This window comes from Crinia signifera, chromosome 1 (genome assembly GCF_055691185.1).
Source record: "Crinia signifera chromosome 1, ASM5569118v1, whole genome shotgun sequence".
Taxonomy (NCBI): Eukaryota; Metazoa; Chordata; class Amphibia; order Anura; family Myobatrachidae; genus Crinia; species Crinia signifera.
The window spans coordinates 9,649,870-9,721,958 of record NC_139217.1 but is presented as its reverse complement, the minus strand read 5'-3'; the positions used below and the strand labels follow the sequence as shown (position 1 = coordinate 9,721,958).

General features: G+C 48.6%; 1 protein-coding gene across 2 annotated transcripts; it reads right to left on the bottom strand.

The window, feature by feature from the left end:
* Nucleotides 1–22,925: 22,925 nt before the first annotated feature.
* Nucleotides 22,926–54,063, bottom strand: IDH3B (isocitrate dehydrogenase (NAD(+)) 3 non-catalytic subunit beta). 2 transcript variants are annotated; one of them, XM_083173253.1, is made up of 12 exons: nt 53,933–54,060; nt 52,431–52,490; nt 50,004–50,102; nt 49,484–49,604; nt 49,271–49,331; nt 44,974–45,106; nt 44,753–44,886; nt 44,251–44,353; nt 38,720–38,866; nt 34,590–34,684; nt 34,213–34,273; nt 22,926–24,176 (listed from the first exon to the last, which is right to left on the bottom strand). In XM_083173253.1, the coding sequence occupies exons 1-12, from the start codon at nt 53,966–53,968 to the stop codon at nt 24,099–24,101; spliced, it is 1,128 nt and encodes a 375-aa protein (XP_083029379.1). In that variant the 5' UTR covers nt 53,969–54,060; the 3' UTR covers nt 22,926–24,098. The 2 variants fall into 2 exon arrangements, with proteins under 2 accessions (XP_083029379.1, XP_083029304.1); XM_083173178.1 differs by lacking the exon at nt 22,926–24,176 and adding an exon at nt 30,343–30,938 and having other exon boundaries at nt 53,933–54,063.
* Between the last annotated feature and the right edge of the window lie 18,026 nt (nt 54,064–72,089).

The window sequence follows — 72,089 nt, the reverse complement described above, 5'->3', positions numbered from 1 at the left end:
TTATGCCTATTGTATCACTCCTGTTTCAGATACAAATTGGATACAATAAAGTCTGAGGGCCTTATTCAGGTTGGTGCGGGCGGGCCGTACGCGTACGTTCTGGGGTTTTTAACGATCTGCGCATGCGTACCATCTCCAATGCGCAGGCGCGAACACTCCACAACGCTTACGGACGGGTCTCTCCGTGCGAAAAAACCTGTACGCGAGAGTACGGGCATTGGGGGCGGCATAGAGGCGTGTTGAGGGGAGCGGACGAAATAATGAGGGAAAATGGGCGTAAACATGGGCGTACACGGGGGTGTGCACCAAAAATGAACGGTGCTACTACCGCTCGATCGGCTAAAGCACCGTTCATTTCGGACACAAAACAGGCGGCCGCCAACCGCCACCTCAGACCACCCCTACAGATACCGCATGACAGCGTGCGCCTGGGTTTGCTAATTTACGCTGATTACTACTCAAACACATACACCTGAATGTAATAAGCAATGCTGCAGTCTATTAAGTCCAAACCATGATTTCACTACCTGCAAGCCACACACAGCACTCAAACACCTTGGAAGCTTATCTTTCTATACTTCTCGACATTTAAAGGTTTGTTTAATTTAAGGTAAGAATCTTTGTAAGACCTGCTTATATATGCTAAGGTAGGTATTTGTTAAACAGTTATACACATTCACTACGTGCTTTCATAGACTTTAAACAGTAGCACACTCAATCTACACAAGTCGACATGTGTCAACGTGTTCACTCTAATACAAACATAGGTTTTGTATTTATGATACAATAACATAAGCCACATCTAACACCTACAAAGGATGTTTCAGCAATGTTTTAAGCCCATGCCCACTATTTTGCACACAATCTTTGTATAGTACCCAAAATACCGAACTGTACCACTTTCTGATCTGCTATGAATTGGATTTTACTACACTCTGGATGTAAGATGCCACCAATCACATTATTGCACTCACATCTCTCTAACAAAGGATTCCTACATCTGCTTATGACACTGTAAACTCATATATATTTAAATAGTTAAACATGTTTGTTCCCAAGCAATTTTATCATGTTTGGCCGATTCACACATCTTTTTTTAGGGAGGACACATATGCATTCCTTTTGACCCTTGTTTGTCTACCTCACCCACTCCATGAGGAAATCATTGTTCTGGACCTGCTTTTACCTACTAATGTAGGAGCTACCTCACCTGCACACAAACTGCTTTCTCACCTATTAAGTTGCTCTGCACATGTGCTGACACAAACTAATTAGCAGGGAAAAGTTGGATATGAACATGTGAATGGCCATGGAGAGGGTTACACATGGGAAACTTCTACCACACTGCAAGAAATGCTCAAAAATACCCTGCTCAGTAAGTACACATAAATGTATTATTTGTTTCACACAAGAAATTACACATACAACAATTGTGTTGTAATAGGGAAAATAAATTTATTTGCTGTTCAGCATCACAGCTTATTTGCCACTTTAATGTCATAAATAAAAATAAAATATAAAATATACACAAAAATGAAAAACAGCCAGAACAAGAGGTTGCATATCTCCAAACATGTGTTACCCTGCAAATGCAATGGTGAAAGAAATGTGGACACCAGAATACGTACTGCAACAACCAGGGTGAATACTAAGCATGATACACACCACCAAAAATTTATCCTGCATTTCTAGAGGTCAAAAAAAGAACTTTAATGCCCATGGCACGAAAATGGATCGATGGCCAACTCAGGAAGTGGATGTCCAGTGCAATTTAAACATTTGGGGTCCAACCAAAGAGGAAGTGAACCAGGTGTCATTATTTTGGCCCTTTTTTCCCCTTTTTAGATGGGGCCTTGGGGACAGGGGCCTTTGGCTCTGATGGCTTGCGCCGTCTTCCCCTACTGGACACAGGAGGGTCAGCAGAGGTGGAAGGTTGGGGAGCAGCTTGGGGTGGGCCAGCAGATGGGGGATTGTCCCTTAGGGACCTGGCGGTGGTGAGCAGCTCCACCAGAATGTCATTCTGGCAGCTGAATTGCTGGACAATGCTTTGCATGCCAGCCGCCAGAGTGTCATTGATGCGGTTTAAGGCCTCACACTGCTGCCTCTTTGTGGCCTTCCAATCTGCCAGAAATCCCATAACCTGCTGCTGACAGACCGCAGACTCCTCCACTCGCTGCTCCATCCTCTCCAGTATCACCATCCACCTGGCATCCCATGTGTCCTGTGGCTGGGGGTGTCGTGTTGGTGGAGGCTGGACCACTTGCTCCACCTGTGGCTCTGCAGAGGAAGATGCTGCCGGTTCATCCTGTGTTTCTGCTTCTTCTAGGATAATAATTGAAAACAATGTCACCATCACATACGCACTAAAAAATATCTTTCCAAATACAATGCATTACTGTGACTTACCATCAAAATCAGCAGCAAAGACCTCCACCGGGAGCTCACTATCCACATTGGATATCCCCCTGACCTCGGCCACATCAATAACATCCAAGGCGTCCTGCTCCAGGGGGGTATATTCCAAATTATCTGGCATAGGCCCCCTCCCGGTGGACATGCTGTGGTTGTACCGGTCAGTCATCTTCCTCTTCAGTGTAGTTTTGAAGTCTGACCACCTACAAGTTTAAAAATACAAATATCACCATGAGATATGTGCACCACTGTGCTAGTGAACATCATGACTACGTTACATTTCCTAGTGTGGGTGATCTTATGTTTTTTAGCCATATGTTTCCCACACACACAATAATGTCTCCATTATGAGGCATTTCAGTGTCTCATCTCATTCATTAGGCCACTAAATGCACATACATAGATCACTATGCAGAAATGACATCATCCATGGCCAAATTATGCACCTCCACCTGTTGTGAAACTACACATTCCACCATAGCTTGACAGTGTGTTTATTATGGAGTAATTTAACTATGGGAAGGCATACTGGGATGTGTAGTTTCTCACCAGCTACATGTGCACAGTTTGGTCATTCTTGTTTCAGTAGCATCATATGGAACATGTTACAACAACTCTTTTTCAACAACACACTTTCTGTTGTCCCATCACATACTTCACATGAGCAGAACTGTGCCCATAACCTCACATCACACTAATGGTGCATGTTTCATATATAAATGTGGGTTATTAGACATGGTTGTGTTCACATGTGACATTGAAGTGTAGCACTATCTACAAACACACCTTTCTATTATTCTCAAAACATACATGTAACATATGTACACACATATGACATTATCAGGGGGAGAAATACACTTGCCTTTTCTTCACTGCTAGCCAATCTCTGACCACTGGTGACACCTGGTTCACTTCCTCTGTGATCTTGTCCCAAAGGTTTCTCTTTGCACTGGCACCCGGCTTCCTGGTTGGCAATTCGATCCATTTGCGTGCCCTGGGCACTAAAATTCTCAATTCTGCCTCTACAAATGCAGGGTTTCTCTTTTTGGTGGTGGTATCCTGCTCAGTCCTCGCCCTAGATGTTGCAGCTCGTTTTCTGGTGGCCCCAGTTCTCTCACCATGCACCTGCTGGGTCACACCTGTTTGGAGAGATGCAACCTCTTGTTCTGGCTGGTTGCTTGGCCCTTGTGTAGCTGGTGGCATTGCAGTAGTGGCTGTTAGTGAGGGGCCCCCTTAATCTTGGGTCCTCCTTGTCCTCTCCTGCTCCCTGTGCCTCAACCTTTCAAGCAAGGATTCTGCTCTTGCTCTCTGTAGAGCGTCCTCAGCTGCGGAATCATCTGAGCTAGACATGTTTGCAGCAATTCTGGCCTGCATCTGCCTTAATATTTATATGTTAATCTCCCGCCATGAACAAGGGGGCGTATATTTTTCCCGCAATGTAGTAGCTAATTTACGCCGATATTTCCCGGCGATAATTCCCGCTTAAATTACGCAGGTCTCAACGCACCTGAACATTCACCTGTACATGCACATACACAGGTTGTGGACCATTGTGTGCTACATGGTGAAATGTGTGCACCTGTCATTCCAATGATGAGTGTTGTCAGGTGGTATCTGTTGGAGTTTGTGTATGCTTTCTGAATCACATTTCAAAACATCACGTTATAATGCTTTCCTTACATATGTAATGAGTATGAAATTGTCATACACCAACATGTTGCATTGTGCCTTTTTTAGCAGCGTATTTATTAGTAGACGGTTGCGTGTATTATTTTCAGCACACTGTATATACAGTACGGCTCTCCATGGAAATCGTTGTATTGTGCCTTTTTAAGCAGCGTATTTATTAGTAGACGGTTGCGTGTATTATTTTCAGCACACTGTATATACAGTACGGCTCTCTATACATTGAAAGCATACTGTTGGTTATGGTGTGTGTATATCAGAACGGTCCGCGTAAGTTTCTATTCGCATCCAGTTTGTTAATGTAAGAAGGATTAATAAAGTTAATACTAAACAAACAAGTTTTTAGACCAATCAGCAAGCACTAAAAGTGATATATGTACCTGCAATTAATAACTGCGCCATTGCCAATATGACTTCAACCAGGGCTAATGCCTTTTCTAACCAGGAGCTGGTGGCCTTGGTTGAGGTCATGGACCGGCGCCTGGGGCCCAGGGGCCCATATGTGTCCAACATGGACAAGCGGCGGGCATATAATGCTGCCCGCCGGCTAATATACGCCCGGACCGGCGTCCGCAGAAGCCTGGCAAAAGTGGAGCGGCGCTGGTCTGACCTGCGCCGGCGGCAGACAGTGATGCTCTCTTCAATTCGCCGCCATATTGCCCGATGTAAGTTTTTATTTACTAGTATGTCTGCGTTTTTTTGCAATGATTTCTGTACTTTTTATAAATATGTTGTATGTGGGTGTATAAGGGGTGTATAGGTGTGTATAGGGGGGTATATGTAGTCGCTCTGTTTTTGGGTGTAGCATATCAATTAGTTAGCATGATAAATGTATGAAATATAACAGAAATGATAATTTGTAAGGTTATGAGCATGACTAATGTGAATTTTTCATTCCCCCATTTTTATGAAACCCAACCTTCGATTTCTATGCCATCAACATGAACATTTCAGCACGCGCAAGGACACGCATGGAAGCCCGGGAGGAGGCAGCCCGGGAGGAGGAGGAAGAGGAGGAGGAAGAGGAGGATTTAGAGGAGGAGACATTGGGTCCTGCTGGTGACCACCCCATTTCGACATCCCCTTCCACCAGCCACTCCCCTACCCCCACCCCCTCCCCTACCCACACCCCTACACCCACCAACACCCCCTCCCCACCCCATTTCCAACCCCCCTACACCCCTACACCTCCCCACCACCCACCCCCAAACCTCTCCAATCCCCACTCCAACCCACTACCTGTATCCAAAGTCCTATCCCATCACCCTTGCTCCTGACCCCCCCAACCACCGGACACCCAACCAGCGGCGAGCAGGATGGCTCAACTAGCCGTAAGTAAATAATGTGTCTAATGTTTACCTACACATTTCTACACATAAACAATCACAACAACCACATATGTGTATCCAACATCAACATTAGTTGCAACATATCACTGCAGGGCGACCATGAGGTGTGGCCTGCCCTTCTCCAGGAACAAGGGTCCCCTTGGTGGTTTTTTTGAGTGTGGCCATGGCTCACCCCTTGAATAATTGACATAACAGTACATCCAATGACATATCCGACATTAGTGGTGTTGTAGTTATGTGGGTCCAGGTGTTGGGTAACTCCACTTCCCAGCATGATGTGCAACATTAATTTATAGATTGTTTTGTTCATAGTGTGTGAGGCCATGCGGATGCATGCTTTACAAACATAGCTGTAGGCCTATAATTTGTAAATTTTAAATAGTAAGGAGTGCTTAAGCCGCAACAATGTCATAACCCTTAAATAGCACAGCCTAATTGTGAGGTTAGAGGTGAGCCCCCCAAAACAAAACTACCAATTGGGATACAGCATACATTAATCCAATAAGGAGGAATCTATTTAATGTTATGTAATATGTACAGTATGTGTGTTTTAACATATTAGTTTTTAGTACTGTGTTTACAGCATACCCTTCTTCAATGTAGTTGAAAAATGTATGTGGCCTTCACACTTAACTCACAACTTCTTATTATGTACAAATACAACAAACATTGGTGTATATTATATATTCAATATAATGTAAATGTAAATAACACAGTGAAAATGCATGAATGTTTAATGTTGTTAGATGAAAACATCACACATAACATCAGGGTAGGTATACATAGTAAAAATTCAGATCAAACTAATTATGGACATAATTTAGTACATACACACAAACAACAACATAACTTTATTTAAAAGTAAATTGCAATGTGGGGACACATAGATAGTGATAAAAATGCAACATTAGAACATAAAATATATACATGTAAGGAGGGTTAAAATGTATTATTTTTAGCCTGTTCATTAAGGTAGACAATTGAGGCAATAGAAAACAATAATTGATTAACAAATAGAATAATTATTTTAATTGTCTTAATCATAGTTGAAAGGGTAGATTACGAGGGCCATATATGTGAAGGGTATGCCAGCGCGCACGGACGTACGCTCACTCTCACGAGCGGTGACATACGCTGAGTTTTCCATTGAAAACAATAGAGACCCATCCGTGCACGGTGGCGTACCCTTAGATTTCCGCAAGAAGTTGGCGGGAAGACGGACGAGAACGGTGGCGTACGCTCTGTTGTACGCCAGTTGTCGGTGTGTAAGGGGTGGTCCGTCCGTGTACGTTGGCGTACGCTCAATTGTACGCCACTCCCCTCCGACGTTGTTTCTGGCCGTACGTATGCGGCTGATTTGTGGGTGGACTTAACCTCAACGGCCGCGTACGGAGAGCGTGCGCTAATATGGGACGTACGCACGTTTGGCCGCACCAACCAGAATAACCCCCTAAGTAACTGGGTGTTGTCAATCATATATTTCCCGTTATCTGGAGTCACTTCTTATGGTAAGTGCTGCAGAGCGGGCTTTTAGGTGTACATAACCTCTCCTTTATGTCATCGTCAGCTGTGCTGATGTGCAGTGACAGTATGGGATTAAGACAACGCCGCAGTTTGAGTGCTATTTTGTGGGTTAATTAATGGGTCTAACGTCCTCCTCTGCGCCGTTTACCTACTGGTATTGATATCACCGCGGTCGCAGGGGGACACTCGGACCAGATCAGTTTAAGTATGCCCCGTATTGAGACAGGCGCTCCCTAAGAGGGAGATCGCTATTACAATAAAAGACTGACGGACGTGGTCAGTCTTTCCCCGTGCTGCCGACCTAACACACTGGTCGTTTGCGGCTAGCGGGGCGACCGCCTGTACTTCATCCGATGGGTAGCTATCTGCGCGCACTCCCTGTGCAGGGACAAATGCCGCAGTCAGATTGCCGTACGTCGGTGGTCCTGCCCTGTGCCACTATCAGCTCGTGCTGCTGCTGATGTGGTCCAAGGGTGACTCCTGACGAGAGGCTGCTAGTTACATTAGAGTCCTAAAAAGGACTGATAAATACATTCAATAAACACAATAAACAGGTTGGTAGTGCTCGAGGAACGTGCGCACGGCTAGGTCGACCTAGTGTGTTAGGTCGGCAGCACGGGGAAAGACTGACCACGTCCGTCAGTCTTTTATTGTAATAGCTATCTCCCTCTCAGGGAGCGCCTGTCTCAATACGGGGCATACTTAAACTGATCTGGTCCGAGTGTCCCCCTGCGACCGCGGTGATATCAATACCAGTAGCTAAACGGCGCAGAGGAGGACGTTAGACCCATTAATTAACCCACAAAATAGCACTCAAACTGCGGCGTTGTCTTAATCCCATACTGTCACTGCACATCAGCACAGCTGACGATGACATAAAGGAGAGGTTATGTACACCTAAAAGCCCGCTCTGCAGCACTTACCATAAGAAGTGACTCCAGATAACGGGAAATATATGATTGACAACACCCAGTTACTTAGACTTTATTGTATCCAATTTGTATCTGAAACAGGAGTGATACAATAGCAGGGCTGGGCAACACCGGCCCTCCAGATGTTAATGAACTACACATCCCAGGATGCTTTGCATTAGTTTTGCTATGTGGCCATGCTGAAACTGATGCAAGGCATGCTGGGATGTGTAGTTCATCAACATCTGGAGGGCCGGTGTTGCCCAGCCCTGTACAATAGGCATAATGCCAAACACTCTGATACTTAATTGATCTACCAGTCTACTGTAACATATTGAGTACTAAAGAACTGTATAAAGGTAGCTATCGATATGGCTGTTTAAAAATTTGCATATAAACACATATAAAATGTATTTCAAATCTGACACCTCTCTCCTCGAACAATTATTTTAAGATAAGAAGGAGTATAACAGTAGTGTCACTGATAAATACTTGATTGAGGTAGTTGCTCTTGGAACCCGCACGTGCTTTTTAAACACACTGTTTTCACTCGTGTTTATGTTGTATGTCATATTTCGTGTTCTTCATTTTTAAATAAAATTAATAAAAGGTATATTTTATGACTCAATTCTCTATAAATGGTGCACCACCATAAGACAATCCTTTTTCTTTCTCTCAATAAAAGTCCTTAGGGATATAGTCATTCTCTGAAGGAGAGCAAGATGTGAACCCAAACACTGCAACAGAAGATCAATCTAAAACACTAGAGTGAAAATGGCCTAAGGAAACGCCTTGAAGGCCACCACCAGCAGCCTGATACAAAGATGTACTGAAATCATTCTTTGTACATCTGCTGAAAAGCAGACATTGTCCTGCGGAAGAAATATCTGCTGTTGTGCTGTATCCAAAATCATACCGAGAAAGAAGTCTTTGCGTCGGATGTAAATGAGATTTTGAATTATTAAAAATACAGCTATGTTGAAGCAGAAGCAACTGAGTGGTCGCCAAATTCTAAAGAAGACGATCTAGCCTTTAATGGAAAGTTGGAGCTGAAGCAACATTATTATTACTGCCATGACCTTCTTGAACACCCTGAGTGCCATATAGAGGCCAAAAGGCAAGGTTCTGAATTGGTAATGATCTTGCTTTACTGCAAATCTTGGATTCTGTTGAAGCAGGAAAATGGAGATATGTGAATACGTGTCCTTGCTATTGAGTGCTAGTGTGAACAAAAATCTTGTCTGTAATAAAATGACACCAGAGTAATTACTCCCATTAGAAGGACCTTTGAGATGATCCCTTTCAAAGCCATTCGTTTTTTCAGCGGAAACTGGTAGCCTCGTGGGAAAAACTGAGCAGGAGCAGGGTAGACAAATACCAGTTTGTAATTATTCTGAATGAGATTAGTTACCTAGACATCCTTGCAAGAGGTCCCCCATATCTCCTGCAATGAGTGGTCATTGGTCTCCTAACCATCTGTACAGCACTATCCTCGCAGCCTCCTGTGCAGCTTGTAATGTGATCCACTGAAAATATCAGCGGCGTTCCCGCTGCAGTAGCAGCCGAGTGTCTGTGACATATGCTATCCAGAAAATGGCCACCGGCATCTGAGGAGCAACGCCAGGGCTGCTGTGGGCATAAAGACAGTCTGGGTAAGAGGCTCTGCCCCCCCCCTGGTATGGTGACAGTTAATCAAGTGGCACTGTGGACTATTGCAGGAAACCTAATGACCGGCTTTGTATGCGCAGACAGCATTCTGGTAACTCACAACTGCTGTTTGCTTCATCGCAGACTACAAGGTGTGGACAGACAGGGACAAGTCACTGCCTGTCCGACTCTTACTTATTACGGTTTTCTCCAACTAAACTGTCACCTCTCAGCAAGAGAAGCCCTGAAAACAGTACCAGCTCCCGTGGGCCCTAATCTAAGACTGGATGGTGGAAAGGTATAAGGGGGAGGAGCAACATTATGTAAATTTCTGTAAATGCCAGCTCCCAATAACTACTGTACCCACTGTAACTAGCACTTCAGTAACCCCTTCTGTAAGGAAGGGAAGGGAAAGGGGGGTCCCGTTCCCATTCCCTACAGGAGAATGTGAATTGTACATGTCTGTTGTAGCATGACGTGATTAGTGGCAGATTACAGATGCACTCTGGATCACTGAGCTTACAGTCATACAGTGCTTACTGACTGTTGTAAGTAAACACTATTCTCGTAAAGCCCCGTACACCCAAGGTGATTTCAGCAAGAATCGCCAGGGATATGGGCGCTGAGCGACCATATCCCATGTGTATGGGCCGATGGTCGCCGGTAGCGCGCTCCCTTGATCAGCCCTGAAGTGGTAGCTGGTCACTGGAGCATGCCGTTTCCCCTGGTAGTGTCTCGTTTTCATCAGACATATTTCATATTACTTGGGGGTATAGCCTACGGGTATCTGGTGGCATAATTCACTGCTAATGAAATGATAGGGAGGGGGACCAGTGCATCCCTAAACTCTGGCCGAGGGGCCGTCTCCTGGCACACTGGGCATTCCTGGCAATACCTCTTCACTAAGGCATAGATGCCAGGCCAAAGGAATCTTTAACCTTGCAGTGTTATCTCCTCCCCAAGATGGCCACCCTACAAATGCGCATGTGCAGTTTCCAATACCAACTGCTCGGGTTTTTGAGGAACTAACATCTCATTTTTGCCCTGTAAAGTAGCAACACGATATAACAAATCATTTTCAATGCCACACTCTGATGGTAAATCAGCAATCACCCTACCATTTACTACTTTTATCATCTCAAAGGCAAGTACCAGATTACTGTCATCACATTAATCTCGCCCAAAGTCCTGCAATGATATTGTCTCACCAACAGAGTTCCACTGGGCCCTAATCTAGGTCTCCTGGGGTGGTTCAGTAGCTCTCCTGGATGCCAAGCGTTGGAAGTCTCTAGCTCCCTCAGCGGCTGACTGTTTGTTAGTGCCATGCCATGTAACCAGCTACTTCAGCAATGGGAAATCACGGCCCAGGATCACCGGATAAGGTAGTCTGGAGGTCACCGGAGCAACCACCTTAAACGGCCGCCCTTGGATGATCAGGGGTAAGTATACACCTGGGCACGCGTCACATACCTTCCAACATCTTATACCTAAAATCAGTACAAATTTTGGGAGGGGCATGGCTGTGGGTATTGTTTCAATAAATGTTATGTGAAAGTGACCCCTTCCTTGTATCAGGTACAACTTGCTCTCCTCCTGGGCACCTCACACACAAAGATACATATAATATTTATAGACCAATATACACAGTATATAGTGGGCTACAGAATAAATATAAAGACCACCTGTGCAGAGAACCCTCTCTCCCAGTTATACATTGCTGAGGGTCTCACCGGCTCACCACAGCTCCTCCTCCTTCAGTCTCCTCTCCCCTAGCTCCCTCACTGCAGCGTCCAGATCCTGGCTCATCGCTTCCATTCCATGCACTGTCGTCCTCCCGCACATGCTCGTACAGCCAGCTTGGGAGCCTCTGGTTCTCCTTGCTACTCAGGGAGCGTCTCCCGGCAGGGACCTGGTGCACAGGCCAGCAACTGATGAACTGTACATACAGCAGTTGGTGCTGCTGTCATGGGACTGTCCAATCAGAGGCAGCGGCATGGTGACTGACACAGCACTGGCCAATCACACAGATGGATTCACTGACTCAGGGACTGCCCAATCTCAGGAAATAGAAATGCCGAATTAAAATTGGTACAAAAAGGTACATGGGTTTTGGTCGGCACAGACCATAAAACGGTTCTGTACCAGCTAAAACGGTACAGTTGGAGGGCATTGCCATGGATATACAACACCCTGATGGGAGGCAGGACCTTGTTAGCTCCTAGAGCAGGCATGTCCAAACTATGGCCCTCCAGCTGTTGTGAAACTACACATCCCAGCATGCCTTGCCATAATTTGAACATTATTAGCAAAACTGTGCCAAGGCATGATGAGACTTGTAGTTTCACAACAGCTGGAGGGCCATAGTTTGGATATGCCTGTCCTAGAGGAGCCACGTTGGCAGAGACAACAGTTTAAAATAAGGTTGGATAAACATTTATTGGTCAGAAAAATAATCTGTCTTTAACATACTATACAACAAGGGATTAGCTGCTATAAACATAGGTTGAATTAGATGGACGCAAGTCTTTATTTAGCCTCACCTACTATGTAACTATGTAATGGTGAGCTCACTGCCGGATACCCACCAGTGCCCAGATTTCCCGGCCTTCCAACTGTACCAGTACCTGGAACAGAGAAAATTCTGCTTTGGATACCCCTGCAGCCGCCATGCTGACCAACGGCCGAGCCACTTTCTCATCGCAATACACCGGCGCCTCCTGTTTGGGCAGTCCTGACGCACATAACCAGATTGGCCACATTCAAAACATACCATGGGAGGTGGAGACTTTGGCTTAATCATGGGATCTAAATTCTGGGCTTTGGTACTGGCACTCATCCTGACCTAGCCTTACTCCATTTTCCCAAGGTCAGGTGCCGCTCAATCACCACTACCAGCTCCTCCAATGTCTGGCGGTCAGTCTGAAGGGCTCAATGTTGCACCTGCACAGCGTTGTCCAGTGCGACTATCACCACAATTTTCACTGCAGAGTTTTTATTCGGCTGCAAATAGGCATTTGCCAGCAAGGTTACTTCGGCCAGCTGGACCCTGGAAGACTCCGAGCCCTCCAGCCATAGAATTCTTGGGCTTTGCTGGGGCGCATCACTCCAATTCTTTTAAGTATAGCCTTCTTAAATCTAGGATAGGCGTGTGACTCAGCCACAGACATATTGGCTATCTGTGCCACCCTTGTTAGACAGGGAGCCAGCATGCCAGATCATTCCTCCATAGCCATCCTAAACCCATGGCCGTGTGCTCATATGTGCAATGGAATGTCTTTGTTGTCAGCTGGGGTGAGCTTCATTAGCCTTTCCTGCTCCTGCCCACCTTTCCTCATGCAGCAGCTGAACCTGAGCTTGCTGCTCCTGTAGCCGAGATTTCTGTTATCAGCCAGGTGCTGCTGCCCGGCAGCCATCTCTTGCTGCCCCTCATACATCACCTGGACCTGAGCTTGCTGCTCCTGTAGCTGAGATTCTTGTTATCAGACATCTCCTGCTGTCCCTCATACATCACTTGGACCTGAGCTTGCTGCCCCTGTAGCCGAGATTTCTGTTATCAGCCAGGTGCTGCTGCCCAGCAGCCATCTCCTGTTGCCCCTCATACATCATCTTGGCCTGAGCTTGCTGCTCCTGTAGCTGAGATTTCTGTTATCAGCATCTCCTGCTGCCCCTCATACATCACCTGGACCTGAGCTTGCTGACCCTGTAGCTGAGATTCCTGTTATCGGCCAGGTGCTGCTGCCCCTCATATATCACCTGGACCTGAGCTTGCTGCTCCTGTAGCCGAGATTTCTGTTAACAGCCAGAGGCTGCTGCCCGGCAGCCATCTCCTGCTGCCCCTCATACATCACCTGGACCTGAGCTTGCTGCTCCTGTAGCCGAGATTTCTGTTATCAGTCAGGTGCTGCTGCCTGGCAACCATCTCCTGCTGTACCTCATACATCACCTGGACCTGAGCTTGCTGCTCCTGTAGCTGAGATTTCTGTTATCGGCCAGGTGCTGCTGCCCAGCAGCCATGTCCTGCTGACCCTCATACATCACCTGGACCTGAGCTTGCTGCTCCTGTAGCCGAGATTTCTGTTATCAGCCAGATGCTGCTGCCCAGCAGCCATCTTCTTCTGCCCCTCATAAATCACCTGGACCTGAGCTTGCTGCTCCTGTAGCTGAGATTCCTGTTATCGGCCAGGTGCTGCTGCCGAGCAGCCATCTCCTGCTGTCCCTCATACATCACCTGGACCTGAGCTTGCTGCTCCTGTAGCCGAGATTTCTGTTATCAGCCAGATGCTGCTGCCCAGCAGCCATCTTCTTCTGCCCCTCATAAATCACCTGGACCTGAGCTTGCTGCTCCTGTAGCTGAGATTCCTGTTATCGGCCAGGTGCTGCTGCCAAGCAGCCATCTCCTGCTGTCCCTCATACATCACCTGGACCTGAGCTTGCTGCCCCTGTAGCTGAGATTTCTGTTATCGGCCAGGTGCTGCTGCCCAGCAGCCATGTCCTGCTGACCCTCATACATCACCTGGACCTGAGCTTGCTGCTCCTGTAGCCGAGATTTCTGTTATCAGCCAGACGCTGCTGCCCAGCAGCCATCTTCTTCTGCCCCTCATACATCACCTGGACCTGAGCTTGCTGCCCCTGTAGCTGAGATTTCTGTTATCGGCCAGGTGCTGCTGCCCAGCAGCCATGTCCTGCTGACCCTCATACATCACCTGGACCTGAGCTTGCTGCTCCTGTAGCCGAGATTTCTGTTCTGTTTCCCAAGGTCAGGTGCCGCTCAATCACCACTACCAGCTCCTCCAATGTCTGGCGGTCAGTCTGAAGGGCTCAATGTTGCACCTGCACAGCGTTGTCCAGTGCGACTATCACCACAATTTTCACTGCAGAGTTTTTATTCGGCTGCAAATAGGCATTTGCCAGCAAGGTTACTTCGGCCAGCTGGACCCTGGAAGACTCCGAGCCCTCCAGCCATAGAATTCTTGGGCTTTGCTGGGGCGCATCACTCCAATTCTTTTAAGTATAGCCTTCTTAAATCTAGGATAGGCGTGTGACTCAGCCACAGACATATTGGCTATCTGTGCCACCCTTGTTAGACAGGGAGCCAGCATGCCAGATCATTCCTCCATAGCCATCCTAAACCCATGGCCGTGTGCTCATATGTGCAATGGAATGTCTTTGTTGTCAGCTGGGGTGAGCTTCATTAGCCTTTCCTGCTCCTGCCCACCTTTCCTCATGCAGCAGCTGAACCTGAGCTTGCTGCTCCTGTAGCCGAGATTTCTGTTATCAGCCAGGTGCTGCTGCCCGGCAGCCATCTCTTGCTGCCCCTCATACATCACCTGGACCTGAGCTTGCTGCTCCTGTAGCTGAGATTCTTGTTATCAGACATCTCCTGCTGTCCCTCATACATCACTTGGACCTGAGCTTGCTGCCCCTGTAGCCGAGATTTCTGTTATCAGCCAGGTGCTGCTGCCCAGCAGCCATCTCCTGTTGCCCCTCATACATCATCTTGGCCTGAGCTTGCTGCTCCTGTAGCTGAGATTTCTGTTATCAGCATCTCCTGCTGCCCCTCATACATCACCTGGACCTGAGCTTGCTGACCCTGTAGCTGAGATTCCTGTTATCGGCCAGGTGCTGCTGCCCCTCATATATCACCTGGACCTGAGCTTGCTGCTCCTGTAGCCGAGATTTCTGTTAACAGCCAGAGGCTGCTGCCCGGCAGCCATCTCCTGCTGCCCCTCATACATCACCTGGACCTGAGCTTGCTGCTCCTGTAGCCGAGATTTCTGTTATCAGTCAGGTGCTGCTGCCTGGCAACCATCTCCTGCTGTACCTCATACATCACCTGGACCTGAGCTTGCTGCTCCTGTAGCTGAGATTTCTGTTATCGGCCAGGTGCTGCTGCCCAGCAGCCATGTCCTGCTGACCCTCATACATCACCACAAAGTGCAAATAGTGTGCTGCATGATCTGAGAGTGGGCCACTGAGGAAAACGTGCAACTGGAAGAAATTACAGAGGAAGCGGACAGATACAGGTGTGAGGACACCAGGAGTGTGACACAGCTGCAGGAACAGATAAGTATCAACTTCTTATATTTTGATAAAAATTAACTTGTAGTGTGTAATTGCATTGTAATTTAACTCTCTACTGTATACTAGGGGGTTAGGCGCAGGGAGGTAGATAAAATGGGTGGGGCCCTGATTGAGAATCTCACTCAGTGCATGTTGTGCAAGATGTATGCGCACCTGGAGCAAGAGTCCCTGTGCGAATACATCTGCACGAGATGTGAGCGAACGTCCGCCCTGGAAGCCCAGGTCACTGATCTAGAGCGGACCGTTCAGCGACTGAGGGATATTTCCAATCTTGAGCAAAGCCTAAATAGAACGGTGGAGGAGTTGCAGATGGGGTCACTGGTAGAGGAGGAGGATCAGGCAGCCAGCTGGGTCACGGTTAGAAGGGGAAACAAGAGGGACAGGAGGGACAGGAACGACATCTCGGATCTATCACACCCGAACAAATTTGCCCGATTGGACGAAGTTTCGGGGGAGGATAGAGACGAAATGACGGAGCTGGAGGAGACGGCTCCCTCTAGCAACCAGAGGAGCGGTCCCTCTAGCTCAAACGGGATGACAGTTAGTGAGGTACCAAGGCAGATAGTGGTGGTAGGGGATTCCATCATTAGGAGAACAGACAGGGCAATCTGCTATCGGGACCGCGATCGCCGCACGGTCTGTTGCCTCCCGGGTGCTCGGGTACGGCACATCGCGGACCGAGTCGACAGATTGTTGGGAGGGGCTGGGAGCAACCCGGCGGTCTTGGTGCACATCGGCACCAACGACAACGTCAATGGTAGGTGGGATGTCCTCAAGAAAGAGTATAGGGAATTAGGTAAGAAATTAAAGGCGAGGACATCTAGGGTAATTTTCTCTGAAATATTACCAGTGCCACGCGCTAGCTCAGGGAGGCAGAGGGAGATCAGGGAGGTAAATGTGTGGCTTAAGGATTGGTGTAGGAAAGAGGGATTTGTGTTCATGGAACACTGGGCGGACTTCTCGGTCAGGCGCCATCTTTTTTGCCGTGATGGATTGCACCTGAACGAGGAGGGGGCTGCGGTGCTGGGGGGAAGAATGGTTAGAGGGTTGGAGGAGATTTTAAACTAGGCGACAGGGGGGTGGGGGCAGCAAGACATAATGGGACCATCAGGGAGAGAAGCTGGACTGGGATCAGGAATCATATGGGGGAAGGAGATGGAGGGGGGGACGGAGACATAGACAAAGTCCTGGGACATAACAAGGGTATAATCGGGGGTAACTCTCAGGGTGCATCAGGAATGTCATGTAATAAAATGTTATGTTGTAACAGTCACGTTACCCCATTACAGTTCTTAGGTACAGATGATCTTAGTATACGGGAAGGAGTGAATGACAGAGGAAGAATTCCCGGAACTATGGAGAGGGCAGGCAGTGTGCATGGTGGGGAGGCCTGTAGAGAGTCTATTGAAGGGGAGAGGGAAAAGAGGAAGCTAGTAATGAATTCAAATGGGTCCTGGGGTGAAACTAATCACAATATTAGAGCCATATCTAAAAATAAACATAAATTAAAATGCTTACTGGCTAATGCAAGAAGCTTAGTGAGTAAAATCGGTGAGCTTGAAACGGTGATCAGTAGGGACGACTACGACATCATTGGTATTACAGAAACATGGTGTAATGAGTCGCATGACTGGGCATTAAACATGGAGGGATATACACTCTACAGGAAAGACAGGGAAAATAGAAGGGGCGGGGGTGTGTGCCTATATGTAAATAATAACTTAACATCATGTGAGAAAAATATGAGCACAGACCTGGAAGACGACAACTCGGAGACAGTGTGGGCAGAGATAACTGACAATAATAAGAAACCAAAAAACAAATTTATAATAGGGGTATGCTATAGACCACCAAATATAAATGAAAGGGAAGAGTCTCTTCTTCTAAACCAAATCAAACAAGCATCAAATCAGGGTCAGGTATTAATTATGGGGGATTTTAATTTACCCGACATTGATTGGGAAAACGAAACAGGTAAATCAGCAAGAAGCAATGGGTTCTTAAGCTTACTTAAAGACCAGTTTATTACACAAACGGTAGAAACTCCAACTCGTGATGAGGCGCTCTTGGACTTAGTATTAACAAATAACACAGACTTAGTTTCAAACACAAAAGTAATTGAACAATTAGGGAATAGTGATCACAATATGGTTTCACTGGAAATCAACTTCAGTAAATTACATCAAGAAGGATCTGCAAAAATACTAAACTTCAGAAAAGCGAACTTTGAATTATTCAGGGAAGCTCTAACAGGAATTGGGTGGGAAACTGTTATGGAGGGAAAAAATGCAGAGGAAATGTGGGATACTCTAAAAAAGGTGCTTGATTCACTAACTATTGAATACATTCCTAAAGTAACTAAAGGTAAATTCAACAAAAAAAAGCCACCATGGTTGGACAAAGAAGTAAGGTCAGCTATCAACAATAAAACCAGAGCCTTTAAATTCTATAAAAATAACTTGAATGAGGAGGCGTTCGCAAAATACAAAGAATCAAACAAAACTTGTAAAGGGGTAATCAAAGCAGCTAAAATATTATATGAAGAGCGCATAGCCACTGAAAGCAAAACCAACCCAAAGAAGTTTTTTAAATACATAAATAGTAAACGTTTAATTAAGGAAAACATAGGCCCACTAACTGATACTAGTGGAAAAAGTGTTACTGAGGACAAGGGAAAAGCAAAACTGTTAAATGAGTTCTTCTCATCAGTATTTACTAAGGGAGAGCAGACTGTGAAACGAACATTTACCACAAATGGGACAAATAAGCCAGATCTCATTGTGGATTTCACGCCAAAGGAAATAATACTGAGGCTAAGCAAACTCAAAACAAATAAGTCACCAGGGCCAGATGGGATTCATCCGAGGGTATTAATGGAATTAAGGGATGAACTAGCTACCCCCCTACATTATATCTTTAGCAAGTCACTATCGTCAGGTATAGTACCAAAAGATTGGAGAATAGCAGAGGTAGTGCCAATATTCAAAAAAGGAAAAAAGGAAGATCCCGCTAATTACAGACCCGTTAGTTTAACATCAATTGTGGGTAAACTATTTGAAGGATTTTTAAGGGATGGTATCCAGGAATATTTAGATCATCACCGTCTACTCAGTACTAACCAACATGGGTTCGTGAAAAATCGTTCATGCCAAACTAATCTACTAGGGTTCTATGAAGAGGTTAGCAAAAACCTCGATAATGGAAATGCTGTAGATGTGATTTTCCTAGATTTCGCTAAAGCATTTGATACTGTCCCACACAAGAGATTGATTAATAAAATGGAGAACCTAGGATTGGGTGAAAATATCTGCAGATGGGTAGGGAATTGGCTATGTAATAGAGAACAAAGAGTGGTTGTGAATGGTGCCGTATCAGATAAGATACCGGTACTAAGTGGAGTGCCCCAGGGTTCGGTTTTGGGGCCCATTTTGTTTAACATTTTTATTAACGATATTGGGATAGGGTTACTCAGCAATGTATCCATCTTTGCGGACGATACAAAACTTAGCAAAGTCATCAAATCACCAGAAGATGTCACCATGCTTCAAAATGATCTTGCAATTCTAGATGAGTGGGCAAAAAAATGGAAGATGAGGTTCAATGTAGATAAATGTAAGGTTATGCACCTTGGGAGACACAACCAGTGTGCAAGTTACAACCTTAGCGGAGAGGAACTGGGTAATTCCATACTTGAAAAGGATCTAGGAGTCCAAATAGACAGCAATCTAGGATGTAGTGCCCATTGTAATGTAGCTACAAAAAAGGCCAACAAAATTCTGGCATGTATTAAGAGGGGAATGGAAACTAGGGACTCAAGGGTAATTATGCCACTATATAAAGCATTGGTGAGACCTCACCTAGAGTACGGAGTACAGTTCTGGGCCCCACACTATAAAAAGGACATCATAGAATTAGAAAAAGTCCAAAGGCGAGCAACAAAGCTTATTAGGGGAATGGAGAATTTAAGCTACGGGGAGAGATTAAGCAATTTGGGACTATTTACATTAGAAAAGAGACGTTTAAGGGGGGACATGCTCAACATGTACAAGTATATCAAGGGCCAATATAAGGAACTGTCACACACCCTATTTTCTACTAGAAAGGAATCTAGGACGCGAGGGCATGAGTATAGATTAGAAGAAAAAAGATTTCATTCAGCTAGTAGAAAGAATTTCTTTACGGTCAGAACAGTCAAACTCTGGAACTCTCTTCCCAGAGAGGTGGTAACGGCTGGCTCATTAAATGCGTTCAAGGCAAAGTTGGACAAACATTTACTGGAGAAAAACATCCATGGGTACAAATAAGAAATATAATTTGTCTGTAAAATACCAGAACCTACCAAATCAGCAATGGATATCTATACCAGGTTGAACTAGATGGACGCAAGTCTTTTTTCAGCCTTACCTACTATGTAACTATGTAACCTGGACCTGAGCTTGCTGCTCCTGTAGCCGAGATTTCTGTTATCAGCCAGATGCTGCTGCCCAGCAGCCATCTTCTTCTGCCCCTCATAAATCACCTGGACCTGAGCTTGCTGCTCCTGTAGCTGAGATTCCTGTTATCGGCCAGGTGCTGCTGCCGAGCAGCCATCTCCTGCTGTCCCTCATACATCACCTGGACCTGAGCTTGCTGCCCCTGTAGCTGAGATTTCTGTTATCGGCCAGGTGCTGCTGCCCAGCAGCCATGTCCTGCTGACCCTCATACATCACCTGGACCTGAGCTTGCTGCTCCTGTAGCCGAGATTTCTGTTATCAGCCAGACGCTGCTGCCCAGCAGCCATCTTCTTCTGCCCCTCATACATCACCTGGACCTGAGCTTGCTGCCCAGCTGACAGTTCAGCAAACTTTTTTTTTTTTTAGTGATTCCTTCATATTACCCTGAACTTCCCCTGTAAGACGGACTTATAATTGGCCAGACTCGCCCAGCAGACTTTGGCCCTTATTCTGATCGGTGCGGATATATCCGCGTGCGTTCGGGCCGCTGATGTTTTGTGTCTGCGCATGTGCAGAGGCGTCTCTGCGCATGTGCAAGCGGGGCGTACGGCCAAAATCCGCATGATATGTGAACACTCCGAACAGGGGGTGGAGAGGGGCGTGAAGGGCTATTTGGGCTCATTACCATATGTATACGCCCCGCGTTTCATGGGAGTTCCCATGAAAACGCTGGGCGTACGTATGGTAATGCGGCCGTGACGCACGTGTAGGGGGCGGACATATGACATCGCCGGATGTCAGCTGCCCGCCCAGATCCCTGCTTTTGCACGGAAAAATGTCCGTGTGGTCTGAGGTTGCGGGAGCTGGTGGAGCACTCGGTCCTGCATTCGATGGTCTGCGACCATCGAATGATGGGGGAGGTTCCCTGAGATGGAGGAGGCGTATTCCGTGAAAAATACATGTGCGGTCCGTTCGGACAGCGTCTTACCGCATACGGGCGGAGTTGGCGATCCGTATGGAAGGCGGGGTTTCGCACGCACGGTCCTGGCCGCATAATCGTCTCCGGCCGCACCGATCAGAATAAGGGCCTTTATCCGATACCCGCCTGCTTTACTGGACACTTAATATAAGATTGCAAAAAGTTTTCTTTAATGATACGTGGCCCTTTAAGACTGGCCACCTCTCCCATGACCCCCTATCCACTCCAAGTTGCCCTGTTACTCCACTCCAGGCACAAACTGTGGAGGTTTGAACAGAATAACCAGCTCCTTATGCACACCCCCTGTCTGGCTCCCAGGCAGCTGCACAGTGTACAACCAAACGACACTTGAAACACAGGTAGCTGCTTACCCAGAGTTCTCTGCTGTATTGTAGATTTGGTGCCCTACATTGGGCACCAAACGTGACAAGGAATCACATACACTGGATAAGATGAAGTCTTTGTCTTTATTTTGTAGCAGGTGCACAGCATACCAGGTAATCAGCATAGGCAAGGATGGTTACAGCATTGCATCATACAGGTGTCACAGCATAGTACAAACTCTTCAGAAAGCTCCAGTGGTCCCTAACATAGCCTACACCCCGGCCTATCACCTGGCCAGCTATTCCACCATCAGGAGCAATAACCTCCTGCCGCGGAAACACTTATATCAGGAGAGCACAGGTGCTGCTAATCAGCCCAACTTTGTTCACATCAGTTTTTACTGCTGCTGCTGGTGCTCTAAACCCGGACTGGATCTTCCACATTGCTTTCATGTAAGAAGATGCTGTTCCCGCCACTATCATCCATATATATATATATATATATATATATAGCCAGATGGTATAAAAATTATACTCAGACAGCGGCACTCAATGGGTGTTAGAAAAGATATATTTCAAGCGGGGAATATATCTTTTCTAACACCCATTGAGTGCCGCTGTCTGAGTATAATTTTTATACCATCTGGCTATCTTTTGTATCTGGAGGGCACCTGGGGAGCTGTACTTGAAAGCTGGAGTGCCAAGCCGCAACACAACCTCTATATATATATATATATATATATATTAATTATATATATATATATATATATATATATATATATATATATATATATATATATATATATATATATATATATATGTCTAGTGAGCGTTTGTGCGTCTCCAAAACACTACCTGCTGGCAGCTCTCTCACACATCTGCAAATGCAGAGGCAATTACAAGGTAGCAGACTAGCTTTCTAAGCATTTGAGCGGGGTTTATGTATATATGTTAAACGCCTGTGGAAATGATGACTTAAGATGCCCAATCTGGCTGTGAAATCGTCCTAAATCGTCTCGGTTTGATGTCCCCTCAGGTCCAATGCACGATCCCATGCGCATCGGACCCAAGCAGGTGGTTGGACCTGCTGGCCATCCGACCACCCGTCCTGGAACCTCCTTCCCGTGCAGCGGGGTCCATCCGTGCGGTGGGTGGAGCTTGTAGAGGCATTTTGCCGAGAGGCGGGATGGGGCAGCTGAATATTTTGAAATGACTGGCTTGCTATTGGTTGGCTAAAACTCAGCCACAACCAGCAAGCTCCAGCTCAGACAGACCCCGCTGCCCGCCCCTCCGCCATCACCACCAGCTAGCCGTACCCCGCTCCCCACCACTGCAGCAGCTCCCCGGGAGAACTACATGCAATGATTCATTGCATAAAAAATGGCACATCAAGTGCCAGATCACACGTGAGCATCCCGGGGGGGGGGGGGGGGGGGGGGGGGGCTCTGGGCAAACTGGTCCGACTTGTCCTTATGACAAATCGGCCCAGTGTATGGGTGTCCTTATGACAAATCGGCCCAGTGTATGGGTGCCTTTAGTCCCTATCTCAGGGATGGCTAACCTTGACACTCCAGCTCTTGTTGAACTATACATCCCAGCATGCCCTGCAGCAGTTTTAGCATGGCCAAATAGTAAAACTGTAGCAGGGCATGCTGGGATGTGTAGTTCAAAAACAGCTGGCGTGTCAAGGTTAGCCATCACTGCCCTATCTGTTACCTACCTCCGATCTGTCTTCACAGCTCCATATCCAGCAAGTTTGAAACAGATTTTTTTACTGTCAATTTGGTCAGTGTGAGCTCTAGTGGTCACCGACGGTACTTCACCTCACTGTTGAGTAGTAGTGAGATGAATGCTTCCCACCCAAAAGGCCCCTTCCCGACCGTCTACTGTCAAACCTAGCCTTGTACAAGTACAAGCAGGAATCAGCAGCTCCATTCTGCGGTGTCCGAGAATAAAGATGGCTGCCGCTGAGTGTTAAACCACTATGTGGCCTAGACAGTCCACGCCCAGTTCCCGCACTAGCGTAATGGCGCCATCCAAACCCCGTCCACGGCCAAGCTGCAGATTCTGATTAGGGGACCAGCGGTTGTATGACAGGGGAGATGGTGGGACAGTTTGCATTAAAGCCCAGCATCTGGTTGCTTTGTGGGCGCTATTGCGGAGGTGGGAGAGTGTGCACCTGTTAGTGCCTCTTTTCCCCATTACCTATTGGGCAAAAAAAGCAGCCGAATGTGAGTACCCCAGTGATCAATGTCCCTGCAAACTCCCCCCCCCCCATCTATGCTGTTTGGGATCCCTTAAGTTTTCTCTACTACCATTGCAAGGCTCGCTGGTCAGTACTCACTTCTTCCTTGTTTCCACTTTTGTGCAGTGGGAAAACATTTGCTCTCTTCCAGTCCTCTGGACTTACTCCTGTAGCTAGTGCCTGACTGAATATGTTGATGGTGCCACTGGAATGGTGGGTACCTATGAAACATATGTATCTCTCAGCGATGTAGCACAGAATGGGGCTGTAGAATTAGAAGCGGAACCGTTACAATTTTTGTCTAAGCATCTTTTATTCAGCTTAAATAACACAGTGATACAATCAGCCCACTAGCTGGGAATACATACTGCAGCCTATACTGTCCACGGCAGGTACAAGCTAGAATATAGCTGGCGATAGGGGGTAGCACACAGCTGTTAATGAAGGACATAAATATAGAGTATGACCCACTTGGTTGCATCTAGTCTACCCTGTTTTTTTATGATAGCTAGGAATTGAGGTTGGAAATGACAGCCTGCGTGTAATCCAGAGATGTGGCGTATCCTCCCATATCTGTTGTCCGAACCTGTGAGATACAAGAAAGCGGTCATTCCAATGGCTTAACAATACCGGAGGGAATGCAATTAAATATGGTAGCCCAGCATTGTAGAAAAAGGGTCGGTCACCAAAGTGTCCTGTAGGGGCGCCTGGGAGGGGTTGTCCCGCTGGAGCAGCGGTCTCTAAACTTTGGGAAGTCAGACCCAAAAAAAAAAGTAATACAAGAGAAAAAGGAGGTTGAGACCGCGCTCACTCAAAACATGCAACAGGTGTGAATATGTATTTAAATCATTTAATAAAACAATTCTAAAACATTCGGATATTACAATAAAACATATATCTCATTAAAATTCAGGGTACCACAATGTAGCGATGAGAGCAAGGATAGTCACCCACAGTCCGCCTGTTTAATGTCCTGTGTCCGTTCCTATGATGTCTCCAGATAAACGTCCCATAAGGATGACCAAATGCAGGGAAACTTGTAATTAGGAGAGATGCTGATCTCCAACCCAGGGAGCGCCTGATGTTGTGAGGTGCTCTACCTGGTGTGTTTGGAAGTGATGCCCTTAGGTTCCTGGTTGTGGGAATAATTCTGGAGACTGGTTTGGTTCATGGGAAATGCAAAGTTGGGCGTCTGGGTAGTAATGGGTGTCCTTGCTCCACTCCACCGTAGCCCAGCATTGCCTATTTACCTGTGAGCCTCTATGGAATGCAATTGCACATTGTGCTGACCTGGATCCCCCCCCTCATAGTGTCCTAGAGCCCTGTACATTCTATAACACACCAGGGAAACTCACTATTAATCTGAACATTGTAAACAAATAAAAATCCTCTCTTAATAAAGAGGATTTTTATTTGTTGACAATAATTGTTTGCATAAAGAACATTTTCCCAAAATCCCGTTATAGTTTCTCTCTCCAGCATAATTCCCACCAGTAAAAGCGGAAGCAGAAATGTCTCCATTCAGCCGCACCGAGTTCTACTGTTCTTTTCCTGCCAAGAAGAGGCGCCGTCTACCCCCCGTGTTACTAGAGTATTTATGCAATGCAGGTACCGACGGGAGTGTGTGTGTATATACCTATGTCGGCAGGGAGAGCTCCATACACCCCCAACATAGAAGTAAATGTGTATAATCATCTATATTCAGGGTTGTGTGCTTCTACAGTGCGATGCACAAGTGCTGGATTTCATAGCTGTCCGCACTATCATCAGGCACCAGTAGGGATCCAGGCCTTGGTTGAGAGTCTGAAAATAGGGGTTATTTATATGTCCAAACAAATATGCATGGCCCACAATTCTGGTTATGCGCTGGCACAGAACATGAGCACCTCCGTCGGCCCCTAGTCTCGATGTCACTCCGACCAGGAGGCCATACTGTGTTGTGTGAGAGAATTGTCTTCTCCTCCAGGCTCCCCACCCAGGACAGCCATGCTTGGTACAGCCTTACCCACATGCACAGCACCTGACACAATGGACCTTCTTCTGCAATAGAGATGGTGCACTCACAGGACGGTGCCGTATACAGCTCAGAAGCTACTTATGGGGCATGACAGAGAAGATGGTACAGGCCAGACAATGTGGCACTGAGCAGCCGCACCATTATACCCTAGATGTTGGAATGGGTTGGCCCGGGCCAGCTGGGGTCACTACTTAGGGGGTGAAAGATGAGACAGATGGATCACCCTGTAAACAAAAGGGGTTACAGGTAGGTGGTTTGCGCCAAAGATTGCAGCTATATGTATATCTGTGGGACACCAGTTTCCCAAGGAGCATATGTAGAAAAGAAATAGATATACACTCTAGCGCTATCCTGAGATTATACCGGTTGCATACACCTAGTATATAATTTTTCTGTTATTTTTGGGGCCTCAGTCCTTCTCGTGAACACCCTTTTGAGACCTTACTGACCTTAAGTCAGGTCCCTATTTTCACATAAAGGTATCTTTCTTTTCGGAATACACCTTCACTTCACGATTCCCTTTGTCCAAATATTTCCAAAGTAAAGAACGTCCTACTGATTACTGACCTTCAATTAAGGCCCTATTTTCACATCAAAGGTATCTTTACTTTGCGACAACGGTACTTCCACAATCCCTTGATTCAAACGTCCACACACCCTGTGTATTAGGCTCAACACTCACCTCTATATGAGGCCCTATGTTCACTGCAAGGTTTCTTTATTGGAGACCACCGTACACGCTGTTCTCAATGGTAAAAATCTCCAAACACGGGGAATTCAGTATAAAGAATTTATTCCATCCAACATGCAAAAAACATAGTAAAAAGTTCCAAAAGATTAAAAAAGTACCCACACAGGGATGGTGTAAGACCACAATTACCCTCCTCCTACATCCGGATAACGGAAGAGAGTATTACTAGATGAAAAAAGTATATGGTCTCACCATCTGCTGTGCCTTCCTCCTCTCACCAACGCGTTTCAGGCTATCTGATACAGCCCTTTTTCACCTAGTAATACTCTCTTCCGTTATCCGGATGTAGGAGGAGGGTAATTGTGGTCTTACACCATCCCTGTGTGGGTACTTTTTTAATCTTTTGGAACTTTTTACTATGTTTTTTGCATGTTGGATGGAATAAATTCTTTATACTGAATTCCCCGTGTTTGGAGATTTTTACCATTGAGAACAGCGTGTACGGTGGTCTCCAATAAAGAAACCTTGCAGTGAACATAGGGCCTCATATAGAGGTGAGTGTTGAGCCTAATACACAGGGTGTGTGGACGTTTGAATCAAGGGATTGTGGAAGTACCGTTGTCGCAAAGTAAAGATACCTTTGATGTGAAAATAGGGCCTTAATTGAAGGTCAGTAATCAGTAGGACGTTCTTTACTTTGGAAATATTTGGACAAAGGGAATCGTGAAGTGAAGGTGTATTCCGAAAAGAAAGATACCTTTATGTGAAAATAGGGACCTGACTTAAGGTCAGTAAGGTCTCAAAAGGGTGTTCACGAGAAGGACTGAGGCCCCAAAAATAACAGAAAAATTATATACTAGGTGTATGCAACCGGTATAATCTCAGGATAGCGCTAGAGTGTATATCTATTTCTTTTCTACAGATGGATCACCCTGCTCATTGGTCGGATGGTGACGGCATTTCAGCACCTGTGTTATATTCAGGGCAGTGGTGCTGGCTACATTGCTGCACTGGGGGAGAAACGTTGGCTGGTTGGGATATTATACAGTAAGCTGGATATAACACTTCTTGGCACTGAATATGGATATTGAAGCCGCATTTCTAACCCCTTTCACCTTTCGGTCTCAATCGGAGGTGGGCAACATGGCGTCAGTTGGTTGAGCCGTGGGTGCAATAAATGCAAATGCTAGTGTCAGCCCTCCCCTTTAGTACCACGTGCGTCTGAATGCGATAGTCCTGTGATGCCCCCATATTAGCGCCCATGCTCGCTGTAACACTGGCACCGGTTCTAGAGAAACCACCATTGCCACTTGTATCTTCCCTATACCTCCCTTTGGAAGCAGGTAAGTATATCACACCACGTACACTTCAGGCCGCCTCCCAGTGCCGTCCTGGAATGCCCACTGTGTTACCGCTCCATCACTGATCCCACCTGAGCTGTATCCAACAGCGCACCTTGGTGCGTACACTCTGCGGAACGCTCACACCGTAGGTGTTCTCTAAAGTCTTGGAACATGCTGAATACCGTGTGGTTGGTGTGCGCTCCTGATTGGTGCATTGTTTTGTCCTGTGTCCAGAGGCAGGCAGCCAGGGTTTGCAGACTCCCCATCTGCTGAGCATGAGACAGAGGTGCCTGGCGGTGTGCTGCTGTGGTCTTCTGGTGGGGGTATCCAGGCTAAGAGAAGATTTCCCTCGATCTCCCAGAGGAAGCAGGTGCTGGGTGTTAGGGCCACTTGGTCTGCCAGAAGAGTTTCAGGGGCCACATCTGAATGACGCATGGAAGTCCAGCTTTGTCATGAGAACTCATCTGCAAGAAGCTTCTGTAATGCCTGCGAATCAGATGCAGGTCCCGGCACACTAAGTACAGGTTTACTATACCCCTTATGGCGGGCAGCCGATCAGCTCCTAGCTTCCATATTACCAGCTGTGCTATCGGGGCCTGGTAGGTAGTTTATACCTCTCCGCTGTGCAAGGCTTAGTACATATGTGCGGACTAGCTGCTCTGTTAGATTAGAGTCCGTGCCCTGATGCGGGGCCTGGGAGGTAGTTTATACCTCTCCGCTGTGCAAGGCTTAGTACATATGTGCGGACTAGCTGCTGTTAGATTAGAGTCCGTGCCCTGATGCGGGGCCTGGTAGGTAGTTTATACCTCTCCGCTGTGCAAGGCTTAGTACATATGTGCGGACTAGCTGCTCTGTTAGATTAGAGTCCGTGCCCCGACACGGGGCCTGGTAGGTAGTTTATATCTCTCCGCTGTGCAAGGCTTAGTACATATGTGCGGACTAGCTGCTCTGTTAGATTAGAGTCCGTGCCCTGATGCGGGCCTGGTAGGTAGTTTATACCTCTCCGCTGTGCGAGGCTTAGTACATATGTGCGGACTAGCTGCTCTGTTAGATTAGAGTCCGTGCCCTGATGCGGGGCCTGGTAGGTAGTTTATACCTCTCCGCTGTGCAAGGCTTAGTACATATGTGCGGACTAGCTGCTCTGTTAGATTAGAGTCCGTGCCCTGATGCGGGGCCTGGTAGGTAGTTTATACCTCTCCGCTGTGCAAGGCTTAGTACATATGTGTGGACTAGCTGCTCTGTTAGATTAGAGTCCGTGCCCTGATGCGGGGCCTGGTAGGTAGTTTATACCTCTCTGCTGTGCGAGGCTTAGTACATATGTGCGGACAAGCTGCTCTGTTAGATTAGAGTCCGTGCCCTGATGCGGGGCCTGGTAGGTAGTTTATACCTCTCCGCTGTGCGAGGCTTAGTACATATGTGCGGACTAGCTGCTCTGTTAGATTAGAGTCCGTGCCCTGATGCGGGGCCTGGTAGGTAGTTTATACCTCTCTGCTGTGCGAGGCTTAGTACATATGTGCGGACAAGCTGCTCTGTTAGATCAGAGTCCGTGCCCTGATGCCGGGCCTGGTAGGTAGTTTATACCTCTCCGCTGTGCAAGGCTTAGTGCATATGTGTGGACTAGCTGCTCTGTTAGATTAGAGTCCGTGCCCTGATGCGGGGCCTGGTAGGTAGTTTATACCTCTCCGCTGTGCGAGGCTTAGTACATATGTGCGGACTAGCTGCTCTGTTAGATTAGAGTCCGTGCCCTGATGCGGGGCCTGGTAGGTAGTTTATACCTCTCCGCTGTGCAAGGCTTAGTACATATGTGTGGACTAGCTGCTGTTAGATTAGAGTCCGTGCCCTGATGCGGGGCCTGGTAGGTAGTTTATACCTCTCCGCTGTGCAAGGCTTAGTACATATGTGTGGACTAGCTGCTGTTAGATTAGAGTCCGTGCCCTGATGCGGGGCCTGGTAGGTAGTTTATACCTCTAGCTGTGCGAGGCTTAGTACATATGTGCAGACTAGCTGCTCTGTTAGATCAGAGTCCGTGCCCTGATGCGGGGCCTGGTAGGTAGTTTATACCTCTCCGCTGTGCAAGGCTTAGTACATATGTGTGGACTAGCTGCTGTTAGATTAGAGTCCGTGCCCCGACACGGGGCCTGGTAGGTAGTTTATACCTCTCCGCTGTGCAAGGCTTAGTACATATGTGTGGACAAGCTGCTCTGTTAGATCAGAGTCCGTGCCCTGATGCGGGGCCTGGTAGGTAGTTTATCCCTCTCCGCTGTGCGAGGCTTAGTACATATGTGCGGACTAGCTGCTCTGTTACATTAGAGTCCATGCCCTGATGCGGGGCCTGGTAGGTAGTTTATACCTCTCCGCTGTGCAAGGCTTAGTACATATGTGCGGACTAGCTGCTCTGTTAGATTAGAGTCCATGCCCTGATGCGGGGCCTGGTAGGTAGTTTATACCTCTAGCTGTGCAAGGCTTAGTACATATGTGCGGACTACTGCTCTGTTAGATTAGAGTCCGTGCCCTGATGTGGGGCCTGGTAGGTAGTTTATACCTCTCCGCTGTGCGAGGCTTAGTACATATGTGCGGACTAGCTGCTCTGTTAGATTAGAGTCCGTGCCCTGATGCGGGGCCTGGTAGGTAGTTCATATCTCTCCGCTGTGCAAGGCTTAGTACATATGTGTGGACTAGCTGCTGTTAGATTAGAGTCCGTGCCCTGATGCGGGGCCTGGGCTTTTTGCGGGTATGTATGTATGTATGTATGTATGTATGTATGTATGGAGTTGCGTGTGGACCCTGATTTGAGCACCTGACTCTGCACCGCGGTGACACAGACATTACCCAGCAGGGAACGGATCTAATCATCAGACAGAACTAGAAGAAGGAAAGTCTTAGAATGTGTTTAAACTCAATTCAGTTTAATACCATTGTCAGGTCATCGCTGGTACAACAATCACAGACCTCCCGATGTGCTGGGAATACACTATACACATGGCTATCCTATATATATATTATGTACATTATATCTGGATAGAAATATACAGGTGGCAGAGGACATCGGGACCCATCATACCGGGAAACCTATGAATCTGGCTACGGGAACGTACAGAACACATGGCACGTAATGTGGCAGCAGTTCCGGACTCTCAGTCAGATGTACAAGGCAGAGCAGCGTGGAAGAGAAGCAGGCAGGATGGATGGATGGATGGGTGGGTGGGGCTAGTAGGAGTAACGGGCATGCAAACTGTCAGTCACAGCCTTGATGAAGTCCGTGGTAGTGGAATATCCGCCCATGTCCCGCGTCCGTACCTACAGGAGGAGGCGGCAGCACGTACAGAACAAAGGGGGGAAAAACAAAACTGAAAAGAGGTGACGGTAAAGTGCAGCAAGTCTGGGATCTGCTCTGTCCAATAAGCTCACACTGAGGCCATTTACACCGACTCACTCCAATGTCCAACACTACAGTCAGTCTCCTCCCATCTCCCTCCACGGCTGGGAATCTGAACACCCCCCTCTCCCATACATTTCACTCCAGCACCCGAGCCGTTCCACCCACCCTCCCGCTCCCCATCTCACTCCAGCACCCGAGCCGCTCCCCATCTCACTCCAGCACCCTAGTCGTTCCACGTCTCACTCCAGCACCCGAGCCGCTCCCCATCTCACTCCAGCACCCGAGCCGTTCCACCCACCCTCCCGCTCCCCATCTCACTCCAGCACCCGAGCCATTCTACCCACCCTCTCACTCCAGCACCTGAGCCTTTCCGCTTCACATCTCACTCCAGCACCCGAGCCGCTCCACATCTCACTCCAGCACCCGAGCCGCTCCCCATCTCACTCCAGCACCCGAGCCGTTCCACATCTCACTCCAGCGCCCGAGCCGTTCCACATCTCACTCCAGCGCCCGAGCCGTTCCACATCTCACTCCAGCGCCCGAGCCGTTCCACATCTCACTCCAGCGCCCGAGCCGTTCCACATCTCACTCCAGCGCCCGAGCCGTTCCACATCTCACTCCAGCGCCCGAGCCATTCCACCCACCCTCCCGCTCCCCATCTCACTCCAGCACCCGAGCCGTTCCACATCTCACTCCAGCGCCCGAGCCATTCCACCCACCCTCCCGCTCCCCATCTCACTCCAGCACCCGAGCCGTTCCACATCTCACTCCAGCGCCCGAGCCGTTCCACATCTCACTCCAGCGCCCGAGCCGTTCCACATCTCACTCCAGCGCCCGAGCCATTCCACCCACCCTCCCGCTCCCCATCTCACTCCAGCACCCGAGCCGTTCCACATCTCACTCCAGCGCCCGAGCCATTCCACCCACCCTCCCGCTCCCCATCTCACTCCAGCACCCGAGCCGTTCCACATCTCACTCCAGCGCCCGAGCCGTTCCACATCTCACTCCAGCGCCCGAGCCGTTCCACATCTCACTCCAGCGCCCGAGCCGTTCCACATCTCACTCCAGCGCCCGAGCCGTTCCACATCTCACTCCAGCGCCCGAGCCATTCCACCCACCCTCCCGCTCCCCATCTCACTCCAGCACCCGAGCCGTTCCACATCTCACTCCAGCGCCCGAGCCATTCCACCCACCCTCCGCTCCCCATCTCACTCCAGCACCCAAGCCGCTCCACATCTCACTCCAGCACCCTAGCCGTTCCACATCTCACTCCAGCGCCCGAGCCATTCCACCCACCCTCTCACTCCAGCGCCTGAGCCTTTCCGCTTCACATCTCACTCCAGCGCTCAAGACGTTCCACGCACCCTCCCGCTCCACATCTCACTCCAGCGTCCAAGCCTTTCCACCCACCCACTCCAGCGCCTGAGCCTTTCCACTTCACATCTCACTCCAGTGCTCAAGCCGTTCCACGCACCCTCCCGCTCCACATCTCACTCCAGCGCCCGAGCCTTTCCACCCACCCACTACACTTTTCACTCCGGCTCTCCAGCCTTTCCACCCACGCACTCCATATCTCACTCCAGCGCCTAAGCCGTTCCACCCTCATCTCACTCTAACTCCCCTGTTCCACCTACTCCTGCACCAGCCTGTTCCACATCCACCCACTCCAGCGACTGCCCCATTACACACCCACCGCCACCCTCAAACTGTTCCCTGTTACACACATAATTACATACACACTCCCGCTCCAGAGTCAAAATGACAGGAGAAAGGGGTCGGGAAGCAGATACCAGGCAGAGACAGGAGAGGGGTTGGGAAGCAGGTATGAGCAGGCAGAGACGGGAGAGAGGGGTCGGGAAGCAGGTATGAGCAGGCAGAGACGGGAGAGAAGAATCGGGAAGCAGGTATGAGCAGGCAGAGACGGGAGAGAGGGGTCGGGAAGCAGGTATGAGCAGGCAGAGACGGGAGAGAAGAATCGGGAAGCAGGTATGAGCAGGCAGAGACGGGAGAGAGGGGTCGGGAAGCAGGTATGAGCAGGCAGAGACGGGAGAGAGGGGTCGGGAAGCAGGTATGAGCAGGCAGAGACAGGAGAGAAGAATCGGGAAGCAGGTATGAGCAGGCAGAGACAGGAGAGAGGGGTCGGGAAGCAGGTATGAGCAGGCAGAGACGGGAGAGAGGGGTCGGGAAGCAGGTATGAGCAGGCAGAGACAGGAGAGAAGAATCGGGAAGCAGGTATGAGCAGGCAGAGACAGGAGAGAGGGGTCGGGAAGCAGGTATGAGCAGGCAGAGACGGGAGAGAGGGGTCGGGAAGCAGGTATGAGCAGGCAGAGACAGGAGAGAAGAATCGGGAAGCAGGTATGAGCAGGCAGAGACAGGAGAGAAGAATCGGGAAGCAGGTATGAGCAGGCAGATACAGGAGAGAAGAATCGGGAAGCAGGTATGAGCAGGCAGAGACAGGAGAGAAGAATCGGGAAGCAGGTATGAGCAGGCAGAGACAGGAGAGAAGAATCGGGAAGCAGGTATGAGCAGGCAGAGACGGGAGAGAAGAATCGGGAAGCAGGTATGAGCAGGCAGAGATGGGAGAGAAGAATCGGGAAGCAGGTACGAGCAGGCAGAGATGGGAGAGAGGGGTCGGGAAGCAGGTATGAGCAGGCAGAGACGGGAGAGAGATGTCGGGAAGCAGGTATGAGCAGGCAGAGACGGGAGAGAAGAATCGGGAAGCAGGTATGAGCAGGCAGAGACAGGAGAGAAGAATCGGGAAGCAGGTACGAGCAGGCAGAGATGGGAGAGAGGGGTCGGGAAGCAGGTATGAGCAGGCAGAGACGGGAGAGAGATGTCGGGAAGCAGGTATGAGCAGGCAGAGACGGGAGAGAAGAATCGGGAAGCAGGTATGAGCAGGCAGAGACAGGAGAGAAGAATCGGGAAGCAGGTATGAGCAGGCAGAGACGGGAGAGAAGAATCAGGAAGCAGGTATGAACAGGCAGAGCGGGGTTAGGAAGCGGTCAGCCACCAGGCAGAGATGTTACATAGTAAGTAATGTGCAGGTATGTAGAGTGGAGTCAGCAGACAGTCATTGTGTCCCAGCGCAGGTAAAGGCCAGTACTGAGCTTGTATGTAATCACAACAGAAGTATATGCGTTAGGGGGACACCCAATGTTAATCTTGCGTTAGTCATACAGAACAGTGTCTCACCTTTCCCTGTTTAATCACCTTCCTCACTGCATCCGAGATCAGACTGGAGTGATACTCGAGGCTGAAGGTGAGGCAAGGAACATAGAACATTGTTACACGTCACACATCCTGCATTGTGGAAGCCATTACTATGTAAACATTCGTTAACTCAATATAGGGAGTATGAGTCATAACCAAATTACTGGTCCAGTACACGTTACATGCCAATAGTACATGTACATTCCCCAAACACCACAGTACACCCTCGTTGTCATCACAATGGCCATGCCTGCCTCTGTCACATGACATCACTATGCAGTCACATGACAGGAGCCACCAGGCATAGTCATGTGACACAACCAATGGTGATCCTAACCTGACCAAACACTCTTACTTACTTGAGGTGACGCAACATGTTTGTGGCAGTCAGCAACATGGCGGTTGGATTAGCGATGTTCCTGCCCACAGCCTGGGCAAAGGGATGGCGGGCGCCCTGTGGTGAGAACACACAATCACACATTGCAGTATAATGACCAATGGGTGCAGAGATTCATGGGTAATGACAGGTCAGAAGTGGGGGACACACAGGTATGTCAGGGGCCTTATCTGCAATAGACTACCAGGGTGGGATCTGGGGGTGTGACATGGGAGCACTGGGAAGTGTTTGCTGTACCTATGGCCGGACAGAGGAGGGGAAGTCAGGATAATACCTTTCCCAGCATGCACCCCTGTTACTCCAATAACATTACATTGCCCAGTACGCTATCAGTGCGGAGGCCTCCGTTACATGTTACATTCCCCAGTACGCTATCAGTGCGGAGGCCTCCGTTACACGTTACATTCCCTAGTATGCTATCAGTGCGGAGGCCTCCGTTACACGTTACATTCCCCAGTACGCTATCAGTGCGGAGGCCTCCGTTACACGTTACATTCCCCAGAACGCTATCAGTACGGAGGCCTCCGTTACACATTACATTCCCCAGAACGCTATCAGTACGGAGGCCTCCGTTACACGTTACATTCCCCAGCACGCTATCAGTGCGGAGGCCTCCGTTACACGTTACATTCCCCAGAACGCTATCAGTGCGGAGGCCTCCGTTACACGTTACATTCCCCAGAACGCTATCAGTGCGGAGGCCTCCGTTACACGTTACATTCCCCAGAACGCTATCAGTGCGGAGGCCTCCGTTACACGTTACATTCCCCAGTACGCTATCAGTGCGGAGGCCTCCGTTACACGTTACATTCCCCAGAACGCTATCAGTGCGGAGGCCTCCGTTACACGTTACATTCCCCAGTACGCTATCAGTGCGGAGGCCTCCGTTACACGTTACATTCTCCAGTACGCTATCAGTGCGGAGGCCTCCGTTACACGTTACATTCCCCAGTACGCTATCAGTACGGAGGCCTCCGTTACACGTTACATTCCCCAGAACGCTATCAGTACGGAGGCCTCCGTTACACGTTACATTCCCCAGAACGCTATCAGTGCGGAGGCCTCCGTTACACGTTACATTCCCCAGCACGCTATCAGTGCGGAGGCCTCCGTTACACGTTACATTCCCCAGAACGCTATCAGTGCGGAGGCCTCCGTTACACGCTACATTCCCCAGTACGCTATCAGTGCGGAGGCCTCCGTTACACGCTACATTCCCCAGTACGCTATCAGTGCAGAGGCCTCCGTTACACGCTACATTCCCCAGTACGCTATCAGTGCAGAGGCCTCCGTTACACGCTACATTCCCCAGTACGCTATCAGTGCGGAGGCCTCCGTTACACGTTACATTCCCCAGTATGCTATCAGTGCAGAGGCCTCCGTTACACGTTACATTCCCCAGCACGCTATCAGTGCGGAGGCCTCCGTTACACTAATGACATTACATTCCCCAGCACGCTATCAGTGCGGAGGCCTCCGTTACACGTTACATTCCCCAGAACGCTATCAGTGCGGAGGCCTCCGTTACACGTTACATTCCCCAGCACGCTATCAGTGCGGAGGCCTCCAATACACGTTACATTCCCCAGCACGCTATCAGTGCGGAGGCCTCCGTTACACTAATGACATTACATTCCCCAGCACGCTATCAGTGCGGAGGCCTCCGTTACACGTTACATTCCCCAGCACGCTATCAGTGCGGAGGCCTCCGTTACACGTTACATTCCCCAGCACGCTATCAGTGCGGAGGCCTCCGTTACACATTACATTTCCTAGTACGCTATCAGTGCGGAGGCCTCCGTTACACGCTACATTCCCCAATACGCTATCAGTGCAGAGGCCTCTGTTACACGTTACATTCCCCAGAACGCTATCAGTGCGGAGGCCTCCGTTACACGTTACATTCCCGTGCGGAGTCCTCCGTTACACGTTACATTCCCCAGAACGCTATCAGTGCGGAGGCCTCCGTTACATTCCCCAGCACGCTATCAGTGCGGAGGCCTCAGTTACACGCTACATTCCCCAGTACGCTATCAGTGCGGAGGCCTCAGTTACACGCTACATTCCCCAGCACGCTATCAGTGCGGAGGCCTCAGTTACACGTTACATTCCCCAGCACGCTACCAGTGCGGAGGCCTCCGTTACATGTTACATTCCCCAGTATGCTATCAGTGCGGAGGCCTCCGTTACACGTTACATTCCCCAGCACGCTATCAGTGCGGAGGCCTCCGTTACACGCTACATTCCCCAGTATGCTATCAGTGCGGAGGCCTCCGTTACACGCTACATTCCCCAGTACGCTATCAGTGCAGAGGCCTCCGTTACACGCTACATTCCCCAGTACGCTATCAGTGCAGAGGCCTCCATTACACGCTACATTCCCCAGTACGCTATCAGTGCGGAGGCCTCCGTTACACGTTACATTCCCCAGAACGCTATCAGTACGGAGGCCTCCGTTACACGTTACATTCCCCAGCACGCTATCAGTGCGGAGGCCTCCGTTACACGTTACATTCCCCAGAACGCTATCAGTGCGGAGGCCTCCGTTACACTAATGACGTTACATTCACCAGTATGCTATCAGTGCGGAGGCCTCCGTTACACGTTACATTCCCCAGTACACTATCAGTGCGGAGGCCTCCGTTACACGTTACATTCCCCAGTACGCTATCAGTGCGGAGGCCTCCGTTACACGCTACATTCCCCCATCAGTGCGGAGGCCTCCGTTACATTCCCCAGCACGCTATCAGTGTGGAGGCCTCCGTTACATTCCCCAGCACGCTATCAGTGCGGAGGCCTCCGTTACATTCCCCAGCACGCTATCAGTGCGGAGGCCTCCGTTACATTCCCCAGCACGCTATCAGTGCGGAGGCCTCCGTTACACTAATGACATTACATTCCCCAGCACGCTATCAGTGCGGAGGCCTCCGTTACACTAATGACGTTACATTCCCCAGTACGCTATCAGTGCGGAGGCCTCTGTTACAGTAATGACGTTACATTCCCCAGCACGCTATCAGTGCGGAGGCCTCCGTTACACTAATGACGTTACATTCCCCAGTACGCTATCAGTGCGGAGGCCTCCGTTACAGTAATGACGTTACATTCCCCAGCACGCTATCAGTGCGGAGGCCTCCGTTACACGTTACATTCCCCAGCACGCTATCAGTGCGGAGGCCTCCGTTACATTCCCCAGCACACTATCAGTGCGGAGGCCTCCGTTACATTCCCCAGCACGCTATCAGTGCGGAGGCCTCCGTTACATTCCCCAGCACGCTATCAGTGCGGAGGCCTCCGTTACACTAATGACATTACATTCCCCAGCACGCTAACAGTGCGGAGGCCTCCGTTACAGTAATGACGTTACATTCCCCAGCACGCTATCAGTGCGGAGGCCTCCGTTACACGTTATATTCCCCAGTATGCTATCAGTGCGGAGGCCTCCGTTACACTAATGACGTTATATTCCCCAGTACGCTATCAGTGCGGAGGCCTCCGTTACATTCCCCTGCACGCTATCAGTACGGAGGCCTCCGTTACACGTTATATTCCCCAGTACGCTATCAGTGCGGAGGCCTCCGTTACATTCCCCAGCACGCTATCAGTGCGGAGGCGTCCGTTACAGTAATGACGTTACATTCCCCAGCACGCTATCAGTGCGGAGGCCTCCGTTACACTAATGACGTTACATTCCCCAGTACGCTATCAGTGCGGAGGCCTCCGTTACACGTTATATTCCCCAGTACGCTATCAGTGCGGAGGCCTCCGTTACATTCCCCTGCACGCTATCAGTACGGAGGCCTCCGTTACACGTTATATTCCCCAGTACGCTATCAGTGCGGAGGCCTCCGTTACACTAATGACGTTACATTCCCCAGTAAGCTATCAGTGCGGAAGCCTCCGTTACACTAATGACGTTACATTCCCCAGTACGCTATCAGTGCGGAGGCCTCCGTTACACCGTTCCTAGAAATCCTCTGTATATTACAGCACCACAATGACGGGCCGCTGGCGCATATTACTGTACACTCCGCACCTGCCGCTGTATGTGTAACACAGAAATACACCAACCAGCCAGACGCCACTACTCACCGTCTCAAACACGGCGTACTCCGCACTGTAGCTCTCCCCGGGCACCACGCCTGCTCCACCAACCAGCCCGGCCGCCAGATTATCAATGATATTGCCGTACAGGTTTGGCATCACCAGCACATCGAACTGGTAGGGATTCTGTACCAGCTGGGAGAGAGAGAGGCAGAGGTCAGCACACAGAGCAGCTCCAACATATAGACAGAGGGGGTAAGAGACAGTCATACTGTACGGGTACAGACAGTGGGGGCATGAGACAGTCACACTGTATGGGTACAGACAGAGGGGCATGAGAGTCACACTGTACGGGTACAGACAGAGGGGGCATGAGACAGTCACACTGTACGGGGACAGACAGGGGGGGCATGAGACAGTCACACTGTACGGGTACAGACAGACAGGGGGGGCATAAGACAGTCACACTGTACGGGTACAGACAGACAGGGGGGGCATGAGACAGTCACACTGTACGGGTACAGACAGTGGGGGCATGAGACAGTCACACTGTACGGGTACAGACAGTGGGGGCATGAGACAGTCACACTGTACGGGTACAGACAGTGGGGGCATGAGACAGTCACACTGTACGGGTACAGACAGAGGGGGCATGAGACAGTCACACTGTACGGGTACAGACAGTGGGGGCATGAGACAGTCACACTGTACGGGTACAGACAGAGGGGGCATGAGACAGTCACACTGTATGGGTACAGACCGAGGGGGCATGAGACAGTCACACTGTACGGGTACAGACAGAGGGGGCATGAGACAGTCACACTGTACGGGTACAGACAGAGGGGGCATGAGACAGTCACACTGTACGGGTACAGACAGGGGGGGGCATGAGACAGTCACACTGTACGGGTACAGACGGGGGGGGCATGAGACAGTCACACTGTACGGGTACAGACAGGGGGGGCATGAGACAGTCACACTGTACGGGTACAGACAGGGGGGGGCATGAGACAGTCACACTGTACGGGTACAGACAGGGGGGGGGGGCATGAGACAGTCACACTGTACGGGTACAGACAGACAGGGGGGGGGGGGCATGAGACAGTCACACTGTACGGGTACAGACAGACAGGGGGGGCATGAGACAGTCACACTGTACGGGTACAGACAGGGGGGCATGAGACAGTCACACTGTACGGGTAGAGAGAGGGGGGGGCATGAGACAGTCACACTGTACGGGTACAGACAGGGGGGCATGAGACAGTAACACTGTACGGGTACAGACAGGGGGGGCATGAGACAGTCACACTGTACGGGTACAGACAGTGGGGGCATGAGACAGTCACACTGTACGGGTATAGACAGAGGGGGCATGAGACAGTCACACTGTACGGGTACAGACAGGGGGGGCATGAGACAGTCACACTGTACGGGTACAGACAGACCGGGGGGGCATGAGACAGTCACACTGTACGGGTACAGACAGTGGGGGCATGAGACAGTCACACTGTACGGGTACAGACAGGGGGGGCATGAGACAGTCACACTGTACGGGAACAGACAGTGGGGGGCATGAGACAGTCACACTGTACGGGTACAGACAGAGGGGGCATGAGACAGTCACACTGTACGGGTACAGACAGGGGGGGCATGAGACAGCAACACTGTACGGGTACAGACAGGGGGGGCATGAGACAGTCACACTGTACGGATACAGACAGAGGGGGCATGAGACAGTCAAACTGTACGGGTACAGACAGAGGGGGCATGAGACAGTCACACTGTACGGGTACAGACAGGGGGGGCATGAGACAGTCACACTGTACGGGTACAGACAGACAGGGGGGGGGCATGAGACAGTCACACTGTACGGGTACAGACAGCGGGGGCATGAGAGTCACACTGTACGGGTACAGACAGCGGGGGCATGAGACAGTCACACTGTACGGGTACAGACAGAGGGGGCATGAGACAGTCACACTGTACGGGTACAGACAGGGGGGGCATGAGACAGTCACACTGTACGGGTACAGACAGGGGGGGCATGAGACAGTCACACTGTACGGGTACAGAGGGGGCATGAGACAGTCACACTGTACGGGTACAGACAGGGGGGGCATGAGACAGTCACACTGTACGGGTACAGAGGGGGCATGAGACAGTCACACTGTACGGGTACAGACAGGGGGGGCATGAGACAGTCACACTGTACGGGTACAGACAGCGGGGGCATGAGAGTCACACTGTACGGGTACAGACAGCGGGGGCATGAGACAGTCACACTGTACGGGTACAGACAGAGGGGGCATGAGACAGTCACACTGTACGGGTACAGACAGTGGGGGCATGAGACAGTCACACTGTACGGGTACAGAGGGGGCATGAGACAGTCACACTGTACGGGTACAGACAGGGGGGGCATGAGACAGTCACACTGTACGGGTACAGAGGGGGTATGAGACAGTCACACTGTACGGGTACAGACAGGGGGGGCATGAGACAGTCACACTGTACGGGTACAGACAGCGGGGGCATGAGAGTCACACTGTACGGGTACAGACAGCGGGGGCATGAGACAGTCACACTGTACGGGTACAGACAGAGGGGGCATGAGACAGTCACACTGTACGGGTACAGACAGAGGGGGCATGAGACAGTCACACTGTACGGGTACAGACAGGGGGGGCATGAGACAGTCACACTGTACGGGTACAGACAGGGGGGGCATGAGACAGTCACACTGTACGGGTACAGACAGGGGGGGCATGAGACAGTCACACTGTACGGGTACAGACAGAGGGGGTATGAGACAGTCACACTGTACGGGTACAGACAGTGGGGGCATGAGACAGTCACACTGTACGGGTACAGACAGGGGGGCATGAGACAGTCACACTGTACGGGTACAGACAGAGGGGGCATGAGACAGTCACACTGTACGGGTACAGACAGAGGGGGCATGAGACAGTCACACTGTACGGGTACAGACAGAGGGGGCATGAGACAGTCACACTGTACGGGTACAGACAGCGGGGGCATGAGACAGTCACACTGTACGGGTACAGACAGCGGGGGCATGAGACAGTCACACTGTACGGGTACAGACAGCGGGGGCATGAGACAGCAACACTGTACGGGTACAGACAGAGGGGGCATGAGACAGCAACACTGTACGGGTACAGACAGAGGGGGCATGAGACAGTCACACTGTACGGGTACAGACAGGGGGAGCATGAGACAGTCACACTGTACGGGTACAGACAGAGGGGGCATGAGACAGTCACACTGTACGGGTACAGACAGAGGGGGTATGAGACAGTCACACTGTACGGGTACAGACAGAGGGGGTATGAGACAGTCACACTGTACGGGTACAGACAGCGGGGGCATGAGACAGTCACACTGTACGGGTACAGACAGAGGGGGGCATGAGACAGTCACACTGTACGGGTACAGACAGAGGGGGCATGAGACAGTCACACTGTACGGGTACAGACAGGGGGGGCATGAGACAGTCACACTGTACGGGTACAGACAGAGGGGGCATGAGACAGTCACACTGTACGGGTACAGACAGAGGGGGCATGAGACAGTCACACTGTACGGGTACAGACAGAGGGGGCATGAGACAGTCACACTGTACGGGTACAGACAGGGGGGGCATGAGACAGTCACACTGTACGGGTACAGACAGGGGGGGCATGAGACAGTCACACTGTACGGGTACAGACAGGGGGGGCATGAGACAGTCACACTGTACGGGTACAGACAGAGGGGGCATGAGACAGTCACACTGTACGGGTACAGACAGTGGGGGCATGAGACAGTCACACTGTACGGGTACAGACAGCGGGGGCATGAGACAGTCACACTGTACGGGTACAGACAGTGGGGGCATGAGACAGTCACACTGTACGGGTACAGACAGCGGGGGCATGAGACAGTCACACTGTACGGGTACAGACAGAGGGGGCATGAGACAGTCACACTGTAAGGGTACAGACAGAGGGGGCATGAGACAGTCACACTGTACGGGTACAGACAGAGGGGGCATGAGACAGTCACACTGTACGGGTACAGACAGCGGGGGCATGAGACAGCAACACTGTACGGGTACAGACAGAGGGGGCATGAGACAGCAACACTGTACGGGTACAGACAGAGGGGGCATGAGACAGTCACACTGTACGGGTACAGACAGGGGGAGCATGAGACAGTCACACTGTACGGGTACAGACAGAGGGGGCATGAGACAGTCACACTGTACGGGTACAGACAGAGGGGGTATGAGACAGTCACACTGTACGGGTACAGACAGAGGGGGTATGAGACAGTCACACTGTACGGGTACAGACAGCGGGGGCATGAGACAGTCACACTGTACGGGTACAGACAGAGGGGGGCATGAGACAGTCACACTGTACGGGTACAGACAGAGGGGGCATGAGACAGTCACACTGTACGGGTACAGACAGGGGGGGCATGAGACAGTCACACTGTACGGGTACAGACAGAGGGGGCATGAGACAGTCACACTGTACGGGTACAGACAGAGGGGGCATGAGACAGTCACACTGTACGGGTACAGACAGAGGGGGCATGAGACAGTCACACTGTACGGGTACAGACAGGGGGGGCATGAGACAGTCACACTGTACGGGTACAGACAGGGGGGGCATGAGACAGTCACACTGTACGGGTACAGACAGGGGGGGCATGAGACAGTCACACTGTACGGGTACAGACAGAGGGGGCATGAGACAGTCACACTGTACGGGTACAGACAGTGGGGGCATGAGACAGTCACACTGTACGGGTACAGACAGCGGGGGCATGAGACAGTCACACTGTACGGGTACAGACAGCGGGGGCATGAGACAGTCACACTGTACGGGTACAGACAGGGGGGGCATGAGACAGTCACACTGTACGGGTACAGACAGAGGGGGCATGAGACAGTCACACTGTACGGGTACAGACAGGGGGGGCATGAGACAGGCACACTGTACGGGTACAGACAGAGGGGGCATGAGACAGTCACACTGTACGGGTACAGACAGCGGGGGCATGAGACAGTCACACTGTACGGGTACAGACAGCGGGGGCATGAGACAGTCACACTGTACGGGTACAGACAGTGGGGGCATGAGACAGTCACACTGTACGGGTACAGACAGCGGGGGCATGAGACAGTCACACTGTACGGGTACAGACAGAGGGGGCATGAGACAGTCACACTGTAAGGGTACAGACAGAGGGGGCATGAGACAGTCACACTGTACGGGTACAGACAGAGGGGGCATGAGACAGTCACACTGTATGGGTACAGAATGCCAGTAATGGCAGCTAGACGGCAGCACATGCCCAGTATCTGCATGGTCAGAACCCCCAAAGTATAGCGGCAATGCAAGATTCACCACAACGCTGTACCCTCATATTGCTATAGGACATTATACGTATCGGGCCATCTACAGGTGAAAAACAAGGCTAATTGGAGTATGCCCCACCCCCTGTAGGGGGACAGTAGCAGAAGACATACAGGGTTACCCGCAGAGCGGGTGTGGTGCACAGGGCCTCACCTGCATGCAACAGTTATCAATGATCATGGTCTCAAACTGGATCCGTGGATATAACTCCGAGATCTCCTTACAGCACTGCAAGAACAGCCCGTCCCCCAGCTTCCTGCAGGACAGAACATTATCATTAGTATCAGCATCAGCCTCCGTGTAACCGGCCACAGAAGAGCATCACCCCCCCCGCCCCGGCGTAAGCGGCCACAGAGGAGCATCCTCCCCTCCGCGTAAGCGGCCACAGAGGAGCATCCGCCTCCGCGTAACCGGCCACAGAGGAGCATCCTCCCCTCCGCGTAAGCGGCCACAGAGGAGCATCAAACTGTGGCAAGGCATGCTGGGATGTGTAGTTTCACAACAGCTGGAGGGCCATAGTTTAGACATGCCTGCTGTAATCACAGGGGTAGAGCGGAGGAAAGGCTTTTTAGTGCCCTCCAACAGTTGGAAAATGACAGCACCCTGCCCGTCCACTTATATAAATGGTGGGACCAGGTCACGTGACCCTACTTACATGATATTGGCCTTGTGCACCGCAGTCACCTTGGACCGGCCTTTCTTGGTAGCATAATCAAAGGCAAACTTGGCGATGCGGTTAGACTTCTCCCTGGTGATGATCTTCAGGCACTCGATGACTCCGCTGACGCTCTGTAAGGTAAGGAGTGAAGGGTTACACTGCTGTGTGTGTGTGTCGGCAGACGGCCGTCTCCATGGAATGTCCTACAGCTACCGCACCTCGTGCTCCAGAGAGCTGTACTCCCCCTCCGTCTGCTCCCGGATGATCACCAAGTCCAGGTTGTTGTGACGGGTCTTGAAACCAGGAAGGCTGTTTACATGGACCACATTGGCGAACAAGTCCAACTTACGTCTGCAAGGAGATGGAGACGAGAGGGCGTTTGGTTACAGAACAGCTGGTGACGGGCTGCTGGTAATGATGGGGATCCCGCGCTACTGGTGGCGGGCTGCTGGTAATGATAGGGATCACTCGCTACTGGTGACGGGCTACTGGTAATGATGGGGATCCCGCGCTACTGGTGACGGGCTGCTGGTAATGATGGGGATCCCTCGCTACTGGTGACGGGCTGCTGGTAATGAAGGGATCCCGCGCTACTGGTGGCGGGCTGCTGGTAATGATGGGGATCCATCGCTACTGGTGACGGGCTGCTGGTAATGATGGGGATCCCGCGCTACTGGTGGCGGGCTGCTGGTAATGATGGGGATCCCGCGCTACTGGTGGCGGGCTGCTGGTAATGATGGGGATCCCGCGCTACTGGTGGCGGGCTGCTGGTAATGATGGGGATCCCTCGCAACTGGTGGCGGGCTGCTGGTAATGATGGGGATCCCGCGCTACTGGTGACGGGCTGCTGGTAATGATAGGGATCATTCGCTACTGGTGACGGGCTGCTGGTAATGATGGGGATCCCGCGCTACTGGTGGCGGGCTGCTGGTAATGATGGGGATCCATCGCTACTGGTGACGGGCTGCTGGTAATGATGGGGATCCCGCGCTACTGGTGGCGGGCTGCTGGTAATGATGGGGATCCCGCGCTACTGGTGGCGGGCTGCTGGTAATGATGGGGATCCCTCGCTACTGGTGGCGGGCTGCTGGTAATGATGGGGATCCCTCGCTACTGGTAACAGGCTGCTGGTAATGATGGGGATCCCTCGCTACTGGTGACGGGCTGCTGGTAATGATGGGGATCCCGTGCTACTGGTGGTGGGCTGCTGGTAATGATGGGGATCCCGTGCTACTGGTGACGGGCTGCTGGTAATGATGGCGATCCCGCGCTACTGGTGACGGGCTGCTAGTAATGATGGGAATCCCTCGCTACTGGTGCGGGCTGCTGGTAATAATGGGGATCCCTCGCTACTGGTGACAGGCTGCTGGTAATGATGGGAATCCCTCGCTACTGGTGCGGGCTGCTGGTAATGATGGGGATCCCTCGCTACTGGTGACAGGCTGCTGGTAATGATGGGAATCCCTCGCTACTGGTGCGGGCTGCTGGTAATGATGAGGATCCCTCGCTACTGGTGACGGGCTGCTGGTAATGATGGGGATCCCTCGCTACTGGTGACGGGCTGCTGGTAATGATGGGGATCCCTCGCTACTGGTGGCAGGCTGCTGGTAATGATGGGGATCCCTTCGCTACTGGTGGCGGGCTGCTGGTAATGATGGGGATCCCTCGCTACTGGTGGCGGGCTGCTGGTAATGATGGGGATCCCGCGCTACTGGTGGCGGGCTGCTGGTAATGATGGGGATCCCGCGCTACTGGTGACGGGCTGCTGGTAATGATGGGGATCCCGCGCTACTGGTGACGGGCTGCTGGTGACAGGCTGCTGGTAATGATGGGGATCCCTCGCTCCTGGTGGCGGGCTGCTGGTAATGATGGGGATCCCTCGCTACTGGTGGCGGGCTGCTGGTAATGATGGGGATCCATCGCTACTGGTGACGGGCTGCTGGTAATGATGGGGATCCATCGCTACTGGTGGCAGGCTGCTGGTAATGATGGGGATACCTCGCTACTGGTGACGGGCTGCTGGCAATGATGGGGATCCCTCGCTACTGGTGGCGGGCTGCTGGCAATGATGGGGATCCCTCGCTACTGATGACGGGCTGCTGGTAATGATGGGGATCCCTCGCTACTGGTGGCGGGCTGCTGGTAATGATGGGGATCCCTCACTACTGGTGACGGGCTGCTGGTAATGATGGGGATCCCTCACTACTGGTGACGGGCTGCTGGTAATGATGGGGATCCCTCGCTACTGGTGGCGGACTGCTGGTAATGATGGGGATCCCGCGCTACTGGTGACGGGCTGCTGGTAATGATGGGGATCCCGCGCTACTGGTGACAGGCTGCTGGTAATGATGGGGATCCCACGCTACTGGTGACAGGCTGCTGGTAATGATGGGGATCCCTCGCTACTGGTGACGGGCTGCTGGTAATGATGGGGATCCCGCGCTACTGGTAATGATGGGGATCCCTCACTACTGGTGGCGGACTGCTGGTAATGATGGGGATCCCGCGCTACTGGTGGCAGGCTGCTGGTAATGAAGGGGATCCCGCGCTACTGGTGGCAGGCTGCTGGTAATGATGGGGATCCCTCACTACTGGTGGCGGACTGCTGGTAATGATGGGGATCCCTCACTACTGGTGGCAGGCTGCTGGTAATGATGGGGATCCCTCGCTACTGGTGGCGGACTGCTGGTAATGATGGGGATCCCGCGCTACTGGTGGCAGGCTGCTGGTAATGATGGGGATCCCGTGCTACTGGTGACGGGCTGCTGGTAATGATGGGGATCCCGTGCTACTGGTGGCGGTCTGCTGGTAATGATGGGGATCCCTCACTACTGGTGGCGGACTGCTGGTAATGATGGGGATCCCGCGCTACTGGTGGCGGGCTGCTGGTAATGATGGGGATCCCTCACTACTGGTGGCGGACTGCTGGTAATGATGGGGATCCCGCGCTACTGGTGGCGGACTGCTGGTAATGATGGGGATCCCTCACTACTGGTGGCGCGCTATTGGTAATGATGGGGATCCCGCGCTACTGGTGGCGGGCTGCTGGTAATGATGGGGATCTCTCACTACTGGTGACGGGCTGCTGGTAATGATGGGGATCCCGCGCTACTGGTGGCGGACTGCTGGTAATGATGGGGATCCCGCGCTACTGGTGGCGGACTGCTGGTAATGATGGGGATCCCTCACTACTGGTGGCGCGCTATTGGTAATGATGGGGATCCCGCGCTACTGGTGGCGGGCTGCTGGTAATGATGGGGATCTCTCACTACTGGTGACGGGCTGCTGGTAATGATGGGGATCCCTCACTACTGGTGGCGGACTGCTGGTAATGATGGGGATCCCGCGCTACTGGTGGCGGGCTGCTGGTAATGATGGGGATCCCTCACTACTGGTGGCGGACTGCTGGTAATGATGGGGATCCCGCGCTACTGGTGGCGGACTGCTGGTAATGATGGGGATCCCTCACTACTGGTGGCGCGCTATTGGTAATGATGGGGATCCCGCGCTACTGGTGGCGGGCTGCTGGTAATGATGGGGATCTCTCACTACTGGTGACGGGCTGCTGGTAATGATGGGGATCCCGCGCTACTGGTAGCAGGCTGCTGGTAATGATGGGGATCCTGCGCTACTGGTGGCGGACTGCTGGTAATGATGGGGATCCCGCGCTACTGGTGGCGGGCTGCTGGTAATGATGGGGATCCCTCGCCTCTGATGAGCTGCTGGTGCTGTGATCACACAGAATATGGCCTATTAACGCTGAGAACTAGCGGCACGGAGCATGGTCGCAGAGCGCTGCTTTCCGTCACAGTATGGCGTACTGATTCATAGCCGAGAGCCGTCAGACACACAACCACCAGTACCTCTGGCTACCGGAACAGGACAGTGAAGAGAGAGATTGGGACCTAGGACGTTACTGAAACAGAGCATGCGTTGGCCGTGCATTTACAGTGTACTGGGATGGAAATTACGCCGTCATCTCAATACAAACAAGTCCAGCTTCCATTACATGTGATCATTTCAAGCAGCGTCCCTGGAGGTCACCTCTTTAGATTTTATTTAGAAGACAGAAGCATATTCAAATTGTCATCCAAACAATAAGGCAGTTACACAAGCAACAATATGGCAGGGAACAGAACCAAACATACAATATCATATAGACAGAATGAAAATTACACTAAAAAAAATCCTTCAACTCCACTAAGAGATCTGTAGAAATACTAAGTGGAACCTTCGTACAAAGAGTAAAGCTGATTTTGAGAATCTCGGTCTAAGGCAGGCACGTCCAAACTGTGGCCCTCCAGCTGTTGTAAAACTACACATCCCAGCATGCCTTGCCAAAGTTTTAGCATTCCTTAATAGCAAAACTGTGGCAAGGCCTGATGGGACTTGTAGTTTCACAATGGCTAGTTTGGACATGCCTGGTCTAAGGAATCAATCTATATCCCCCATTGCACACACATTGCTAGCCTGCCTGTCTAGATGAAGGAGGCTCCGTAAGGTCAGGGGGCATACCTGAGTCTCATCTCGTATGATGCCAGCTCTCCCTTGTACTCCATGGGAGTGTGAATCTTCCCTGTTGAGAAACAACAGACGTATGAGGAGAACGATCGTTTCTCGCCCAGCAATTACTGTGCAGAATACAGCCACAGACACACACAGGAGTCCTGGTACCACGGCAGAACCTTACAGGCTCAATACTGATTGTACCCAGACTGAGATTTATACCTTTAATGGCGACTTTATTCGCCTCCATGGATGTGAGAACCTGCTCCAGCCTCTGCGGGGACGCCATGTTCTGCACTTCACTCAGGTGGTGCTCATCAAACTCCACCGGGACATCGGCTGCCTGCGGTACATAGAGCCAGCGTGAGACACAGGGGACATGGCTGGACCCCGTCTAGGGTGGTGGCAGAATGGAATGTATCTGTTATAAGGGGATGCAGTTAGAAGAATCCCGACACTTTCTCCCTTTATGGGTTTCCACAACACCCATAGAGGGAGAATAAATTAGTGTGCCGAGCGTAGCTGGGCGCTGGGCCCACTGCATGGCAAGTGCAGCGAGCCTGCAAGGGGGGCGATCCCGTTATAAAGTGTGACAAAGGGGAGCACGTGTGATACTGCATGAGGGTAAACACATGACAGATCCTGCCAATGAGCAGGGACCAGTGAGGCAGAAGGTAGCATCCTGAGCGGGATGGAAGATGTCCGTCTGCACCCCCCCCCCCCCCTAATCTGGCTCACTCACCTTGAACACTTCCTTCACTGAGTGCATGAGCTCAGGCCCCACTCCATCCCCGGGGATCATCGTTACATGAAAGGCCCCCTCCGCCCTGACGGAGTCGCTCTGTAACGTGACGCAGAAGACACAGTAACATATCACTGGCATTAGTCAAAGGGGGTGTAACAGAGACATATGGTTACCCAGCATCAGGGCTGTGGAGTCGAGGAGTCGGAGTCTGAGGCAATTTCGAGTACCTGGAGTCGGGGTCGGCAAACAATGCACCGACTCCGACAATTATAATTAATGACTTCTCTACTGTAAGAATAAAAGACCAATGCATGCAGTGCCTCACGTAACCGCAAAACAAACACGTTAAGTGACCATGAAAAAGCATGCTTTTCATGTGCTTCACTATATGGCACGCAACGCACAATTCGGAGCACCAATACTTATAAATGTATTCTCCCTTGTAGTTTACAACTTATTTCCAATGTTCAATAAGGTTTTCAATACCTCAGTGGTAGAAATCACCTGGTGTAGACTCGAAAAATTCATTCAACCGAGCTCTCCCACCATACGCACAACATCTTTTTGCGCGGATGAAGATCTTGTTTCATGCGCGGGGTCATTTGTTTACCTTGGCTAAGCCATTCCTTACGCTGGTTCATATTGATGTACAGGCACCATTTTTAGTCGCCAGTAACGATTCGGTAAAGAAATCGTTCCTTGTGTCCGTGAATTGAACGGTGACGAGCAAGCAAACCAGCGGAGATTGTGGCTCGTTGATTTTTGTTGTCGTCACAAAGGATGTGGAACTCATGCTCCACACTTCTGAACCTTTCCTATTGTTTTTGTTCCCAAAACAACCAAATGATGTGGTTTTTATCTTTGAACTGGTAAAGTTCCTGTTCCTGATGTTTATGCCTACTGCTACTATCCAGCCATTTAATTAATTAATAAAACTTTTTTCATTGAGTTTGTCCTTTGCTTAAACCAGGCATGTCCAACGTTGGCCCTCCAGATGTTGTGAAACTACACATCCCAGCATGCTTTGCCACAGTTTTGCTATTAGAGAATGCTAAAACTATTGCAAAGCATGCTGGGATGTGTAGTTTCAAAACATCTGGAGGGCCAACATTGGACATGCTTGGCTTAAACTGTTAAATAATATGTATGTTGCCTTTCTTTCCTTCAAGGAATGTATCAAATACATTCGAATATTAATACAGAGGAGTCGGAGTCGAGGAGTCGGCATCAGAAGTACGAGGCGTCGGGGTCGGAACATTTATCTACCGACTCCACAGCCCTGCCCAGCATGCACCTGTAACCCAACATAAGCACTTGATGTGGTGGAAGCGATATAACCGTATTACAATGTGCAGTTCCTCCAGATTACATAGAGCACATCATGGGTTAAATATACTGTATGAAGCGGTGATAATTTTACAATGCTCTGTATAATTTTGCAATGCTGATATATATATATATATATATATATATATATATATATATCTTATATATATATATATATATATATATATACACATATATATCTTATAACGGCTTCATACAAATGAACAATGATAAAACAAATGATAAAACTTAGCTCTACACCCCCCCCCCCCCAGCCATCGCAGTCACGTGACCACAACAAGGAAGTGCTGATCATTCTCGCACCCTGCATCTATCACACTGGTGCAGTTCTCTTACCTGCCTGTGGTGTCACCCTCAGCTGTGGTGCTTCTGCCAGAGTCTGGTCTGTATGTCAGCACTGATAAACAAACCACACTGTGCTAGAATCGCCACAGCAGAGTGTGACACCCCAGGCAGGTAAGAGAACGGATCCGATACGATTTCCCGGCGGTCGGGATCCCGACACTGGAATCCCGACCGCCGAAATCCCGACAAGGGGGGGACATGGATCGCCCCCCCTTGCGGGCTCGCTGCGCTCGCCACGCAGCGGGCCCGGTGCCTCGCTACGCTCGGCACGCTATTTTATTCTCCCTCTATGGGTGTCGTGGACACCCACGGAGGGAGAAAGTTTCGGGATTTCGGCGGTCGGGATTCCAGTGTCGGGATCCCGACCGCCGGCAAATTAACCGCATCCCAAGAGAACTGCACCAGTGTGATAGATGCAGGGTGCTAGAATGATCATTAGTGACAGACTGACTCTATGATCAGGTGACTCTCTCCTAGGAACAAACAGAAGCCTAATGTCACAAATTGCTATATGCCTGTATCCACATGGCTCCATCACACAGGGAGGGACACAGCGAGCGGAGGATCCTACAGAGATAACTCTCGGGATCAGCCCTCTGTGCAGCTCAGGCATCACACTATACAGAGAACACTGACAGAACTGCTACTGGTATGATGCCAGCACCATTCCCGTCACCAGTCCCTACACATACTATACTATAAGTACACACACCGGGCCCGTCCCCACCTCACCTGGTTCAGTGGTGCTGAGGACAGACACCTCCTGAGGGGACACCACGGAGACACACATTTCTACAGAGAAAAAAATATTGTGTATTGTACATGCCCATCACAAGACTGACCCCCAAGAGTACCCCAATAATACTACCCCATCCCCCTCACTGACTCCAATAGTACTACCCCATCTCCCTGTCACTGACCCCAATAATATTACCCCATCACCCCCTCACTGACTCCAATAGTACTACCCCATCTCCCTGTCACTGACTCCAATAGTACTACCCCATCTCCCTGTCACTGACTCCAATAGTACTACCCCATCTCCCTGTCCCTGACTCCAATAGTACTACCCCATCCCCCTTTTATCGACCATAACACCCCATCCCCCCTTACAATGACCCCAATAATACCCCACCCCCCTCACTGACCCCAATAATACCCCATCCCCCCTCACTGACCCCAATAATACCCCATCCCCCCTCACTGACCCCAATAATACCCCATCCCCCCTCACTGACCCCAATAATACTACTCCATCCCCCCTCACTGACCCCAATAATACTACTCCATCCCCCCTCACTGACCCCAATAATACTACTCCATCCCCCCTCACTGACCCCAATAATAATACCCTATCCCCCTCTCACTGACTCCAATAGTACTACCCCATCTCCCTGTCACTGACCCCAATAATACTTCCCCATCCCCCTCTCACCGACCATAACACCCCATCCCCCCTTACAATGACCCCAATAATACCGTATCCCCCCTCACTGACCCCAATAATACTACTCCATCCCCCCTCACTGACCCCAATAATACTACCCCATCTCCCTCTCACTGACTCCAATAGTACTACCCCATCTCCCTGTCACTGACCCCAATAATACTTCCCCATCTCCCTCTCACCGACCCCAATAATACTTCTCCATCCCTCTCTCACCGACCATAACACCCCATCCCCCTTACAGTGACCCCAATACCCCATCCCCCCTCACTGACCCCAATAATACTACCCCATCCCCCTCTCACTGACTCCTATAGTACTACCCCATCCCCCTCTCACCCCATAACCTCTTACAGTTACCCCAATAATACCCCATCCCCCCTCACTGACCCCAATAATACTACCCCATCCCCCTCTCACTGACTTCTATAGTACTACCCCATCCCCCTCTCAGTGACTCTCACCCCATAACCTTTTACAGTTACCCCAATAATACCCCATCCCCCCCTTACAATGACCCCAATTATACCCCATCACCCCTCACTGACCACAATACTTCCCCATGCCCCCTCACTGACCCCAATAATACTACCCCATCCCCCTCTCACTGACCATAATAACACCCCATCCCCTCTTACAGTTACCCCAATAATACCCCATCCCCCTTACAATGACCCCAATACTACTACCCCATCCCCCCTCTCAGTGAGCCCAATCATACCCATACCCCTCCCCATGGCAGTGACAGGCGCCCCCCAGATACAGCCCTGTGTCCCCTCTGTGTTACCCGTCCGGCCCGGAGCAGGTGAGTGAGCGCCGCCATGACAGTACAGTGCACCGGAAGCTGCTGCCTGTGGGGGCGTGACCCGGATATGACGTAGGCACGGGGCTGGCGGGATGGCTCACACACACAATCCGCTGTCTGTGCGGGAGCCGGACTGGTGCTGCTGCTCTGGTAGAGACTAGATCCCCTTCAGTTACAGTTACAGCACTTTATTATTATTATTATCTCAGCTGGTTCCACTTCTGCAAATGTAAATATCCCCCCCCTGTAGGTCATGGACGGAATGAGAAGTGTATTTAGCCTGTTTTATTATTTGTGTCTACATCCACCTCTGTTATTGTACCGAGTACATGGATTGCAGTGGATGCAGCCCATTTACAGTATTACGTTGTGTCCTCACCCACTTCTGTTTGTGTATAATGAATCACCCATCAAAATACACAAACTGAAGTGGATCTAGCTAATGTTCCCCATTGTGTCTAGAATCACCTCTGTTTATGTACGTTTTAGCCCCCCTGCTGGTCAGATACAAAATGTGAAGTGGATTTTGCCTACAGTACTTTACAGTTTGGGGGAAATTTACAAAAATAAATTCGTGAAAAAAAAAAATCGTATTTTCCTACGAAAATACAATTTTTTTCAGCGGATTCGTATTTTTGGCATTTACTATGCCAAAAATAAGAATTTTCGTATTGATGGGACATTCGTATTTGTATTTACAAATATGAATGATTACACCATCGATAAAATACGACAGAAATCACCATTCAAAAGAATGGTGATTCCTGATTTACTAAGCGGCCGTATTAAAAATACGGCCGCTAATTGGCATGAAACAGCCACGAACGGCCGGCCAAATACGGCAGGAAAATACACTTTATTTTCCTGTCGTATTCGGCTTTAGCCTGCACGGATCAGTCAGATCCGTGCAGGCTTCAGTGTTAAAAAAATAGAAAAATAAATAAATACATTTTAAAAGAAAGCGGAGTGGGGTCCCGGATATGACGTGGGCACGGGGCTGTAACCAGCACCAGGCTGAAAGAGCCGGGGCTGGTAATAAAAAATCTGGAAACCCGGAAAATAGGGGTTCCCCGATTTTTTTTTAAATTCCCAAAATACAGGGGGACAAATTGACTAGGGGTCCCCCGTATTTTAAGAACCAGCCCCAGGCCAAACCAGCCAGCAGGGTAATGTCACATACTTATTAGATATGCTCCCGTGGCCAAAACATCACCCTACTGACCAGTCAGCCTGGCCAGGGGCCCTGGGGGAGTGGGGACCCCCCCAATAAAGGGGTCTCCCCCCTCCAGGACTTACCTGAACAGGCTGAAGCATGCGGGGCATTACAGGGCCCGCTGGCTCTTGTAGTTCCACAGTATGAAAAATTGTAAAATAAACACACAGACACATGAAAAATAAAACTTTAATACATCCAAAGCCCACAAATACTGATACTTACCTATCTTGAGCTCGTCGGTAAGTCCCGGGGTCCGGGCCTCCAGGGTCCAGGGCTCCATGGTCTGGTGCCTTGGTTCCTGGGTCCGGGGCTGCAGAGTCCGGGGTCCAGGGCCTTGGTTCCGGGGCTGGTCCAGGGCTCCAGGACTGAAGAGTCCGGGGTCCAGGATCCAAAGAAATCCATAGGGGGACCTGTGGAAGGAAATCCAACTTACCAAGGTCCTCAGGCGAAGATCTGTCCTCTTCGTTCCGAAGTAGTCCAGGCCTTCAGAAAATAACAAACACCGGACTGTTCCGGCCAGTACCCGAGACGGACTGAGGAAAGACGCAGAGATGTTTCATCTTCCACGCCTCTCCTCCAAATGATTCTATTGACCGCCTAGTGGCCAACCAGGAGCTGACTTTCTTGGTACAAAGAGGACAGATGTTTACCTGAGGACCTTGGTAAGTTGGATTTCCTTCCACAGGTCCCCCTATGGATTTCTTCGGATCCTGGACTCTGGACTCTTCAGCCCTGGAGCCCCGGACTCTGCTGACCCAGAAACCAAGGCACCGGGACCCTGGAGCACCAGTCCCTGGAGCCCTGGACCCCGGACCATGGAGGCCCAAACCCAGGAGCACCGGACCCCGAACCCAGGGACCTACCGACGGGCTCAAGACAGGTAAGCATCAGTATGTGTGGGCTTTGGATGTATTAAAGTTTTATTTTTCATGTGTCTGTGTGTATTTATTTTACTATTTTTCATACTGTGGAGCTAAAAGTGTCAGCGGGACCTTTAATGCACCGCATGCTGGGACTTGTGGTTCTCCAAGTCCCAGCTTGCGGGGGAGGCTTGCTGAGACTCATAGTTCCACAATATTAAACAATAGTTTATTCTTTTTGTTACACAAAGATCAGCCCAGTGACCACCGCTCCAGGGTCACATTTATTTATTTTTCTATTTTTTTATACACACTGCAGCCTGCACGGATCTGACTGATCCGTGCAGACTGGCTATACAAATTCGTATTAGCGGCCGTATATATGGCCGGCTAATACGAATCATTACGCCATCGGAGGGTTACAAAGCAGTCGTATTTGACTGCTTTGTAAATTGCCCTCTGGAACAAGACTTTGCATACGGCTGAAACAGCCGTATTTAGTCGTAGTCATTCGTATTAAGAATACAAATACGAAATTTTGTATTAGTATTCTTAGTAAATTTCCCCCTTTGTGTCTAAAACGACTTCTGTTTTTGTTCCATGTACACGACTTGAAGTGGATTTTGCCTATTTTATATTGTGTGTCTACAACCACTTCTGTTTATGTAAGTTTTAGCCCCCCTACTGGTCAGATACAAAATTTGAAAGGTATTTAGCTCAATTTATATTAAAAAGCATAGTTCCTGGTGGTCACGGCAGTTCGTGAGTGAGGAGTGAGGTTCGGCTCTCCAGCCCCTCCAGCATCTTGCTCCCTATCTCCCCCGCTGCCCTGTGCACATGTAAAGAGTAAGAATAAACGGCAGTGCAGCCCGACATGCAGACCCGCTGATCTGCTATCCGACACCACGTGGATACCTGTTTGTTGCCCTCTGGTCACTGGCCGTGTGTTGACCGCCGTGCTGTGGCTCGGAGGCTGGTTGCGGCGGTACCTGGACATCGTGGGGAGTGAGCGGCTCCTGTGCTGACTGTCACGCTAGCAGTAGCACCAGCTGGAGTGTAACGGAGGCTAGGTGCCTTGATGTAAGGTTTTTGCATAGACGACAGGAGGGAGGGATGCAATTGGTTAAAAGAAAAACAGTTTTAATAAAGATACTGCGATACAGAAGATGAACTGTGGCACAAAGGTAATACTGAAGATATGAATTAACCAGAGTCAATGATATATAAAACTTATTGTAAAGTTCGTAGTGGATGGATAACGAGGTTGAAAACTGAAGATGACTTGAAGTGTAGATTTCAAGAATAAACGTAAACTTGAATAGTTGATTTGAAGGATTTACTTGAAGAGATGATTGAATTGAAGATTGAATGATTGAATGAAAGATTGAATGGTTGAATGATTGGACGGTTGGATGATTTGGAAGATTGGATGGTTGATAGGATGAATCCGGGAAGTATTGCAGCAGGCCTGAGTAGCTGTGACCAGGGAGAGTTGCAGTGGAAGTAACCGTCAGGTGAGGAAAGGGTGATCCCCTTTGGGGGGTTAACCTTGTCCGGACCGTAGAGGCGGCAGCAGGGTTCTGCAGGTGGATGGTCTTCACAGCAGGCGAGCAGGGGTGGATTCAGTCCGGAGATAGCTGACAGGCAGCAGCGCTTTCAGCAGGAGTGGGCGTCAGATGCCTAGGGAAAGGACATCATTGTACTGACTGCCTGTTTGGCCCAGCTGGTCAGTATTTAAAAGGAGAGCTGCACTGTAATTGGCTGAAGGTAATTGGTAGTGCAGCCTGGTTGGAGAAACCAACAAGATGGCCACCGCCAGGGAAGGCGACAGGTTTCAGAACCAGGAAGTGTGTGCAGTACACTCCAGGCAGCGTGTCCAGCAAGGCCCAGGCAGAGTTCACAGCATCATGGCGCCTCAGTGTGGGATGCATGGGTGGCAGACATGGTGGTCGTGACACTGATGTATCAGCAGGACGCCGGATCTCCCCCTGTGACTGCTTCCGGACTGGACATGCGGGCAGCACCACTCTCGTCGTGAGCGGAAGATAGGTGGCTCTGGACCTCTTTTACCCTGGGCTGGTGCTGCGACCTGTCAGGGAAGCAAAGTGGAGCGTTGGCCACACTGTGTGAGTGGGAGTACCTAAAGAAAGTGGGCGGAGGCGCCCGGAGGTGAGCGGGTGTTAAACCCAAAAATTGTGCTGCTTGGGGGTCTGGGGTACTTCCTCCCTCTCAACCTATACTCCTCCAACAAGATCTGTGAGAGTGCTAAGCAGATTTGACAGTAGACTGGCAGCCTCTGACTATGGGAATAGATCTGAAGGAATTGCTGAGACTGTGAGAGTTAAAAGTTGGTGGTGCTGTAGCCAAGACTGGTCGGGGGTCAGGAGTGCAACCCTTCCCCTTCTCCTTCAACTCTCCGTAGGTTTAGGGGAGAGTATTAAGCAGAAAATCAAGCAGGTTGGCAAGCCAAAATATCTTTGACTTAAAGTGCTGTTCCTGATATTGTTATTTTGGGAATAAATTTGGACTGGAGGAAACAGCAAGATGGGAAAAAAAGGTCAAAACACAGCGGCAGCGCGGCTAGAAAAATATGCCCGCTTACAAACTAGTGCTGCAAATAGTTCACAAGTTACGACACCACAGACGGCTCCTTCCAAAACCTCTAGCGCCCCTCAATCTCCTGAAGTAACCTTGCAACAGGTATTGGATGCAGTAAATAAATGCAAGGTCCGTCTCTCTGAACTATTTAAAGTCCAATCTGACAAAATGATGCTCAGAAAACCAGAAAGCGAGTAACTGAGCTGCATGTCCACAATTGAGGATGCGTCTGAGCCATTGCAAAAGCAGGTTAACATGATGTCAGGTAAGTGAATTGCGCCGTAATTCTTAGATCTGGAAGGGCGAATGAGGTGCAACAATGTAAGGTTTGTGGGCCTGGGGGAGCGGGTAGAGGGAAGAGCCCCTGAAAAGTTTCTAGCGGAATGGCTGAAAAGGGAGTTTGGGGACAGATCATTTACAGCGCAATTCCTTTTTTAGGATAGATATGATATTGGCATCGGAAAACTTGCTAAATAGCATTTCGTTAATCGAATATATAGATCTCGTGGGATCTCTGACCATTCACTGATTGTCATGCAATTGGATGTGGAAAAGGTAACGGGATATCGATATTGGAAACTCCAATCAATATGGTTATCCCAGCTAGATAAGATAGAGGACATATCTACAGAGGTTGAGGGCTTTTTCAACTCAAATATTGAATCAGTCAAACCTATTCACGTGTGGGATTCTTTTAAAGCATTCTTTAGAAGTTGTATGATTCAGAAAATAACATCTTTGAAGAGGGCATCTCAAGCAAAAGCATTAGAGTTAGAGGCAAAAATGCTAGAATATAAAACCGAAAAGGATAGAATAACATGGCTGAGTGCCCAAAAAAACTGGGTTGAACATTTACAGAATATGGCTTAATGTAGATTGCTTAAAAGCTCACATCAAATCTATCTAAATATGGACAGAGCAGGTAAATACATCTCTCTACTTTCGAAAGTAGACAGACCCACTAATGTAGTGAGTAAGGATAACCTCAGAGAACGGTGAAATCATGACTAATACATCCAAAATAAATGAAGTATTCGATAATCATTTTAGGAAAGTATATAAATCTAAATTAGAAGAGGTTGGTGGGGACATTCAGAGTTATGTGGGAAGGATTGATATCCCAAAACTAACGTCGGAAGCCATAAATAGTCTAGAGTCCCCCTTAACAATAGAAGTAGAGGTGGCTGTTAATACACTATCAACTGGGAAGGTTCCGGGAATAGACAGGCTAACGGGGGAGGTTTATAGGAAACTGGGGCAGACTTTAATACCACGACTACTGTACTTCTTCCAAAAAATGGAGGAAGAAGGGGGTCTGGCAGACTCAATGACAGAAGCAGTTATAACAGTTATCCCTAAGACTGGTAAAGACCCGGCTTATGTGGACTTGTATCGCCCAATATCCTTGATTACGGCAGACGCCAAGATATTTGCTAAGATTTTGGCTAATAGACTAAATAAGGTAATTATGGACATAGTGCACTCAGACCAAACAGGGTTTATGAATGGGAAATCTACTTCAATAAACTTAAGATGGGTCTTTACCTATCTCCAGACATTGGAATACTCTGGGATTGATGCTCCTTTGATGCCAATAAGGCATTCGACTCAGTTGAATGGCCGTACTTACGCTCAGTATTAAATGCTTTTGGCTTTGGTCCACATTTTATAGGTTGGATTTTCCTGTTATATAGGAATCCGAGGGCCAGAGTCGTCATTAATGGGTATGTCTCAGAGTCCTTCCCTCTGTCAAGAGGTACTCGTCAGGGGTGTCCCCTATCGCCATCGAGATTGAGCAATTATCGTGCAAGTTAAGGGTGACTCTGGGGATCGGTACAATGCCAAAGGCTATCAATTATAACATTGTGTCTCTTTATGCAGATGATTTGCTTGTTGGTATGTCTGACTATGGCAGGGATCTGCCGACCGTTATCGAGACTTTTTGCGAGTTTGGGCGTTTTTCAGGGCTGACTGTTAATTGGAACAAATCCCACTTATTAACAATGAAAGAAGATAATCGGGGTGATATTCTGACTAACTCTCTTCTTCCGCTATCAGAGAAATTTAAATATCTGGGAATTATTATATCTAGAGATCCCCAAAACTTTGTTAATGACAACATCGCCCTTTACTTGAAGAAATTAAGATTAAATGTAAATGCTGGATGAAGTTGCCATTAACGATAATGGGGTATATTAATTTAATAAAAATTGGTATTTTTATTAAATTCTTGTATATCTTCCAACAATCTCCCATATTAATAGGAGATGACATCTTTAGAAAAATAAACAGTATAACTACATCTTTTTATATGGAGAAATAAACGCCCTAGAATAAAAAGTGCTACCCTGATTAGAGGAAGGGAATATGGGGGCTTGGCGATGCCAATCTTCAGGTTTTATTATCTGGCAACTCAGATGGCTTATATATGTAGATGGGTAAGGGAGAATGAGTCGTCGCCAGGAACGTCAGAATTGATTGGAGTGGTGGCTCCTGGGCAAACTGAGTGTGGCCGGGGGTTACCACCAATTATTGTACAAGCAATTAAAGTATGGAGGCGAGCAAGTAGAGTAACAAATTATGAGGGACTGGATCCAAATACTTATCTGTTTTCATTAAAACATCTAAAAAAATTAAATATAGAACAAGGGGGCAAAATATGGAACCAGTATGGAATTAATTCAATTGGCCAGCTATATAAAAATAACGTCTTAAAATCTTTTCAGCAATTACAGACGGAGTTTGTGCTGCCCCAAAAAAATGTTTTATAGATACCTGCAACTGAAAAGTGCTATCTCTCAACAAGATATATTGGTGTAAACAGGTGCAAGTCTTTTGGCTAAAAGTAAGAGAGATACTGGTTGAGTTGGGTATACCACCCCAATGTTGTCAGTCAATTAGTTGTATTATGGGTATTTGGCCCAAAGACAGCATGACATCAGAAATTAGACAAAATGCTACGAACTTGTGTTCAATAGCTTAAGTTTGTATTGCACGAACCTGGATGGCCAAAAAAGGGCCTGACGTTAAGGATTGGATAATCTTGGTAAATAATATAATAGAGCACAAGAAATTTATTTATATGTCAAGAAAGTCAGTAATGAAATTTTATAAAATTTGAGGGGGATGGTACGAAAAGGGGTTTGGATAGTGGGGAGGGTATGTATTTTGTTCACCAAGTGTTAAGAATTTTCGAGTATAGAAAAGTTTGTGTAAATACATATCACAAATAAGCACAATATGATATTTAAAAGTAATTTTTATTTCTTCTTTTTTTCTTTTTCACATCACAGTAATGCTGCTTTCTCTTTCATCCAGTCCGGTGACACAGCTCACGATGGGATGTAGGAGGGTCCGCCAGGAGCCAGGCACTTATGCTTCTAATTTCTTTGGGAGCAGGCTCCTCCCTACTGCATCCCATAATGCCCCAGTTAGTTTTAGGTGCCCACAGGAGTGGGTGCTATGCTGTGCAGCTGCGCTGCAGCTGTGTTTTTTCTTTGGATTTTTTTCAGAATAGTTAAGTTGTTATTATTTTATTAATGCACTAGCTTAGAGCAGGTTTGCCAGTGTGTCGCTTCTCACAGAAGTACATACACACTGAGAGCGCAGCAGAGGCTGACAGAAGTGCATCCTGTCAGCTCTCTGTGTGCAGAGGGAAACCTTTTTATTCCCTCTGCACAGCTCTTAGTCTCTCTAGGTAAGAGACTTTCCTGGGCCCTGGGGGTGTCCTAACCGGCTCCTTGCAGAAGGGGATCTTGGGGGACGGACCCCCCGCGATGGCGCCCACCATCTTGAAGGGTTTAGGGACTGAAATCCCACCAGGGAAGTGAAGTCCCTTACAGGAGTCCGGCGCTGCTGGACGACTCCATTGTGGTCCCATTGAGGGAGGTACAAGGAGGTGAGAGAGACAACTGCAGGAGCGGCCGAAGGGGGAGAAAAGCACCATATGGGCTGGTCTCCCTGCTGATGCAGAGACTATGGGTGAAATGTAATAGGATGAGAGATTCAGAAAGTGAGAGATTTGGTAAGAAATCTCCAGTTTTTTTAAAGTGGCAATCATTGACACAGCAAAACCAGTGTGATTTTGCTGTGTCAATGATTGCCACTTTAAAAAAAACTGGAGATTTCTTACCAAATCTCTCACTTTCTGAATCTCTCATCCTATTACATTTCACCCTTGGTCTCTTCCTGCTCTGTGTTTTGGCGCCTTTTCACCGTGCTGCGGAGCTGACAGGATGATTTTACACAGACTCCAGTCTCTTCACAGAAGCGCTTCCCTCGCTGATCGCTGACAGGATTACCAGCTCAGATAAGTACATTGCTCTGTGCGGTGCCTATTCATTTTGCATTGTGTTTAGATACATGGCTGAGGGTTTTACTTCTGCTGCTGTGGAGGAGGGAGCGCTGGACATGTTTATTTACTGCAAGAAGTGTGAGGCTAAATTTACATGTGAACATGAGGATCAGGGGGATTTATGTCCGTCCTGTGAGGCTGTTCCCTGTGGGTCACGCGCCCCCAGAACGGAGATAGCTGAACCTGCTTGGGATTTGGCGCTGGGCAGGTCTATGAATGCTCTTACTGAGGCTTTGAATAGGCAGAAGGATTCCTTGATAGGGTCTCCTGGCCACTTTACATCGTCTCAGGTGTCTGGGGGGTCTCTTACCCCGGCTCAGGGGGACCCCATTTTGCTGCAGGCTATGCAGGATACTGCTCAGGGGGTTCATAAAATGACTGCCCTGATGGAGCAGTTTACAAAGTCCTCTGATGAGAGTGTGCTTAGGCACCCTGTGTCTACACCACCTATTATACAGGATTTGGATGATGATGGTGTGTGTGATGAGAACTGGAGTTGGGACATGAGTGATGAAGCTGAGACTTTAACTTCAGGCATTGAGGATTTGATTGTGGACGTTAAGCAGACTTTGAATCTTACAGAGGAGGAAAAGACTCCTGTCTCATGTGTGTTTAAAAAGAGTCGCAGGTACCCTGTTTGTTTTCCCTCTGATGAGGGAATGTCATCTCTTTTAAATGAAGCAGGAAAGACTCCTGATAAAAGATTGTTGATGGCAAAGAGGTATGCTAATATGTACCCTATGCCAGAGGAACATACCAAATTATGGGAAAAAGCCCCATTAGTGGATGCATCCGTTGCTAGACTGTCTAAAGCCACTGCCTTGCCGGTCCAGGGGGGTGCTGCCTTTAAAGACCCAGTGGACAAGAAAGTGGAAGGCTGCTTGAAGGCTATTTTTGAAAGCGTGGGTTATACCTTGAGGCCTATTATCGCGTCTTCTTGGGTTACAAAAGCTATGATCAAGTGGGCGGAGGAGCTTGGTGGGCTACTACACCAAAATTCAGAGGCCTTTATTCTGGCAGAGAAATTGAGATCTGCCGCAGAGTATGTCTGTGAGGCTGGTGAGGAAGGAGCTAAAATGGCGTCCAGAGTGTCTGTAACCTCAGTTTCTGCTAGAAGGGCTCTTTGGCTAAAAGCTTGGGAAGCTGATAGTGAGTCCAAGAAGTCTCTTGAGAACTTGCCTTTTAAGGGGGAGTTATTGTTTGGCTCAGAGCTGGAAGCCATCATTAAGCAGGCTACTGGGGGCAAGAGTACTTTCCTCCCCACTACTTGGAGTTTTCAAGCCGTCCTGTCGGCTGCCATTTTCGGGGCGGGTCGTCCAACAGAGGACAGTCTGGCCGTGGCAGATTTCAGGCCAGCAGAGGAAAGGCTTCCAAAGGCTGATTTGGTGCCTTTACAAAAAAGCATGCAGCAAAAAGTGATGATAAGTCCTCTGCATGATGGGGTGGAGGCTCCCCGTTCTGGGCTCAGAGTGGGGGTTGCCTACTGCACTTTCGGGATAGGTGGAAGGAATCCATAGTGGATCCTTGGGTCCTTTCCATCATTTCCGAGGGTTACCAGATAAATATCAGGGGCATGCCACCCAATAGATTTCTTCCTACACCCTTGCCGTGGACCGCGTCACTGAGGTCCGCTCTGTTGGGGGCAGCTGTGTTTCTCAAAGAGAAGGGAGTGGTGATTCCGGTACCTCAGGAGGAGAGAAAACAGGTTTTTTTATTATTTAATCCTGTTCTTAGTCCCCAAGCCAGACGGTTCTTTCAGGCCCATTCTAAATTAAAAATCTTTAAATCTTCATTTGTGGGTAGATAATTTTCGCATGGAGTCTCTGGGCTCTGTGCTCCTGAGCATAGAGCCGGGGTAGTTTCTGGCATCGGTCGATATTTAGGATGCATATTTCCATGTGCCCATTTTCAAGGATCACCAATCTCTCCTCAGGTTTGCAATTGGAGAAAACCATTGGCAGATTCAGGCACTGCCGTTTGGTTTGGCAACGGCTCCGAGAGTATTCACGAAAGTGATGGCGGTCATGGCTGCAGCTCTCCGTCTAAAGGGAATAGTAATTATTCCTTATCTAGACGACCTTTTATTCATGGCGGAGTGTTGCGACACAGTTCTTGCAAGGTGCTAAACCTTCCCAAGTCACTCAGAGTCTGCAGTTCCTCAGGGTAATTCTGGACACACACCTTCACAGGGTGTTCTTACCACACCCCAAAGCTGTGGAGATTCGGCAGATGGTGCTGACAATTCTCCGGGCCCCTGCACCGACGGTGTGGCAGGGAGTAAGGCTGCTGGGCAAAATGGTAGTGACCTTCGAGATGCTGCAGTTTGCCAGATTCCATTCAAGGTCCTTCCAGAGGAATATCTTGGCATGCTGGTCCGGCAATGCCAAGACAATGAAACAGGAACGGCTGGTTTTGTCTCAAGAAGCAAGAATATCCCTGGAATGGTGGACGGATATAGAGACTCTGCAGATGGGGCGGTCCCTTTGCTCCTGGGACTGGTTGGTCATCACAACGGATGCCAGTCTCAGGGGTTGGGGGGCAGTAGTGCTTCACCTAAGATTACAGGGCCTTTGGTCCAAGGAAGAATCCAGTCTTCCCATAAACATACTGGAACTGAGAGCGGTATGGAATGCCTTGTGCCAAGCAGAGGAATTTCTGAAAGGTTTGCCAGTACGAGTTCAATCCGACAATGCCACTACGGTGGCATACTTAAACCACTAGGGCGGAACTCGAAGCAAGATGGCGAAGGCAGAGATTGTGAGAATCTTCACCTGGGCGGAAGTACAGGTTCCAGCACTGTCAGCCGTGTTCATTCCAGGGATCCGGAATGTGGAGGCGGACTATCTCAACAGGGCGGATCTGCTGGAAGGGGAGTGGTCACTCCATCGGGAGGTGTTTCGGAAGATTGTAGACAGATGGGGACTGCCAGACATAGATCTTATGGCGTCCAGGACCAATTGCATGCAATAGAGAAGAGACTGTTCTCCAGCGCTTAGGAGGTTCCCACAGGATAAAACACCAATCAAGTGTTTAAATAAATGTCACAATTTTATACCACTATTGCTGTGTTTCCATAGGTGGTAGATGGATAATTCCAATAGTATTCCTCCTCCATATACGGTACCCAAAATTGAAAAGAGAGACAGATAGTGCAGACTGTCAACAGATAACAATTTTAATATGGACAAAAAAAGGGGGTTGTTTTACCGTTTAGGTAAAAAATGGGCGACAGGGGTGAGGTGTATGCGGACCAAGCAGCTCACACCAAGGAAGGGCAGTTCCTTGAAAGAATAAGGTAATGTATAAAAAGAGAGAAGTGGAGCGCTATATAATGATAGTGAAAAGAAAATTAATGGTAGGTCAATAGGGTATAACAATTTATAAACATTTATTGAATAGTTAAAAATAGTTGACACTGATATGTCTCGATAATATTGATTACAATAAGGAATAAAATGAATATATTAAAAAAGAGCAACAATTGAACTAAAATCAGGATTATTGGAAAGTGCAAAAGATGAATGCGTTCTCCCACTTGCCAATTATCTGTAGTAGTCAGTTCTCCTTCTTTAGCTGGATTCGAGATGAGGGTGTCCATATACCATGCTGGGATTAACTTGGTTGGTATAGTACAGATGTTTTTGTCTTGATGGACGTGACAGGTGTACCAATGATGAAGATTGTATCCCAATAAGTAGGCTGGTGGTGGTGTCCCAATTTCTCTTCCAGAAGGTGTAACGGAGTCCAGATATCAAGGCAAGATATTCGTGGGAGTGTCCCGCACTTTTGCTCCAAATCCACTAATAGTAGCAGGTGTACTGACGCGTTTCGTCACCCAAAGCTGGTGACTTTTTCAAAGGATACTGCTCAGTGTCTATTCAGGTCATTTATACCTACATACAGGAAGTGCAAAGTGCACCATCAAAAAATTACCCAACTGACCATTTCTCTGTAAATAATACATTTAGATAGGAGGCAGACCTATCAAATAAGTTTATAATATTAAGAAATATGTAAATATAGGGATAAGATCAGTATATTCAACAGAATAAGGAGTTTAAATAAACAATAAATCTTACTTCCGGTCTTTGGAACGCACTCTGCGTTCCAATTTCCGGTACGTGGAACATATGTTTTTCGCGGGGTTTACTTGAATACTTACTTCCTTAGTGGAAGTTACGTGTGTCATTTTAAATCATTCCCCTGTGAGATCGGGTCTTGCAGCGCCCGTACGCTAGCTCATCCACTTTGTAGTAGGGCGGAAGCGTGTGGTGACGTCATATCCGTCTCCGGCTAGCGTCTCTGTGTTAGGTGGAACGCGGAAGTGTTGTACTGCGCTATGGAACGCAGATAGGATTAATATGCAAATACATATATAAGCAAATACATAAGAAAGGGGGGATCGTTCATATCTGAATATACCCTAAATTAGTAGAGAACTTGTGGTCTTTGCTAGTGATATAAGTTGATTTTTAGTTTGTATTGTTAGGAATACCCGGAAGTAGGCTATTGAAGCCTCAATAAGGCAGTGTTATATTGGTTGCAAAAATAATAATAATAATAATAAAAATAAATATAGATATAATTATAAGATTAGTATAATAAGAACCAAAGAGTAGAGATAATACAAATCATAATGAATATAATATAATTCGTGGATAGCAGATAATAATGGTTTATACAGCCATAATAATACTGATAAAGGTACATGATATGATTGTTATAATAAAATGGCGATGAAGTAACGATTCTTTTCATAGTTGGTTATCATAGTCATTTATATAGATATTATAATTATTATAAACATGTGTTGAGTTCTATCTGATCATTCAGTCCCTCGGGAAAGATGGAATGCATCCAATAGATTTCTTGTTGGCAAAGAGTTTTAAAGCGGTCTCCTCCCCTCTTGGTGATCTTAATCTGTTCTAAGCCCAAAACTCTAAGACAAGCAGGGTCACTATTGTGATGAGAAAGGTAATGTTTGGGAACACTATGATGTGTCACTTTATTTATGACGTTTCTCCTATGTTCTAGGAATCGTTTCTTCAGAGACCGAGTGGTGCGTCCGATGTTAATTAGTCCGCACGAGCAGGTTAACATATAAATTACATATGTACTCTCACAGTTAATAAAACTTTTTATCTTGTAAGTCCTATTATCACCAGTCGTTATCTCTTTTTTGTTATTTTGTATATACTGGCAAGTTGTACATCTATTTTTTGTTGCATCTGAAGCATCCAAAAAGGGTATTGGATATTGATTGCAACCAATTAGAATCCGTAGTTTCATTCATATTAAAGAAACTTGGTGCTAAAACATTTTTAATAGTTTTATTCCTGCGAAAGATGAAGTTTGGTTTGTTAGGGATTTCTTCCTTTATAACAGGGTCACATCTCAACAAGTTATAGTTTTTGTTCACAATCTTCCTAATTTGTATATGTTCACTGTTGAAAGTGGATATAAAAAAGAGATTTTGTTATCAGGATCTTGTTTTATAATATCTAGATTTTTCTTTTTGGGAACCAGTAACTCTGTTCTATTTAGATTTTCCGCTTCTCTTAGTGCTTTTTCTATGATTTGTTCTGGGTACCCTCTCTCCACAAATGATTCTGCCATATATTTGCTTTGTATTTGGTATGAATCTAAATCGGAACAGTTCCTGCGTAAACGCAGGAACTGGCCTTTTGGGATATTGCGTTTCCATGAGGGATAATGGGCACTCTGAAAGTGCAAATATACATTAGTGTTCACCTCTTTGTTATAATTGGAAGTGTGTATCCGTTTATCTTTGATTGTGAGTGAGATGTCCAAGTAATTAATTTGTGAAGTATGGTATGTGTACGTGAACTGTAAATTAAAGGGTTTATTATTCATGGAGGTGACAAAGGTAAGTGCTGACTGTGCATCCCCGTGCCAAATGAAAAACAAATCATCTATATAACGGCCATAGAGTACCAGGGACGCCCCATGTCCACCTTCCCACACTAGTTGGTCCTCGACCATACCCATGTAGAGGTTGGTGTAACTTGGGGCGAACCTGGTCCCCATGGCCGTCCCCATCACCTGTAGGTAGTGAGTGTTGTTGAAAAGGAGATAATTGTGATGTAAAATATAGTGAATGGAATCCAAAAGAAAAGAAATGTGTGAATCACTGAGGTCACCGTCCATTTTTAGTCTCTCAGAAATAGCTTTCAAACCTAGATTATGCGGAATATTGGTGTATAAATTACAGACGTCGAGTGTCAGGAAAGCATAGCCGTCCCTCCACTCGACGTCGTTAATCAAATTCAGAAAGTGTTGGGTATCACGGATGTGTGACCTCAGTGATTGTACCCGTGCTTGTAAAAAAGAATCAACATATGCAGACAGATTTGAAGTGAGGGAGTGTATACCAGAAATAATAGGACGACCAGGGGGTGATGTGAGTGATTTATGGATTTTGGGTAAGTGATAGTAAGTAGGGGTGACAGGGTGTGCAGAAAAAAGGAACTGGTATTCATCTTTGGATATAATCTGATTTTCCATTGCCGTGTCTAGGAGAGATTTGAGGATTGTGATGTATTGAGTTACTATGATAACCAACTATGAAAAGAATCGCTACTTCATCGCCATTTTATTATAACAATCATATAATGTACCTTTATCAGTATTATTATGGCTGTATATACCATTATTATCTGTTATCCACGAATTATATTATATTCATTATGATTTGTATTATCTCTACTCTTTGGTTCTTATTATACTAATCTTATAATTATATCTATATTTATTATTATTATTTTTATTTTTGCAACCAATATAACACTGCCTTATTGAGGCTTCAATAGCCTACTTCCGGGTATTCCTAACTTAATACAAACTAAAAATCAACTTATATCACTAGCAAAGACCACAAGTTCTCTACTAATTTAGGGTATATTCAGATATGAACGATCCCCCCTTTCTTATGTATTTGCTTATATATGTATTTGCTTATTAATCCTATCTGCGTTCCATAGCGCAATACAACACTTCCGCGTTCCACCTAACACAGAGACGCTAGCCGGAGACGGATATGACGTCACCGCACGCTTCCGCCCTACTACAAAGTGGATGAGCTAGCGTACGGGAGCTAGCTCACGGCCCAATCTCACGGGGGAATGATTTAAAATGACACACGTAACTTCCACTAAGGAAGTAAGTATTCAAGTAAACCCCGCGAAAAACATATGTTCCACGTACCGGAAGACCGGAAGTAAGATTTATTGTTTATTTAAACTCCTTATTCTGTTGAATATACTGATCTTATCCCTATATTTACATATTTCTTAATATTATAAACTTATTTGATAGGTCTGCCTCCTATCTAAATGTATTATTTACAGAGAAATGGTCAGTTGGGTAATTTTTTGATGGTGCACTTTGCACTTCCTGTATGTAGGTATAAATGACCTGAATAGACACTGAGCAGTATCCTTTGAAAAAGTCACCAGCTTTGGGTGACGAAACGCGTCAGGACACCTGCTACTATTAGTGGATTTGGAGCAAAAGTGCGGGACACTCCCATGAATATCTTGCCTTGATATCTGGACTCCGTTACACCTTCTGGAAGAGAAATTGGGACACCACCACCAGCCTACTTATTGGGATACAATCTTCATCATTGGTACACCTGTCACGTCCATCAAGACAAAAACATCTGTACTATACCAACCAAGTTAATCCCAGCATGGTATATGGACACCATCATCTTGAATCCAGCTAAAGAAGGAGAACTGACTACTACAGATAATTGGCAAGTGGGAGAACACATTCATCTTTTGCACTTTCCATTAATCCTGATTTTAGTTCAATTGTTGCTCTTTTTTAATATATTCATTTTATTCCTTATTGATATCAATATTATCGAGACATATCAGTGTCAACTATTTTTAACTATTCAATAAATGTTTATAAATTGTTATACCCTATTGACCTACCATTAATTTTCTTTTCACTATCATTATATAGCGCTCCACTTCTCTCTTTTTATACATAATTTTAATATGGAGTACACTTACAATAGGGAGGGATAATAAAACACATGGATCTCCTCAACCCGGGGCAATACAGGAACTGGAACAGTCACAGCAGCAGGGCAATCCAGTCTAGATCTGGCAATAGTCCTTCTCACTGGGTGTCCAATATACACGAGTCCCCGGTCCAGAGTCCAACAAACAGTAGGTTAAGATAACGCCAAACGCGTTTCGGATCTAACTGATCCTTCGTCAGTAGCGTGCTTAACCTTATCATACAGACGCTTTAAATACCTTTTCTAAACTGCACTTGCGGAAACAGTATGGCCTTGCGTGTCAAACGGCCGGAAATGCGTTCCACAATGTTAACTGGTGGTGCGCACATCAATGACATGGAGCGTCTTTGCTCATGATGCATTTTTAAAATGGCTGTGTGTTCCAAGACGGTTTGCTATGCGTTCCAACACCGGGATAACGAGATAATATCAAATATATCAGTCATAGCATTAACATTAGGAATTCGCATTGACATCATACATAGTAGGCATTTTATTTTATCTATATAATAAGTTGAAGAATCTGTGTGCGTGTCCGGCGCATTGCGGACACACCGTGGCACTCAGAGACACCAAATTCAGCAACAAGATACCTCTGGACCCGGTGGTGTGCACCTCGAAGCCGTTTTTGGGAAATTTCACTTAGAAATTTAAAAAACACCAAGTTGTAATTTACCTTCATTGATGTTCTGGGGAAAAGATCGATGATCTGGGAAACCGTTTGCAAAGGAACAACTCCACACCTGATTTCATTGCTGTCATTGAGTATGAATGACACATTCTAACATTATGGTGAAGGCTTTTAACAATTAGGAAATAATTGAGGATATACATAGACCACACAACACACACACATACACATTGTACACGCACACACACACACACACACAGTACACCACATACGCACACATAGCACACAACACACACATTTATACGTAGAGCACCTCACACACTTACACATTGTACAGATACACACACACAACACACCACATGCAGTACAATACAAATCCATACACACTACAACACAAACCCAAAAACAGTACAACAAACACACAGAA

Excerpts from the sequence above, each read along its gene's own strand:
- IDH3B (XM_083173178.1), bottom strand. The coding sequence starts at position 53,968 with ATGGCGGCGCTCACTCACCTGCTCCGGGCCGGACGG. Across the intron at positions 45,107-49,270 it reads TCATACGAGATGAGACTCAG|ACGTAAGTTGGACTTGTTCG; the intron begins GTATGCCCCCTG and ends ATCTCCTTGCAG. Across the intron at positions 44,354-44,752 it reads GTGCACAAGGCCAATATCAT|GAAGCTGGGGGACGGGCTGT; the intron begins GTAAGTAGGGTC and ends TCTGTCCTGCAG.